Here is a 60,948-nt window from a genome sequence, read left to right on the forward strand (position 1 = left end):
AATGGATCGATGCATAAATAGCCATAGTTATCTCAATCCACCTTTTTTTTTTTCCCTCTTTCTATTATAATATATCAATCTTGTAATTGATAAGGATAAAGATGAGATGTAGTAACCACCTTTAGAAAAATTAGGCTGACTTTGAATTCAAAAGTTCAATGAAAATTTATTTTCTAGTTTTAAAAATTAATACATCAATTATTATGGAATATTTTTTGGTTATTAAAAAACTTTGTCCTAATTCTCATTAACTTTGTCTTAAAATTGCCAAGTGGCTTGTTATTAGTTTGCCACTTGGCTTAACCACATTGCTTGTACCTCTCCTTTTGTATATATATAGATTCCTTGCTTTTTAATTCCTTTTTGAATTTCTAGAGTTTCCATTAGGAATCTTATCAACCATAGTTCAAGAATGGATCAACTTAAAAGCAGCTCCAATGGAAATTTCTGATTACCAGATTGTCATTTAAGAGTACGATTCATTGTCCCAAAACCAAGCAAGATTGGATACTTCCTTAGAACTTATCAATTAACATAGATATGCAATGTAAATTTTTATTTGAGACTAATTAGTTTGACATGTTGAGGCTTAAAGCACAACAAAACCATTTCGAAGTCTATGTTGTTGGCCCGTGCGCATCATTATCTAGTATATATAAAAACCGTTGGCAAAGGATTACGGCAACGGGTGTGGACTGCGGAGATATCGCTTGACACATGACAAAAAAAAACATTTATATAAAATCACTTATGAAAAGGAACAGTTTTACATGATAAGATACACTTATTATGACTCCTTTCTGATCTCATTTATATTGCACCATCTTTAATGTTACAATCTTTAAAAACTCTGGCATTATCACATTAGGGAAATTATTGTACAGCTTTTGTCAAATCCAAGATTGTAAATTCATTTAACTAACCAAATTCAAACTTTGTCGTCACACACACACATATATAATTAAACTTAATTAGAATACAATAACTTTATACAATAATCTCAATATTTTTACACTATTATTGATACCATATTCAAAGTCAATATCTATTACCGTACTCCAGCGATGTATCAGGTAAATGAAATGACGAAGGCGTAGTATTTTGCTTATAAAAAATTGAAGATGATGAGCAAAGCGCAGGAGTATTAGGACCAAGTAATATGTAGTCCGTACCATTCTCATATGAATGAAGATAATGCCACAAAAGCATCACCGCACTTATCTGAATCTCATTGTCAACGCGATTACTTTACAGGGTCTTTACTTCTTCACGAAAGTAAAATAAAACTATGCTAAATTTCAAAGCGGATAACATTATATAATGTGTATAGTGGGTACATTTAATGGTGTGATGTCTTTCGAAAATTTGTATGAACTTGACCAAAAACAGACAATATCATATCATATCAATAATATATCTTTGGATCAATTCAGCCTAATATTTTTTTTTCGTCGGGGAACTTAACAAGATAACGGGTGATCCATTCCTCATTCTCCTGATCGTGCATGTTCTCTCAAATATTGAGTTGTATGACCATATTATCTAAAAGATTAATTAATAGTATATTTGATCAAATTTCTTAAAACCTACTTATTTTGAATTATTTTTTTTTTGTCAAAGTTCTCTTAAAATATTTTTGGAAAATAACAGTTTGTGTTTGACTAATCAATTTGAAAAGAACTTTTGCCAGTATTGAGCAACAATTTATGTTAGGTCAAAGTTCCAAAAGTGCTTTTGCGGAAAACTACTTTATTCGGCTTCTGAAAAACAATTTAAGTACTTATTTTTCATAAAAGCTTGGTCAATCATCTCAGCCCCTCTAAAATAAAAACTTATTAAAATAAAACAAACACTTTTGACTTTTCAAAAACTTGGTTAAGTTTGGTATAGAGCACGTTTGGATTTAAAATAAAATTGTATATTCAACACGGTCCCTTATGGGGCCTGAATTCGTTTTATAACCCAAGCATGTTAGAATCCTTTTCTACACTGGGTGAAAGTGAGACTCGCAAACTCAGTACTTTTGTCTTTCTAATGCCCTTGAATCGTCCAATCATCTCATCTTTAAATTGATAGTGAGATTCGAACTCTGGACTTTTGTATTTTTAGAGAAAATATGTATTTATTTATTTAAATTATATCTTCAATGTCCAAGAGGCCGGCGTTAAAAATGACCTGAATTATAGCAAGAGAGAAAAAGATAATTCTGAAAATGATAAAAATCAAAAAGAAAAGTAGATGGTTTAAAGAGGTCAAGTCGAGTTTTGGCCCCTAGGACTACAACTACTGATTTCCTAAAACTACACTTTTGAAAAGGCAGTGCCGTCAGCCATGCGTTATGCTTATAAGCCACCAAAAAAAAAGAAAAAAAAAAAGGGGGCAGGTAAGAGAGTCCGGAACCAAAATGCCAAAAAAAAAAAAAATACTTTGAACCAAAATACCCCAACAAAAAAAAAGTTACAAAACTATCTTTAGTGCAGTAATTTACTGCGCTAAAGCAGTTCACGGAGACGGAGCAGTTAACTGCTTTAGCACAGTATTTTACTGCGTTATAGAAGCAGTTAAAAAAAAAAAAAATCTATAACGCAGTAAAATACTTCGTTATAGAAACAGTACCAATTTTATTTTATTTTCTATAACGCAGTAAAATACTGCGTTATAGAAACAATACCAAAAAAAAAAAATTGGTCAACTTTATTTTTTGCAACACTTAGTGTTTTTTTTCATACTTTGACCAATGATTAGTCGTGTGTCAAGACTCCAAAACGTCAATATTTTATATAGAACCTGATATTTTTTTCTGCGTACAATAATGTAGGCCCAAATCATTAAGGATAAGTAGACGTTCGGATCGTCATTTTAGGGGTTGAAAAGGTACCCGAAGTAAGTTTTGTTTGGAAAAACTTAGTGTTTTTTTCATACTTTGACCAACGATTAGTCGTGTGTCAAGACTCCGAAACGTCAATATTTTATATAGAACCTGATATTTTTTTCTGCGTACAATAATGTAGGCCCAATACATCAAGGATACGTACACGTTCGGATCGTCATTTTAGGGGTTGAAAAGGTGCCCGAAGTAAGTTTTGTTTGAAAAAACTTAGTGTTTGACTGTAAGGTTATTTTAGTCAACTTTCTATGTCGAGAAAATTAGTCAGCTTTATTTTCAAAAATTGAAACCGCAGAAGTGAAATTGACATTCACAGCTACATTACCCCGGAATTTTTACGTTGAAATTTATTGCGTATCATCATCTTATAAGTAAATAAAACTGAAAATTTCACGCCAATTTGGGGGAAAATTGAAATTGAATGGGATAAAAGGTGTTTTTTTTTTAAAATCGGTTGGCCGGCGGTTTGTCCGCATAGATCTCAAAAAAATACGCAAGTTAAAAATAAACGCGTAAAACGGACATCCGAGCGCAAAGTTATGACCATCTAAAGTTTGACGACTTTACAACTAGTTTTTCTCCCTATATTTTTTAGAATTATATTTATATTCAAAATAAAGTTATGTCTTGATTAAAAAATAACACGCTTAAATCAAAATCTTAAAAAATAAAACACCCTAAAGTTTCCAAACAAAATTTACTTCGGGTACCTTTTCAACCCCTAAAATGACTATCCGAACGTCTACGTATCCTTGATGTATTGAGCCTACATTATTGTACGCAGAAAAATATCAGGTTCTATATAAAATATTGACGTTTCGGAGTCTTGACACACGACTAATCGTTGGTCAAAGTATGGAAAAAACACTAAGTTTTTTCAAACAAAACTTACTTCGGGCACCTTTTCAACCCCTAAAATGACTATCTGAACGTCTACGTATGCTTTGATGTATTGGGTCTACATTATTGTACGCAGAAAAAAATATCAGGTTCTATATAAAATATTGACGTTTCGGAGTCTTGACAACGACTAATTATTGGTCAAAGTATGAAAAAAACATTAAGTTTTTTCAAACAAAACTTACTTCGGACACCTTTTCAACTCCTAAAATGAAGATCCGAACGTTTACGTATCCTTAATATATTGGGCCTATATTATTGTACGCAGAAAAAAATATCAGGTTCTATATAAAATATTGACGTTTTGGAGTCTTGACACACGACTAATCATTGGTCAAAGTATGGAAAAAAACACTAAGTGTTGCAAAAAATAAAGTTGGCCAATTTTTTTTTTTTTTTTTGGTACTGTTTCTATAATGCAGTATTTTACTGCGTTATAGATTTTTTTTTTTTTTGGGTACTGTTTCTATAACGCAGTATTTTACTGCGTTATAGATTTTTTTTTAACTGCTTCTATAACGCAGTAAATACTGCGCTAAAGCAGTTAATGGCTCTGTCTCCGTGAACTGCTTTAGCGCAGTAAATTATTGCGCTAAAGATAGTTTTGTAACTTTTTTTTTTATTAAGATATTTTAGTTCAAAGTGATTTTTTTTGGGGCATTTTGGTTCTGGACCCCAGGTAAGAGCAAGGTATTATCTAACTTTTGATACCTATTTAGGTCTCTCAAAGGCTGCTTATCACTCCCAAATCTTCGCGTACTGCTTTTCTTAATCAAAATTAATTCCACTAAATATTAGATATTTATACGTAAAACCCGGATAACCTATTAGACATTAGAATTATGATGAGTTCCTTTATTATTTTTTTTTTTTTTTTTGTGTTTTAAGAAAGGATTACCTATCCTTATCTGACTTTTTTTCTCATGCTTTCTCTTAAGCCGAGGTCTTTCGGAAATAGCCTCCTTACATTGTAAGGGTAAGGTCTACGTACACTTTATCCTCATCAGACTCCATATTGTGGGATTGCACTGAGTACGTTGTTTAAGAAAGGATGGCAGTGGAGGATGTATTTGATGTGATAGACAAGTATTTCGTGGGACATAGTGAATAATGTCATTATTTATATCTAGAGTCAGAGGGTATATTCAAAATAATTATTTCTCGCAATTATGGTCTCTAGCTAGTTTTCTTTTAACATTTGCAAATACTGATACATCTGCACTTACACGGGTCTTATCCATGTTCTCGTTTTCAAGTTGTAACAGACTGAGTCTTTTAACATTCTAGTTCTATTTAAGAGACCTAATTTGAAGGTTGAAGAAATTACAATTATTAGGTTAATTAATTCAATATGACTTATTAATCAAAAAGAGCTACGCGTGCCACTTTGAATGAGAGACTAAAGCGCAGAAAAAAAACTTCTTGTTTGATGATTAAACTCAATATTGTAGAGACGGAGGAGCTTATTATATGGAAGCTGTCGGGTTAATTTACAGCTGGAGCCATATTTTAATACAAAGAATATTCTGATATAGACAATATTGTATGTTATCATATTCAATTCTCTTTACAATGAATCTGAACATATTCTTCAAAAATCTAGATATAATGTTGACACTGTCTACTACTCTAAACTGGACCATGTAAACCGGGTTTAATTTTGGCACAAAAACCTTTGAATATGAAAAGCAACCCAGACCTACTTTTAAACAAAAATAATTATAATCTGCAACCCATACCAAACTTTTTGTTTAATGACATGGAGGAGAGGGGATTTTGCACTATTGTGTTGACAAAATTGAACTTTTGGCCTTATTTACTCCAAAAGTTAAGCTCATGCATTGAGTACCTTATTTATCCTCATGCATGTTGGGATGAGTCTGTCTCTAATAGTAGGGATCTAGTAGGTCAGTTGGTTGGCTACTTGAACTCTCACCTTGTTGGTGAGGGTTCGAATCCTCACATTGTAATCCCCTTCCCCTACCCCTAAGTAATAAAAAACAAAAGAGTCCGTCTCTAATATGATGATAAGAAGAGTGAATATAGATTAACTCAACTCCAAAAGTTAATTATATTCATTATATAATCTCACATCCTATTGCCGATGTTAGATTTGAAATATATGTAGAGGCAGTATCAAATTTTAAGTTTATGAGTTCTGAATTATATTAAAAAAAAAAAAACTGCGTATTGAGCTTCAAATAAATTATTTATACATAGTAAATTTTAACACAAATATAAAAATTGGACTAAAATTACTGGATTATGTCAAGCCCCTAAATAGAACCGTAGTTTCATCATGTTAAAATGTTGAGTGGTATGCTAATTCATGTAAGGTTTAATGTGATAAGCCTTGTTGAGAATGACATTTGAGATGAATTACTGAAGAGTTTCACTTTAGTGGTGTTAGTCCACTATCTACTTTAGCGCACGACCCCCGTCCCTTGCTTGGTTTTGAAAGACTCATTGAGCTAGAAAAAGCTATATAATGTCTAGGCCTCTTGATTATAAAATATCCATCCAAAGAGTACACATAATTATTTATTAGAGAAACTCATTTCAAGTAAATAGAAGAAATTTCAAAAGTTAAATAAAATTTAAATTCAAACTGAAATTCGATCTTTTTTTTTTTTTTTTTAAGTTTTGGTTTAGATTTTTGGATTACGGATTTAACTTTTAAAAATATTTGGATTTCGAATATGAGATTTTGTGTTCCGAATATCCGATAATTCAAATTTTTATTACCTTATATTTATTTCTATTCATTAGACATAAGCACATATACCCAATACTTTAAATCAGTTAATATTACCCTATTAGGTTAACGGATGATGCAAAGTGAGATGCCTTATCACTGCGACCGTGTTGTTTCCCTCTATTTGGGTAACACCTCCTACGTTCGGGCTAAGGTATTGTTACACCCCGTATCTTAGAACTAAGGTTAGATTCGTATCATTAGAGTTTTAGAGGAAAATTTGAAAGATTGTACGTGTTGCGAAAGTGGTAGACATGCCTACTTTCGGCACCCATAACCCCTTGATTCGTTGAGAATTTGGAAAATTCCTTAATGAAATTTGTAGTATGTGGAAATACCTTTCCATCCATATAAGGTGGAGCTCTGTGCTAGGAGTTAGGCCCATTTTACTAAACGCTGTTGACGAGTAGAAAAACGTGAAATTTTGACTAAGTGTAAAATGGACGGGGAGCTTGCTGAGCTCACCCCAAAGCGAAGCAGGGGCTGGACATAGACCACACTTGATAAGCTCACCCCAAGAGATTTTAAGGCTAGCCATAAGCCACGCTCAGCGAGGTAGGGGTCCAAAAAGTTAAAAAAATGACAAAAATCGTCTTAAGTCCAAAATGTCAGTGGAGCTCGCCCCAATGCGAGGCAAGGGCTTGCCTTAGACCACGCTCGCGAGCCTGAGGGTCCAAAATGCCCGTGCTATAAATTCAACACTTAACTCGAAGTTTCATTTATCAGACATTCCAACTTCGTTCTAAAGCTCTAAGCAATCGTTTTCCTCCTCTCCTCATCCTCCCACATCAAGGTAAGATCGCTCTAAAAATTCCCAAATAATTCTAACATTAATTCATGATTAGTAACATGATTCTTCAACCAAACATAGGATTTCCAAGGTAAATCCTTCCCAAGTGATTCAAAGCTAGAGTTTTGGTATTCTTCGTTAGAGAAGCAGTTTAGTTCGTTGGATTGGAGTGATTACAGGTATGTAGGGTTTCTATCTACGTGTAGGAACATCAATGTTTTTCCCCACACCACGTTCTTCCATGATGATACGAAAGTTCACCAAAAATCAGGGTTCTGATAAGTCGTGAAATTACGGGATATTCGATGCTAATTCCTTAAGCTTTTGTGACTCTTTAAGCACTTTTGTTGTTACTTTTTTGTGTATTTATGTTGTTTTGTAGGATTAGATGCCCGGAGAGCATAACGGAGCAAAACAGACCAAAATAAAGCAAAAATAGAACAATCTACACTTTCTGGCAGCATCTGCTAATAGCACATGCTGCAGCATGTTGAACCCGCGAGTAGCACTTGGTGCAGCACATGGTGACAGAGAAATTGGCACAACCTACTACGGTTTTGGCACAACCTGCGATTAGCATGTTGAACCTGCGACACAACCAGCGAGTAGCACTTGGTGCAGCACATGGTGACAGAGAAATTGGCACAACATGCTACGGTTTTGGCACAACATGCGACTAGCATGTTGTTGCACCTGCGACACAACATGCAATTAGCATGTTGTGCACGAGGGTATTGTTGTCCAGATTTTGTTCCAGTTTTTGGAATGATATAAATACTCTTTTGGGGTTTGTAATAGACATCTTTGGCAGTTTTTCATCAAGTTTGGAGACTAGGTTTCTACACCACACTTTGGGGTTGAAGATTTGAAGATTTGGTTGAGCATTTCTTGAACCTTTAATTCATTTCTTCAATTCCTTGCTTTATTGCTATTGAAGTGGGTCTTTGTTGATTTAATTAATCTCGTTCTTGAATGTTTCCAAAGGGATTAGCTAACCCTAGGACTCATCCATTTACTTAGATTGAGCTCGGAAGAGGAAATCTAGGTTGGGAAAGATTAATTAACAAGAATTTGGGTCATTAAACCCATCTAATAACTTGAGCTCGGAAGAGGATAGTTACTTGAGGTTAAATTGATTGTGCCTAATATCACACTCTAAGGATTGGAAAAGCTTAGAGTGAAATTCATTGATTTGGTTGGAAGACTTTCAATGAGATTTTAGATATCATTATCTATTAACACAAACCCGCTCTTAGTTGTAATATCATAAAATATATTGGATCGTTACTTGAGTATAATATCCTATTATTCATGCTCGTGGCCATTGATCATTTTACTTGCTTTCTAGGTTAGTTTACATTTCCGCATTAGTTATAATATTCTCCAAAAACCAAAATATTATCCATCGTTTGGCTTTAGCTTAGTTGGTGAAAGTTCCTTACTTTCTTAATCGCCTAGCATATTGTTCCCTGTGGGATCGATCCTGACTCATAGTTGGGTAAAATATATTGCATACGACCGTGTACACTTTCTCTTTGAGGAGTGAATTTGGACGTTATCAAAAATGGCGCCGCTGCCGGGGAACAATTTGGCATATTTGGGTTAGTTTGGGATTTAAGCTTACTTGCTCTTGTCCAAACTTGTGAATATTTGTGTAGTTGTTTTCTTTGGTTGATTTTATTTTATATAAAAAAAAATGGCATCATTCCATGAAAATGGATCGGATGGAAGTTGTTCATACTTTGATGACCCTTGTCCTTATTGTGGAGGACCCCACTCTTGGCAAAATTGTTTAAAGTCTCCCAGGGGAGGATTGTGCGCACAATCTCGAACCCATGAGTGGAGCATATGTGATGGATGTGGTGGTCAAAATGGCCATTGGGCTAATTGTACTTATGTGTCCTTCCCTTCCCCGAACCCCCACTATGACGATTTTACTTTTTGTTGTGACAATGATAGGGAAATGGAAGTGGAAGAAGTTGAGAATGGACAAAATGGAGAGTTCAAGCTCATGATGGAATGCCTACTTGAAGGAGGAAATGAAAAACAAAAAGCCTTGGAAGAGTACTTGGAAACTAGTGTCCAAAATGGCTTGATGAATGAATATAAAAATCTTCCATGGGCATTTGAACAAAATCAAGAAGAATTCTCAAATGCTCAATATGATGAGAGAATGCCCATGTTGGAGGCCAATCATGAAAAGGAGGAATCAAGAATTGAATATCCTCCAACCGAATCCATTTTCATTAGAGATGCCAAAGATGAAAAGAAATTAGAGTCAACCGTTGTCTTAAGAAAAATAGTGGAAGTTGACTCTAGTTTGGGGGAAAATGAGAATGTCAAAATCCGGAAAAATTTGCAAATTGGGAGGTTGAAGTCTCACTCCAAGCATTTTTCAACATTGGATTTGTATGGTGATATGGGAATTGAGCCACATACATCCATGTTGCATAGTGAAGAAGAAAGACAAGTGCCTTACATCTTGCAATTCGAAAGAGTAAGAAGGCAAATTGACATTCCTCATTTGAAAGCCAAGAAGTGCAAAATGAAGAAATTAACGTTTGGCTTGTTCATCTACTTACCACCCCCCACCGCTCGTGGTCACAAACTTGAGTCCAAGTTGGGTGCCCAATTCATAAGCTCCAAATGGCGAGAAAAGCGGTAAAGTTGGCAATCGTCGTGCCGCGACGTTAAATTAAGCGCTTGGTGAGAGGCAACCCATCGTTTTAAAAAATTTAAATTGTTTTTGAAATTTTATTTTTTAGAATAGTTTAGTTTATGGTTTTTGACTAATCTACAAAGTTTCAGAATTTTTGGAGTTATTTTGAGCATGTTGGATTTTCGGACAACCCCCAAACCAGTAAAAGCTACTAATTTTATTTTTCAGCTGTCATAACCTGCGAGTCGCAGGTCGGGTCGCAAGTGGTGACAAAAAAAAATCTGGTGACATAACTTGCGAATCGCAGGTCATGCCTGCGAGTCGTAGGTACTGTCGCAGGTCGTGACAATAAAAAATAAATTAATTGCCCTCAAACTATTTTGTGTTTTGTTTTGATTATGTGCAGTGAGGACACTGCAATGTTTGTAGTTGGGGGTGGCATGTGGTAGCACATTATATTTTAGTTTTGCATAAATTGTGCCCTTGTCGGGCTTTTGTCTTATATATGTATATTGTGTGCCCTTGCCGAGTTTGTTTTGTGACTGTTGGTGTGGCTGTGAATAAACGTTACAAATGGAACTTGCTCAAATTTCTAAAAATTTCGTTCTTTTGGCATGTTGTGGATTAGTCACTTTTATTATTTTATTTTCTTTCTTAGCTCTTTCATTAGTCTTGTAGTTTAGGTGTAGGTGCTCCTTTGAGGAAAAAAATGTGAAAACTCTTGGCTGGTTTGGTACTAATAGAGTTAGTCTCTTGCATGTGAAATTGAAATGTGAATACCCCTCCAAATTTTTTTGTGAAAGTTAAAAAGCAAGGTGCATAGGAAAGAATGATCTTTGTGATAACTTTTTGGCTCATTTGGTGACTCTTTACCTACTAGTTGTATTTACTTTGGATTATGAGATATTGCACTAGTTGTTCTTGCTTGGGAAGTGAAATTGATCCATCTTGACTAGTTCATATGCCATGTGTGTGAGTGATTGTTGAATAATTCTTGTGTTTACTTTTATCATCTAGAACTTGCCCGGTTAGTCTTTCAATGCTAATTTTGATTTGGTTGTTTGGAGATATGACCTTGGGCTATTTTTGTGATTTTTGAAAAAGCCTTTTTAGCCTTTCTAGCCTACCATTGCATAAATAATATCACTAGTAACCCCATTTGAGCTTATGACCTTTTCTTTGATTGCCATATTACAAGCCTTTACCCTGTTCGATGAAAAGTCTCTTTTTTTAACCTTTCCCTCCTTGAACATGAAATTGTGAATTTGAGGCCAAAAGCCTAAGTTAGGGATGTTAGTGTTGCTGGAGAGTGGTGAAGGTTGGTGTTGTGGAAAAGTCAAAAGAAAGGAAGAAAATTTGAAAAATACAAAAAGGTTGCAAACTTTTTGTGGAAAAAAAAAAAGTGGAATAATGGGGGAAACTAGTATGCAAAGGAAGGAGTGATATTTTGAAATGAAGAGGAGAGTGGACAAAAGGTATTGTGTAGTGTTCAAGGAGGGCGTAGTCACTTGTATCCCAAATACTTAGCCTACCCTTCCCTAAGCCTACATTACAAGCTTAAAAAGTCCCTATGTGATCTCCAACCGAATGTTTTTGAGTTAGTGATGAACGAAAATAAAAGCAAGCTCATGGTGTGATATTTGTTAGCACTAGAACTTCTTTGTTGAGTGTGAGCGACTTTTGTGTATTTGTCCCTTGCATAGTTGTTGTGAATATAGTGATTTTGGGACTTTCTTTCTTGTGAGGGCATATGGATTACGATAGATTGGTGATGTTGAAATATTCAAAGTTGAGTCAACTGAGCATATCTAGTAAGCTAGTGGTTTGGAGTCACTTATTGAGGCTTTGAGTGTAGTTGCTTGATGGTTTTAAATCTCTATTGCATTCGTGAAATTGTATTTTGAAATGAGGGAGTTATTTGGTCGAAGCTTCACATGCTTGTAGCCTAATTGTTGGTACCAACCGAAGTCATGTTTTTGTGTTTAAAGTGGATCCTCATTGAGATTTTTGTTTTGATTTGCTTGAGGACAAGCAAAGGCTTTAAGTTGGGGGTGTTGATGAGTCGTGAAATTACGGGATATTCGATGCTAATTCCTTAAGCTTTTGTGACTCTTTAAGCACTTTTGTTGTTACTTTTTTGTGTATTTATGTTGTTTTGTAGGATTAGATGCCCGGAGAGCATAACGGAGTAAAACTGACCAAAATAGAGCAAAAATAGAACAATCTACACTTTCTGGCAGCATCTGCTAATAGGACATGCTGCAGCATGTTAAACCCGCGAGTAGCACTTGGTGCAGCACATGGTGACAGAGAAATTGGCACAACCTGCTACGGTTTTGGCACAACCTGCGACACAACCCGCGAGTAGCACTTGGTGCAGCATGTGGTGACAGAGAAATTGGCACAACATGCTACGGTTTTGGCACAACATGCGACTAGCATGTTGCACCTGCGACACAACATGCGATTAGCATGTTGTGCACGAGGGTATTGTTGTCCAGATTTTGTTTCAGTTTTTGGAATGATATAAAACTCTTTTAGGGTTTGTAATAGACATCTTTGGCAGTTTTTCATCAAGTTTGGAGACTAGGTTTCTACACCACACTTTGGGGTTGAAGATTTGAAGATTTGGTTGAGCATTTCTTGAACCTTTAATTCATTTCTTCAATTCCTTGCTTTGTATTGATTATCTAAGTGTGTAGCTTTCTATTCCATTACTTGAATCTTGTTTATGAAAATATTCTTGATTAAAGTTTGGTTTGAAACTCTTGTTTTGCTTATGTATTGAATGACTTTTATTGCTATTGAAGTGGGTCTTTGTTGATTTAATTAATCTCGTTCTTGAATGTTTCCAAAGGGATTAGCTAACCCTAGGACTCACCCATTTACTTAGATTGAGCTCGGAAGAGGAAATCTAGGTTGGGAAAGATTAATTAACAAGAATTTGGGTCATTAAACCCATCTAATAACTTGAGCTCGGAAGAGGATAGTTACTTGAGGTTAAATTGATTGTGCCTAATATCACACTCTAAGGATTGGAAAAGCTTAGAGTGAAATTCATTGATTTGGTTGGAAGACTTTCAATGAGATTTTAGATATCATTATCTATCAACACAAACCCGCTCTTAGTTGTAATATCATAAAATATATTGGATCGTTACTTGAGTATAATATCCTATTATTCATGCTCGTGGCCATTGATCATTTTACTTGCTTTCTAGGTTAGTTTACATTTCCGCATTAGTTATAATATTCTCCAAAAACCAAAATATTATCCATCGTTTGGCTTTAACTTAGTTGGTGAAAGTTCCTTACTTTCTTAATCGCCTAGCATATTGTTCCCTGTGGGATCGACCCCGACTCATAGTTGGGTAAAATATATTGCATACGACCGTGTACACTTTCTCTTTGAGGAGTGAATTTGGACGTTATCAGGTTCTAGACATGTTCATGATAACCCTAAGTACATGTACCATGATATACTATGTTTGTATTAATAATTTTTTATTGTGTTCTTGCTATTCCATTTTGGTTATTGAGAATCTGTCTATAATCCATGAAAACTCATACTTTGCATTCCATGGATTCTTAAATGCAAGATATGAACTCGTATGCTTATTTTCATGAAAATCCTACATGTCTCCATCTTTTCATACAAGTTATACTATGTATCCATGTTCATGTTATATTATATCTACAAATCATGTTGCAAGTTATGTTTATGAAATTCATGGGCTTCTAAGCCAACTATATCCATGTTAATGTTTTTGGGAGTTGCATAGATTACCGAGAAGGTTTAAACAGCCTAAAACTACGTATGCCAACGTAGGATAAGGATCGCTCCGCCTAGTTAGGACGATTCCTTCATGTTTTCCCATTGATGGATATTGGATCCATTCATGTCTTGTACCCCGGCAAGGTATAGGATGGCTCAGCTAGTCAGACAGAGATCAGACCCCACGTACTTACATGGTGGTTACATGTCGGTTATACTAAGGCTCTCCCACTTAAATATATATATATATATATATACTTCAGATGATACTTGTTGACACCCAATTTTGTCCCGCCTCCCCTCCGAAATACCTATTTTCGCTTCCAATATTTCGGTAACTTTAAAAAATAATTATTTGCATTTTTTACCATAATTATGAGCTTTTATTAATACCAGCATTTCATTATCTGTCATTATCTTTTACTACCGTTACTACTACCACTATTATTATTATTATTATAATTCGCGTCTTTTATCATTTCAGCATTTTTACCGCCTTATGCACACGCATCGCATTTATTTTGCGCAGCTAAATAATAGCATTTATTTACCGTTGACTTTCAAAATATTATTTCACAACTATTACGACGTCATATCATTTTATTTTCATCTGAATACTAATAAATACATACTTTTATATTAGGGGATATTTTAGCCCACTTAGCATATAGTTAATTAAAATAGGGGATTTTCTTTCACTCAGCCCATATTTTTAATTCATCTGACCCAAATCAAAACCCAATCAACAACATTATTTTCGGATTAGCCCATTATCACTTAAAATTCCAGCTAAGACTTTTAGACCTTTGGTTTGTTTGTTTTAGTTTCAAGAAAATCTATGACAAGCACCCACTAAGCATTGTTTTGTGCTATTCAGTTTTAAAAAAAAAAACATTGAATTCTTTTAATTTAGCTAAGTATTATATATAAAAAAAAAAAAAAAAAAAAAAACCGAACTTTAAAAATGATCCAATGAGAACTTACTTAGGGTGGATTTAAAGTATAATTTCTTAATTCAAAAATTGAGAATCTAAACTAGTTAAATTTGTCATATCCAATCTGAAATGCCTAAACACCTATCCCTAATGGTGAGGGAAGAGAAAGTCATTTCTAAAGACATAAAAATACGAAGATTCAACAATGACCCTGAATAATCCTATAATTCCTAAACCCAACGAGCTAAACTATACGCCGTTTTGACATCCGCCGATATCATTATCACTATTCACTAGTTGAACGGGTTATCAGTACATAGCAAACAATATAATAACTATCAATACGGACTGTGGTGGGATGATTGTGATCCCTTCACGTACTCTTAATTAGAGGCCTCAATTTCGAGCCTTTGGAAATGAATAAAGTTTTGTTGGGAGCGTCACGCCCAAAAATGAGTCATTCAGTGCGAGATTTGAATATAGACGGGCTCCCAAACATCAGGTGGAAAACAAAACAAACAAAAAAAACCCTATAATAACTTTCTTACATTTGGCGCGTGAGCTATTTGTATTTTTTAAACAAAATTGATAACATTAATATAATAGCATTTTCTTAATTTTTAGTTTGTTTTTTATTTTATTTTTGAGCTTAGTTTATTTAGTTAGATTTTTGTGTAGGATCTCCATTATGTAACTAGTTAAATTGTTTGATTTTGAAATATATCTATAACACTATTATATTTATGTATGATTTACATTATATAGGGAAGCAATCATTTAATTTGAAAATACAGGGAGTCTATTCGAAGTCGAGTCATACTGGATTTTTTTTATTTTGGAAGTTGAGTCCTATAATATGGGAAAAAAATATTAGATGGGTGGTTAGAGCAATTCACTGTATTAATTAAACTTAAATTAATACGAATGAATATTTATTGATCAAATCAACAAAATCACGCTTTAAACAATTGGTTACGTATTTCTTCAAACTAGATGATTATCTTACATCAATTATTTTAATATGAGTAACTTACATAAACCACTACCTTTTAAGAGTTTTTAACAATCCTTAGTTACATTTTATGTATTTACATTTCGTAGCTAGTTTAGGGCAATTCGTTGTATTTAAAAGTATTTGAATATTATTATCAAACCCAAACATACACTAAACCGTTGCTCATAACTGTAACTTTAACTTATACCACAAAAGATAGAAATCTAAAAAATAACTCATGGCAACACGAATTAATATTTGTTGATCAAATCAACAAAATCACGCTTTCAACAATTGATTACGTATTTCTTCAAAGTAGATGATTATCTTACATCAATTATTTTAATATTTAGAAATAATATTATTATCAAACCCAAATCGTACACTAAACCGTTGCTCATAATTGTAACTTTAACGTATACCACAAAAGAAAGAAATCTAAAAAAATAACTCATGGCAACACTAGAAGATGATGCAAAAGAACGATAAACTTTATTGATTTACTATACATCAATAAATGTATATAAAAATGAAATTGGAGGAAAATTTAAATGGATAACCTAAATTAGATGTCATATGCTCCATTATTGTCGTACCAATAATGCTTTTATAATTGAATTGACTTGTCTAGATCTACTTCTCAACATATAAGAAGTACCCTGGAGATACCCTAAAATTGCTAGATTCTTCAAATTAAGAACACATTGGTATGGCAGTTAGCCTTGGAATCTAAAAGGAGATTACTGTCCATTTAAGTTTATAGCTTTTCAGATATACCAAAAGAAAATAGAAAAGAAAAAAGATGACTCATGGCAACACGACATGATGCAATAATTATGGTAATTTTTATATGTCTATTATAGTTGACATCAATATTAAAAAATTGGAATTGGGAGAATATTTAAAACCTTAATTAGATGTCATATGCTGCATTATTGTACGTACCAAATGTTTTTATATTTAATTGACTCGTGAATTTTATTACAACGTGCTTTAATCTAAAGGCCTCCCCCCACTCCTCAGGGTCCCACCACCACAAACCCGACCCCATTTCGGAGATCTAATTAGTGTGTTATTCTTTCAGATATTACAGTAGAAATTATTTAAACCTTTAATTTTAGTCGGCTTCTTTTATTTAATATATTAAATTAAATGATACTCCATCCATCCTAAATATTTGTCAAAATGAAGAAATATTAATTTTACCTTTTCTTTGTATTGTTTCACCATATTCAAATTATAACTTCAAAAAATGAATTAATCTACCTTTTGATTAACTTCCAAATTTAATTAGTCAAATTGACTTCTACTGTTACGGGAAAAGTGAAAACAAAGGAAAGGACAGAATGAAGTTATTTTTGGCTTCTTTCAATCTAGTTTTGATATTTTGACATTTTGACTTAGAGCCCGTTTGGATTGGCTTACAGCTTAAAGCTGTTTGCAGCTTATAAGCTGAAAAAAATAAGTTGGGGTAGTCCAACTTATTTTTTTTGGCTTATAAGCTGTTTTCAGCTTATAAGCTGCTTTAGATAAACTAAGTCAAATGGGTCCAATTATTTTTTTGAGCTTATTTTAAGCATAAAATGACTTTAAGCTGGCCAGCCAAACACTCAAAAAAGCTGAAAACAGCTTATAAGCTAACTTATAAGCCAATCCAAACGGGCTCTTATTCTATTTTCATCAAATAAAAGAAGAAAGAGATTTTTACCCAGATCAGTTAGTAAAATTTATATGCGATAATAACACATCTTTTTTAAAGTAACAAATATAGCACATTTTATAACGGATATGACATTTTGAACAAAAAAAATAAATAACATAATAAACACATTTAATGGTCAGTGGGTCTATTTAAATTAATACACATTTACTGCACTTAGTCTTTTCTCTCTCTTCCAGAATTTTCTCTCCCTCTCCCACAAACATATTTTGTGAAAAAGAAGAATTATCTCATGAATATCTCTTGTGCAATATCCTTTTAGTTTTATGTTGACAGCTTTTAAAAACAAAATGCTATTAATATATTTCAGCTATATTATATTGTGACTTTTTATATAATGTAAATATTGCATCAATATATATATATATATATATATTATCAAATATATGAATTGTATACATACAGTACAATATATATGTAACTAAACAAAATAATTATACATATTATTTAAATATGTGCATTATATTTAATATATAACACTAATATATGATTTATCACATACACCACTGAAATTTAAAAATATACAAGAAAAACAATCAGCTTTTTAATATATAAAATAATATTTGTAATATTTATATTTGCATTCCAAAATGGAAACGAATAGAAAACTATCTTCGTATAAAAGTAAATAACAAAGAAAGACCCTTGGAAAGAAAAAGACAAAAAATCCAATATAAAGAGAAATAAAAAGGAAGACATTAAAAAAGGAGAGTGATCTTATTAACACAACCGTTTCTTGCATATTTTAAGGGTTAATTGATTGAAAGTAAAGGGCATTTATTTTGAATAAATATGGCAGCTACTGAAACATGAATTTTTGTGTTAAAAATCTGTAATGTAGTTTTTTACATTGTATAGTTACATAAAGTTCTCAAAAAGAAACAACCAAAGGATACCATAAAATAGATTCGTCATGACTGGAATTAAAGAAACATGCGGTTGGCTGTAGTATAAAGGTGGCAACCGGTTCGGGCTATCGGTTTCAACCGGTAACCGGACCGGTTAAACCGGAATCGGAACCGGTAGAACCGGTTCCGGTTAACCGTGTAATTGTTTACCGGTCCGGTTCCAATATTTTGGAAACCGGAACCGGTAAAACCGGAACCGGACCGGTTAAACCGGTGAAAAAATTAAAAAAAAAAAAAAAAAAAAAAAAGGAAAGAGCCGTTGGGCCTTAATGGACCGTTGGCAACGGTCCATTTGCAAAAATGGTCGTTGCCAAACGGTCAGTTTTTAAATTTTTGGCACCAAAATTTTTTTTTTAACACTTTAACCCATCCCCACTCCTATATAAACCCTTCTTCATTTTCATTATAATTCACATCAATTCACTCTTCTTCATCTTTCTCTCAAATTTCAATCTCTCAATTATAGTTTCTTTGCAATAATTAGCCACAAAGTCTTATTATAGTTTCAACTTTCTATTATTAATTTTGCAATTATAATATTGTTGGTGGAGTTGGTGATTTTGCAACAATCCGAAGTAGCTTTGGTGGATTTGCAATTCTAGCCGCCTTCACTTTGTTGGAAATTAATCCGGCAATTTGGTACCTTCGTTCTAACTCTATCTTTATTTTTCGCAATTTAATTCTAGCAATTTAATTTACGCAATTTAATTCTAGCAATTTAATTTGTTGTAATTTATTTTCTTGTGATTTATTTGATTGTGATTTAAATTAATTCTATTTAATAATGTCAAAGAGATTAAGACGTGGTGCGGGTAGTAGTAGTCGTACTGTTAGGGGTGCGCTTAATGAGGAAACATTTGTGGAAGAAACACCTAATTTAGGTATTGATGTTGGTGGAAATAATCCACTTTTAGGTCATGAGGTAATGCAACAACATTTTACCGACACTTTTAATGAAGACTTAGATGATGATGATGAAACACAACCCCCCGAAAATCCCATAGGAGATACATGTCCTGTACAATCACATACACAAGACAAACCGCCTGGAACTCGTAAACCAACAGCTAATGTTTGGAAATTTATGACTAAGAATAGGGAAAACCAAACAGCTACGCGTACCCTATGTGGACAAGTATTTAGTCTTAAGCAAGGAACTGGTAAGGATGGTGGAACGGGTACACTAAATGGTCATATGAGAACCAAACATATGGATATTTGGGGAGAACAAACGGGTTCAAATGTGTGTGGGGGGGGGGGGGGGGGGGGGATTCAAATGACGATAGACCCACGAACCGGTAGAAATTTTAAGTATGACAAGAAAAAAGAACGCGTAGAAATAGCTAAAATGGTAGCTTATGATTGTTTACCATTTTCCTTTCCCTCGGGTTTGGGGTTTGTTACTTACATTCAACGTTGTTATAACCCGTTATTTGAGGGTATTCCTAGAAGTACTTGTAGAGCCGATGTTATAGATTCGTTTAAAAAATATAGATTTTATTTGCGCTATGTATTTAATTCTTTAAATTGTAATGTTTGTTTTACCGCTGATTTGGGTCTTAGTATTAACCATTTAGATTTTTTTGCTATTACATGTCATTGGGTTGATGACAACTGGGTTATGCAAAAAAGAATTATAACTTTTTTATATGACGAAGGAAAAGGTCGTCACGATGGAATTTTTTTAGCCGATTCAATGTCTACTATAATGAGATTTTTTAACATTTATAGAAAAACACTTTGTATTGCTTTAGATAATGCTTCTAATAATACAAAGGCAATTGGTCTTTTAAAAAGAGAAATAAACCCTCCTCTAAGAAATATTTTTCATGTAAGATGTAGTTGTCACATTTTAAATTTAATCGTTAAAGATGGTGTTGTGCATTTTGATGATTCTGTTCAAAAAGTTAGAAATGTTGTTGCGTTTCTTTTTTGTAATGCTAATAGGGGAAGAATTAGAGATTTTAAGAATGCTTGTGTGGAAAATAACCTTAGACCTAGGAAAATTCAAGTAGAAATTGAGACTAGGTGGAACTACACTTACATTATGCTACAACAAGCATATGAGTATAGAATTCCCATACAACAAGTTCACAACAAATATAATACTGATAGTGAGGATTGGTTAACCTTTAGGCATTAGGAAGATGTTAAAGAATGTATTGAACTCTTAGAAATTTTTTATAATGCAACTCTTGCTTTTTCTAGACAATTCTATCCCACGGTAACCGGAATTTTAGCCTACTTAGCGGAAATAGCTAGAGTTTTACAATAGTATAAATATAAACCCGATTATCAAGTGACTATTTTTGAAATGATAATCAAATTTAAGAAGTATTTTTTTCCCATCCCAACTTTATTTATATTGGGTTCCCTTTTAAATCCTTGTTTAAAAGTGTCTTATACTAAAAATTTGGTTAGTCAAATTTATACATTTTTAGAAATTGATGAGGGAGTTCAACCATCTTTAGCTGAAGCCGATCTCGCTATTGATGATGAGTTTAGAAGAGTTTTTACTCATTATTCTAGTTTGGAAGAACGTGCTACACCCGTTGCTTCACGCCCTACTACTTCTCAGAGTAGCAAAAAGGGCTTGTCGGGTTTAATAGTTTTACATTCACAGCCAACTTCTTCTTCTACTGCAAACTTTGATGAATTTAACTTTTATTTGATGCAGCCAAATGTGGATATCAGCCAACTGGATGAGGTGGACGTCTTAGCATGGTGGAAGAAGTACAAGGCAAGCTATCCGGTACTTTCAAGAATGGCTCGAGATATCCTTACGGTTCAAGTATCAACCGTGGCTTCGGAGAGCGCATTTAGCCAAGGAAGACAGCAAATTGGAGACCATAGACATTCATTATCCGGCTTTAGCTTGCAAGTACTAGTGTGCATTCGAGATTGGATTAGATCGGAGCGACGCAACCAAAACTCAGAAGCGGAGGAAGGCGAAGAGGAAGAAATTGAAGATTTGATAGCTAGTGGACCGGACCAAATGGAAGACGTTGAAGATATTTCCATGACCGAATATGATGTGGGAAAAATTAACGAAATGGTTCAAAATTGGTGATTTTATTATTCTACTATTTTTGTACAACTCATGTATTATTTGCAAGTTAAAAAAAAATACAACTTGCAAATAAATGTTATCCAATAATGAATAAAATATATGGCTTATTGAGCTTTCTTCTATTTACTTGTGTTCATATTTTTACTTTTATTAAGTTAGGAATATACCTAAAATATACTAAGAATATACTTATAAGTATATTAAGTTATATAGTATACTTAAACATATATAAGTATATATAGTACATATAGAAAAAATAGTATATATAGTATAAAGTATATATAGTATATATAGTATATAAGTAAGTATATATAGTATATAGTACATATATATAAGTATATATAGTATATATATTAAGTTATACACATATATAAGTATATATAATATATAAGTATATATAGTATATATTATATATAAATATATATAGTATATATATTAAGTATATATAGTATATATAGTATATATGTATATATAGTATATATATTAAGTTATACCTATATATAAGTATATATAGTATATAGTACATATATATAGTATATATAGTATATATATTAAGTTATACATATATTTAGTATATATATTAAGTATATATAGTATATATGTATATATAGTATATATATTAAGTTATACCTATATATAAGTATATATAGTATATAGTACATATATATAGTATATATATTAAGTTATACATATATTTAGTATATATATTAAGTATATATAGTATATATGTATATATAGTATATATATTAAGTTATACCTATATATAAGTATATATTTGTATATAGTACATATATATATATAGTATATAGTATATAAGTATATATAGTATATATATTAAGTTATACATATATATAAGTATATGTAAGTTATACATATATATGTATACGAAAAGCACTATTCTGTATTGCTGACTTGTTGTTAGGCTGTTAGTCAGTAAATATTTAAACTTTAATTATAAAGTTGTATAACATATGTAAATATACCTACAATATACAAATAAATACTATAATATTAATATATATATATATATATATATAATACAAAAAACAAAAAACAAAAAAGATTTTAAGCACTCCAAACCGGACCGGTTCCGGTTTGGAGTTTAAAACCGGTAAACCGGAACCGGTTAAGCGGTTCCGATTTTTTAACCGGAACTGGCCGGTTAACTAACCGGTTACCAGTCCGGTTCCGGTTGGAACCGGTTGCCACCTTTACTGTAGTATCAAGTGAAGACAAAAGAATTTGCTAGCTAGTTAGTATCATTTGTTAATTTAATTATTTACATTTACATCTTTAATAAAAGTTAGTTTGATGGCCTAAACTATAATTACCATATTTCATTTGCTTGAGTGAAAATATTACAAATTTACCACGATTAGAAACAATTCATTATGAATTAACGCTCTTTCCTTTCATATCAATAGCAAAAGAACATTTGAGGAACCCACTTTATGAAATACTAGAGAACTTGTCCGCGCTTCGCGCGGTCATGAAAATAATTCATTACAACAGAATACTTAAATCTTCATTAAAAAAAAATGCCAATTTAGATAAAAGAACAAACTCATGTATATAAGTAAAAAAATATATTGATTTTATATAATAAATTAAATTACAATTACAAATCTTTTCCCTTATCTATGTGGCTTCTCTCTTTTTATCCCCAAAAAGTAAATAAACATCATCGAGTGCATCTTTCAGTTAATATTGGTTGTTATTGTGTACAAAACTTAAATGCGAAGATAAAACAGCTAAAAAATACCTGTTATTAGCATCCACTCTTGAATATATACGGCTTTGCATACTAAAAGTTAATATCTTCAGTGTTTTTAAAAACTAAACAATAAATAGTCAATTTAGCAACATCACTTACCTCTAAAAATTGAAAAATCTTACAATAAAAATGACTTGAAAATTAAATAACATAATAATACTTAGTTTATTATAAAAAGAGTTCTTTGCTCTGGAGGAAAATTTGCTATCTAAAAAATGAAGATGGCGCAATAGTTTAAAAGAAAGGACATATTATTTATGAAAATATTTTTCAAATAAAATAAAACCTTTTGGTATTTATGCTTTGATAAATAATGTTAGTGAAAGCAATAATCAACTATTGTCAACATCCCTATTCGTGGATAATTATCTTTCGTGTGATCACCCACAGGAAAAAATAAGGAAAAAAAATATTTTCTTGCTTAAAATATGGTGAACAAAGAAGAAATCAAAACCAACAAATCAAAAGGAGCACATATATGATGCATTTGAAGTAAAATTAAGCCGTCTAAATATCTAAATTATATATATAACAAAAAAAGATATTTTTAAATGTGATAAATTCCAGCAAGTCATGTATTTTATTTTTGGTAGAATATGTGATGCGAGTCACGTATAGTCGAAGAAGTACCAAAATACATCAATTGTAGTATTTAAATCACCAAGTAACTCATACCCCACAATCGTAGCATTCCATGGATAGGAGTTTTTTTTTAGAAGTCTAAATAAAAAAGGAAAGAAAAAGAAAAGACATCATTTCTCATTTGTTTTTTTTTTCTCTTTTCCGTAAGCTGCTCAATTATTGCTCATCATCCTTGTGCTTCATTTGTATATAACAAACTAGATGGCTTATGCCCGTGCTGCGCACGGGCCCAACAGTTCGAATTATAATGTATCTATGTAGTTGTAGTTGTGTTTAGATATATATATATATATATATATATGTGTGTGTGTGTGTGTGTGTGTGTGTACTATGTTCAAAATACGATTAATATAACATTGTAGTTTATGCTTCGTATCTAAAACTTTATTTTATTCGTGTTTGCTACGAAAATTTATTAATATTTTTTAAAAGAGAAGACTTGTTTAAAAGAAAACTACTTTCCTCTCTTTGAGATAAAATAATAGCAATATTTAAGCATCAGTTGACATTTTCAATTTTAATTCGATTAATTTAAAAGTGTAAAATACTTATTATTTTTTATCAAATTTTGATTTGGATAATTCTAATTCAAATTATTAAATTAATTTTACATGTTTGAAACGAAACAAAGTAGAAATTAATTTTCTATTTAAACGAAGAAATGCTATTTTTTAATTTTTGGTAAATATTCTCGGTTTACCTCATTTTACTTGTTATGTTGTCGTTTGCATGGTTTTTTAAGGAAACGTGAATTAGAATTAGAATTTGACTAATTTACCTTATTCATTATTTGATCTTCATTTGATATTAATCTCTTTTCACATTTATTAGAGTAAGAATAAAAATAAAAAAGTAATTAAATTGTATTTTTTAAATATATATATTTTAAGTATATTTATTTTAGTAAACATAACAAATAAATGTCATGGCGGAATAGCAAATACAGCAATTAAATATTTTGAAGAAAAGTAATAATATGAGGTCCATATTTTTTGCTGTGCAATAATTTCATTTGCTCTCACTAATGGGTTAATATGCATGTGGCAATGAATCCACTATTATTGACTTGATGGGGATACTTTGGGAATTACATGAATATTGTTTGATTTTTTAGTATATAGGGTGCACGTTTTTTTTTTTTTTTGACGTTGCTTTTTTTCTTTTTTTAATATTGGGTCCATCTTTTTTTTCATGAGTTTGGAGAGGGTGGGGTTCACTTTTTTTTTCATGAGTTTGGGGAGGGTGGGGTTCAGTTTTTTTTTTTTTTTTTAAGAGTGACTGTCGACGAAGCATGGGTAAACCGATGCTTCTATATAGTAGAAAAATAGAAATATAATAAAGTATTTCTATCTACTTTTTAGAAGAGTTGGTAATATAAAGTATAAAACGACATTTTTTTGCCCTTAAATAAAAAAGTGGGTGGGACCACAAAAGATGTTTTTACTCTTAAATAAAAAAGTAGGACCGAACACGGACGACGATCTTGCCTCTATAAACCGGCTCTTCTATATAGTAGTAATAGTGAAGTAATACATATAAATTTTTTATCAAATTTTGATTTGGATAATTCTAATTCAAATTATTATATTAATTTTACATGTTTAAGATGAAACAAAGTAGAAATTTGTTTTTTTATCTAAATGAAGAACTTCTATTTTTTAATTTTTAGTAAATATTTTTTGTCTAACTCATTTTACTTGTCATGTTGTTTTTTACACGGTTTTTTAAGGAAACGTCAATTACAATTATAATTTCACTAATTTACCTTATTAATTATTTGATCTCCATTTAATATTATTTTTTCTTTTATGACATTAATCTCTGGTCACATTTATTAGAGTAAGGAAAAAATGAAGAAGTAATTAAATTCTATCTTATTTTAATATATAAGTATTTTAAGTATGTTGCTGTACAATAATTTCATTTGCTCCCACTAATGGGTTGATACGCATGTGGCAATGAATCCATCATTATTGATTTAATTGTTTGATTTTCTAAGCACTTTTTTTTTTAACATTGTGTGTTTTTTTTTAATATGGGATTCCTTTTTTTTATTATTATTAATATTGCTTGATTTTTTTAATATGGGGTCCACTTTTTTTTTCCCGTGAGTTTGGATGTGATGGGTTTCACTTTTTTTTTTTAATACTGGTTGGTGTTTAATATGGGGCCATGAAGAACTTCTATTTTTTAGTTTTTAGTAAATATTTTTAGTTTAACTCATTTTACTTATCATGTTATTTTTTACACGGTTTTTTAAGGAAACATTAATTACAATTATAATTTCACTAATTTAGCTTATTGATTATTTGATCTCCATTTAATATTATTTTTTATTTTATGACATTAATCTCTTTTCACATTTATTAAAGTAAGGAAAAAATGAAAAAGTAATTAAATTCTATCTTATTTTAATATATAAGTATTTTAAGTATGTTGCTGTACAATAATTTCATTTGCTCCCACTAATGGGTTGATACGCATGTGGCAATGAGTTCATCATTATTGATTTAATTGTTTGGCTTTCTAAGCATTTGGTTTTTAACATTGTTTGTTTTATTAATATGAGATTCACTTTTTTTTTTAATATTGCTTGATTCTGTTAATATGGGGTCCATTTTTTTTTTCCCGTGAGTTTGGATGTGGTGGGTTCCACTTTTTTTTTCTTCTCTTTTTTTTTTAATACTGGTTGGTGTTTAATATGGAGCCCACAATTTTTTTTTCACATTGTTTATTTTTTTAATATGGGATTCACTTTTTTTTTAATATTGCTTGCTTTTGTTAATATGGGGTCCACTTTTTTTTCCTGTGAGTTTGGATGTGGTGGGTTCCACTTTTTTTCTTCTCCTTTTTTTTTTAATACTGGTTGGTGTTTAATATGGGGCCCACAATTTTTTTTAACAGTGTTTTTTTTTAATATTGCTTGATTTTGTTAATATAGGATCCATTTTTTTTTCCATGAGTTTGGATGTGGTCAGTTCCACTTTTTTTTTTTTTTTTTTAATACTGGCTGATGTTTAATATGGGGCCCACATTTTTTAAAAAAAATATTAGTTGTTGTTTAATATATATGGGGTCCACAATTTTTTTAATCCTGGTTGGTGTTTAATATGGGGCCCACAATTTTTGTTGCTTGATTCTGTTAATATGGGGTTCACTTTTTTTTTTCCCGTGAGTTTGGATGTGGTGGGTTCCACTTTTTTTCCTCTCCCTTTTTTTTTAATACTGGTTGGTGTTTAATATGGGGCCCACATTTTTTTTAACATTGTTTGTTTTTTTAATATGGGATTCACTTTTTTTTAATATTGCTTGATTTGGTTAATATGGGGTCCACTTTTTTTTTCCCTGAGTTTGGATGTGGTGGGTTCCACTTTTTTTTTTTTAATACTGGTTGGTGTTTAATATGGGGCCCACAATTTTTTTTTAATATTAGTTGTTGCTTAATATATATGGGGCACAATTTTTTTTATGGGCTTGTTTAATATGGGGCCCACACAATTTTTTTAATATTAGTTGTTGTTTATTATATATGGGGACCACAATTTTTTTTTTATATAATTATTTTTTATTTTTTATGCGCCTCTTTAATATGGGGCCCATTTTTTATTTTTTATTTTGGACGACGATGGACGACGAAAAGAGGCACCAACTGGAGCTTCTATATAGTAGTAAATTTATATATGCAACCAAAGGAGTGAACAACCCATAGCCTCAAATGATAAGAGACGCATCCATCTTGGGCAAAAATTTGCAGGCAAGCCTACTGCAAATAAAGTGACAAAGCTATATAAATTGTTAACATTAGTACATAGTATTAAAGGTCCAATATTAATTACTATTAATGTTAATTAGAGGGAAGGGGAAGAGGTATAAGTTTTTTTTTTTTTTTTTTTGCCAGATTTTCACGTCACGCTACATTATCAATTATACGAATTACTAATAAATACGAATTAAAGGGAAGTAAATGATAATTATAGGAAAGGGGAAATAAAGTCTTTAATCTAATCTTTCAAATGACGGTTAGGATAGGATGTTATTATAATGATAATTAATGAGGTGGTTTTTTCAGCTTTTCCAAATATCTCATAAATGAAAAATAAAAGGGATTAAAAGCAAGAAAAATCCAAAAAAAAAAAGGAGAAAATAGATAAATGGTTTTCTAGGCCATAGAGAGGTGCCACATCAACTTGTCTATGCCTATATATATAAAGATAGATAGATTAATTATAAATTTTCAAATTAAGCTTGTTTAAATATTACATAGTTAGGAATAATTTAAAGTGTATTAAAAAACAATAAGGTAAATTTAAATTAAAATACATAAATTTTAAAAAAAAAACTACTAATTAGCATACATATAATTGTATATTGAGAAAATAAAATTTTATATAGATGGAATTTAAACTTTTGATTAGCAAAAGTCTTCTTAGGCAATAGAATAGGGTTGAAGAGCTTTCCAAACTTCTCAATATTACTTAAAGCCGAGAGCATACGCATGGAATAATTTTGTTCTCCTTGTAATCAAATTATACATTTAAAATACGATTCAAAACGTAACAAAATGAGTTTTTTTCGAGTAAATTATACGAACACAATTTTCACGCTTTTTCATTGGGATTAAATCTGAAACTCCCAAATTAGACACAATCAAGGTCAAATTTTTTCTCAGTCAATTAATTCTATCCAGATCAAATATAATTTTACCAGTTTATTTTTCAAAAACAAAAAACTAAACCTCCAGTATGTAGAAACAACGGAAATGAAAGGATCAACTATTTACATACGATGAGGCAATTCCTTCTCGACATTCATATTCTTTAAAAATTTATCAAATCAACGTAATCACCCAGCAATGTGAAAAAACAATTAAATCCTTACATAAAATAATAAGTAAAGAAAAAATCAAAGCCTGGAAAATAAAAGGAGCAAATAAACTGTCAAGTTAAAATAAAATTAAGCCATCTAACTTTCAAAATGATAAATTAGCAAGACATTTACTCTCAAAATGTAGCAAAAATTGCATTCGGGCATGATATATACCAAGGAAATATGGGAAAGAAAATCCTCCATGTAGAGGTATTTTATACTCAGATTGCTCCAAAACTGAATTTAAAGGTAGCAATTAAAAATCATGCACGTTTCCCCTTAATGAATGCAAAAATAAATGCACAGTGAACACGTCTCTTAAGCATGATGTGCACTATAATGGTGAAAAAAAACTAGTAGTTAAGAAGTCTTTTGTAACTGAGATGCAATAAGTAGGATAGATAATGATCAATTTCCACTTATTAAACAAATTGAATATGAAAATAAAAGAAAAAACTCAAAAAAAGGAGAAAAAAGATAAATACAATCCTTGGCTATAGAGAGGTGCCACATCACTTTGTCTATGCCTAGCTTTATAATATACTAGTGCATTTATCCGCGCTTCGCGCGGTTATTATTATTATTATTTTAGTATTATTAAAATCATAAAAAAATATGTATATAATTATTTTGCAGAAAGAGTTTGTACAAAATATTATAGATTAAATATGAAAAACTCAATCTAAAATGGTACATGTAAATTTAAATAAGAAAATCATATATAACCACCCAACATAGTAGAGTAGAACACTTCAAAAATAGAAATTTCAGATAAGATGAGGAAAAATAATGTGATAAAAAATTTGCATCTAAAGTATTTAAAATTTTTGTGCCATATATATGATGGTAAAAATTAGAAAAATATTCATATAAATAATAAATTCTAGCCGCGCTTCGCGCAGTTATAAAAGAGTTTTAAGATCTAAAATCTAAATATTTTTGTTAGAATTAGAACTTCTTAATCTAATGTTTTGAAACTTAGATTTTAGTGTGCATATGTAGGCATTTTACTACATAATTGTTGATCTAATTCTATAGTGGATACAGTTATACAGGTGTTTTGAATAGTTATTTAAACTTTTGTTTTTCTAAAGTTTCTTCTATTCAAATAAAAAAAAAAAAAAAGGAAAAGTAGAAAAAAGTAAAAGAAAAGAAGAAGAAGAAAAGAGATTAAATAGCAAAGCAAGTTTTCGCTATGTATTTCTTTATTTTCCGATCATGGTTCTTTTTTGTTCTTTTTCTTTTATAATATTCCTTAATCTCATACATCTGAATTCTGCTCCCAAAAAATGAGTACTATTTTCCTTATTTTCTTTTTCGCCCCTAAGCAAAATAATCCATTGTCACATATCAATTTAAGATAATCAAGAATTTTTATATTCAATAAATAGTTAAAAGGATTACTCTATCCGAAAGAGTATTTAAAATGAATATATATCTAAAAGCCTGTAGATTATGCAAAATCATTGATTTTATTTGACTTTGTTAAAATATGAAAAGAGCTGGGAAAAAAACTCCCTCTGTTTCAACTACCTGACTTATGTGAAAAGAAGGAAAAGATTTTGGATAACAATCAACGGGTTTTTCATATAAGATTTTGAGTGACATGTTATAAAGGCAAATTTCATATTTCTTGGAACTAATTCTTAATTATGGCAGAATCATTCAGAGATATACGTTGCATTCTTAATGATTGTATTTATTTTCTTTCCTTTTTCTAATCAATTCTGAAGTGTAAACACATTTTGTCCCAAATATAATGTTCATTCGAACCATAATTATAAAATATGTACATTTGTGGCTTAAAAAATATATTCCGATAAACATTTCTTACCTTCAAATTTATAGGTCTATTCCAGTGCTTCTAGTTATCTCTCACTTGTTCCTGAATATTATTTCCAAACCCACCGGAATTTTACTGTTAAGAGAATTAAGATAGAGAACGCCAAAGTTTTGTGATCTGATGTGACAGAGAAGAAAGTAAATATCATATTAAAGAGACGAAGGATTGACCTGCGAGGCTGGGCCACCATAACTCCGCCACTTCTGCATTTACCGCCAGTTTCATGGTCGCACAACTATTTTTTACAGCTTTAAAGTTGCTACTACTTTTTTTTTCCAAATCTTTCCTCCTTTACATCTTTCAGATTAGGTCTCAATTAGTTCATCTCGTTTTTGTTTTCTTCATCCCTTTTTTATTATCTTTCTCTCCTACTCTAGTGTTAACTGTGTTTTTTTTTTTCATTCAGAATGAGTAGTTAACTATGTTTTGGTAGCATATATGTGTGGAAACTTGAAAGTTTTCTTGAATCTTTCGTTTGATCCAGTGTATAACGGCTTCTTAATCCTTGTTAATTGTGTCATTTAATGCTAAGATGAAAACTGAAATGGAGGTATCAATCGGTGTGTCCTCTTTCTTTTTTAGAATTTTTTCTTACCTTTGTTGTGTTGTTTTTGAAGCATAAAAATCCAAAAAAGGGAGAAAAAAGATAAATGTCAATGGAGGCCATAGAGAGGTGTCACATAGGATTGTCTATGCCTAGCTTTATATTATATATAGATACTAGTAGATTTGCTCGCACTTCGCGCGGTCGAGTTAACCCTCGAATTTAGACACTAAACTATTTCTACTAACTTTAAAAAATTACACTTGATAAGAGAGAAAACTAAAGCAAATAATACAAAACATCATCAACCAACCCTTTATAAAATTGTGGTGTTGATTAGTGTTACTGACTATACTTCACTACAGTAACATCGCCAGTAATATTTTGTCATAAAATAATTCACTTTCGTTTTCCTTAATATTTACAATATATTTGTCTGCGCTTTAAAATCATAAACGATATTAGTAAATTCATACTCTGTTACATGTGAATTGCTCAGATCATATAAATTAAAAGTATTAAACCTCGGTAAAATCTAGTCATGTCTCTTAATAAAATCATTTTAGACGCATATATATTTTTACGTACCAATGAAATGAAACTCGCTATTATTAAAAAAAAAAAAATAGATTCAAAGTATATTCATATACATGAAAAATTTATGAATAACCTTACTCTCCGGAATTATCATATATAAAAAATTCGTAGTCAACAATAAAAACTGATGAGAAGAAGATCCAGACGTACGTTAATGGTTGATATGTATATTCCCATTTGAGCTTTTCGTTCTATATGTCGATGGATATCACTTTTGGTTTCTTCTCCTTGGGTGCCATAGAAAAGTTATAAAATGACTTTATTTCAGAGATCTTTGAAATAGAACTTCTAACGGCCAAGTTAATGAGTTTTTTTTTTTTTTTTTTTTTTTCAATTGAGGGGTACAATGGTTAGTTTAATTAGTGGTGACTTTCAGACTTCCAAATATTAAGTTGCATTGAATGAAAGGGGTACAATGGTTAGTTTAATTAGTGGTGACTTTCAGACTTCCAAATATTAAGTTGCATTGAATGAAAACAGTAGGGAAATATGGCAATTGAGAGGTCCAACGATTGTTGATGAGTAGCGGCTTTTAGAATTCTAACAATTGCTCTTAAATAATAATAGATGTATCTTTATTGATCAGTAGTTGTAACTGTTCACTTTATTTTTGAAGGAAAAACATAATTATATTTAACATAAAAATAAGAATGAGGCGGAAAAAAATGACAAAAAAATAATTTTGTTTCCAAGCCTAAGAAGGGTGCCACCGGTATTAAGATTCCTTGAACAGAACCTCACGATTCTACAAGTTGCACTAGTTTTTTTATGTAAACACAACTTTAATAAAAGACAATACTCAAAATTGTATGAATAGAAAAAATAAAGCACACAATTATATAACCAATGTAAAGAGAATGAAAAAATGCTTGTGAGGAAAGATTAAGATTAATAAAAATCGTTATTCCAACATTGTATCCAAAGTATTTGGCAGAAACAAAAAGAGATAAAAGAACGGCAATTCAATTTAGAAAGGAAGTTCTCTGGTTACAAAAATAAAGCGCACAATTACATAAATATAACCAATGTAAAGAGGATGAAAAATACTTGTAAGAAAAGATAAATACCAAATTACTTTAAGCTATTCCAACTTCGTATCCAAATTATTAGCAGAAATAAAAAGAGACAAAAGAACAACAATTCAATTTAGATAAGAAGTTCTCAGGTTTAAATCCTAGCGGGAGGGAATAAACATTAGGTAATTTTATTCATCTATTTAAACTTTGATGCATAGAGTTATCCCATACCTATACTGGCGAATATATAGCAGGTACCACATAAAATTAGTCCAGGCGACAGCGCGACGCCACGGTTATCAAACAAAAGGAAGGAAAATTATAGGGATGAAACCCACAGAATAGCCACTGATTTTCAATAATCAATTACACAACTAAATACTCACAGAAGTAACCTACAAATTACCATTCAAAGAATTGATGTTTAGATGTCGTGGAAGTTGTTGGTGTCTTGGTGATGATTCATTTTACTCTCCCTTCTGAATTCTTGCATTCCACCATTCGCATGTAACATATAATGAGTTGAAATTGCTGTTATCTTGTTTCATGCTTTGGCAGGGGAAATTAAAGTCACCCCCGCACGACCTTTCTTATCACATATATAGGGATGATGCAATTTACTGAGGTAAGAAAAAGAGAGGTCCAGTTTATAAAACGTGAAACAATGGGGAGTTACAGACTTGAAAAGTCATAACTGCCAATTAATTAGGTGTAATTAAACACATTAAACAGGTTATGAATGTGATATTTTAGAATAAGATAAGTGGGAAAAGTGAAAGGAAAATATCAAAAAAAAGGAAAAAAAGATAAATAGGTTTGTTGGCCATAGAGAGGTGCCACATCACATTGTCTATGCCTAGCTTTATATTGTACTAGTAAAATTAGGTCGCGCTTCGCGCGGTTATAAAAGACATTAGTGAATTTGAAAATAGTCTTTTATAAATTTTGTTAGGTTGTTCCATGGGTATGCACATAAAAGTTAATGCTATATAGTGATGAAACTATATGTATAAATATGTTTTCTAGAAGTAGGGTAAGATGAACTACTTTTTTTTATTATTATATATGTATACAACTGAGAGGTTAATTACATGATTATCTTAGTCTAATTGTATATTATATACATGTATATATATATATGTTTCTATTTTTTTTTCATTTATCAGATGTAGTTAAAACTTTTGATTCTTCTAATTATATTTTCTTCTAATATATTCTCTATTATTTCTTTTCTTCTTTCCTTCTGCCCCTTCTTTCCTCTGAATTTGATTTTTAAATTTTTGATTTTTCTAATTATAGATTCTTCTAATATATTCTCTATTATTTCTCTTCTTCTTCTTTCTACCCCCTCTTTCCTATGAATTTGATTTTTTGATGTTTCCTGATTTAGCAGTGAAGCAATTGGTACTTGAGCAGGCGGTACTTTCAGTATTTTTTCTCTTATTTCTTTCATTTCTCTCTTTTCTTACTATTGCTCCTTCAATTTAATTTCAGCAATTACCATATAAGTACCTTAAATAGTAGAAGAGAAAAGATTAAAAAAAAATGTTAAGTCTTTTTCGGCAAATTGAGGGGAAAACTGCAATTAAATGATAAAAAAATATAAACTCGAACCCCTAGTATTTCCACATAGTCGGCAAAGCACAAAATTAGATGTGCATATTTGTCTTGGAAAAGAACATCGATAACGATTTTAGAATTACTACTAATTGCTAAGTACTACTGAAAGGAAATAATATATCAATTGATTAACTTCATCCTCCTTTACGAAAGAAATTGATGGGAAAAAAGATATAGTAACTCATATCTGGATGATATCTTCTCCGATTATCACACACTCGATATATTGATGTTGTCATTCACATTCGAGATCCTCCACCTTAATATTTTATTTTGAAGTGTCAAATATAAAAGCTCGTGCTTCAGGCTGACTGAAAAGAACCGTAACTTGGTGATTAACGGAAAAATAGGACATCAAGACTATTGTTCATAGACCAAAACATTAACAAATAAAATGAGCTAATCCTCTGCAATGTTATACCCTTAGCATTAATTTATATTCTATGGATTAAGTAAGGCCATTAATACTCAAACAACACGTCTCTTTGGAAGGGGAAAAGATATAGAATACTGATGAATGTATTAAATGGATTGCAGTTACTACGTTTTAGAGTGGTTTTTTGACTTTTTAATAAAACACATTAATTTTAAAATGAGGAAAAATTCAAAAAAAGTAGAAAAAAGATAAATAGGAATGGAGGCCACCTAGCTTTATATTATATATTGATTGATTGATTAGTCGTAAAGTATAATCTTATGAGTTCATCTCTGTGGACGTATATATGTCTAATTGATTGAACCACATAAAGGTTTTATATCTCTTTTAGAATATTTGATGTTGTCTTTGTGAAATTACAAAATACCATGGAACTCGAGTCTTAACAAACTAACATCACAACGAGGTCCTAATCGAATTAAAATGGATGGAGCTAGGTAAATCCAGTAGATTAATATTGTGAATTAGGTGGAGTGAAATTGTTATGTGGTAGCACTCTGATACTTAGCTTGATCAATATAGTACGTCATTAGGTACGGTCTAAACGATAGTAACGTCATTTGGTACGGTTTAATCAAATGATTAATTTACATGATAAGATGAGTGTGTTATCTAAATACATGATTTCAAGAGATTAACATGACTAGTTAATTTATTGCTATATACGTGAATATCAGGAAATTAACCGACTCGCAATTTCGATGGTCAAAACTTGGAGGAACTAAAACTAATTAAAGAAAACAGATCTCGTTAGAAGGAAAAAGAAGCAAACAAAATTGATGCTTGAAATTAAAAAAGAAAAAGTCAAAGAAAACCAGAGAGAGATAAGAGTTAGGTAAAAAATAATGTGTTAAAAATCATTGTTAAAACATTGTTGACTTATTAGGTTTATCCACCAAGGATATAATTGGTAAAGAAAATTTTGGTGGCTCCATATAAATAGAGGAGTTGAAGACCCTGTGTAGAACACACCACTCTTTTAATTGCAAAAGGCAAGTTTCGTTGGCTCCTCGCTCTTTGGAATAATAAGTTTTTTTTTTTTTTTTTTTTTCCCTTGAATTTTCTCCTGCACTTGCTTCCTGTACCAATATATGTGCTAAAATATCAGATACATGTTGTGGTTATCAGCTTGATATCAACGGTGACTTATTTTATTTTCCAAGTTATTAATTTCACTTATTATGAAGAGTTAGTTGTAATTATCTTTTAGGTAACATTATTTCACTACACATGCAGGTTTCTAAGGAAGATTTACGTTTTGCTAGAGCTGGTTGATTTTAATTAAGGTTGTTGTTAGTTGGAGCTCAACATGGCGGGTGGATGTGAATCAATGCATGCTACCTCTAGTGGAGTACTACAAGGGGATAATCCTCTGCATTATGCACTCCCTCTCGCGATTGTACAGATATGTTTGGTGCTTATACTTACCCGTGTCCTCGCTTTTCTTCTCCGTCCATTAAGACAACCGCGTGTTGTTGCTGAGATTATTGTAAGTTTTTTTTTAATCTTCTATTTTTTCTCATAGAAACTATTAGGAATTGAAGCTTTTGAGTTTTAGAGTTGTCATCGAATCCATAGCTAGCTCATTTTGGATGATAAATTCATGATTAAATATTTACAGTATATAAATTTTTTAATACAAATAGAATGTTTAAGTAAGAACTACAAGAACCGTTTTTTACATCCTCCATAGCCGCAAAAGAAAAGAAAACCAAGAGAGAGGGAGATATTCTCCGTCTTATGGTCCAAGATAGTGTTAAGTTTTCTATTAGATAATTCACTTCAATTAGTTCATTTTAATATATTTCAAAAATGACATCTTTCTATATTTGTATTTTTTAAATTATAAATTATCTATTTTATCCACAATGACATATCCACTTTTAAACTCCACGTTTCCACCCATTACGTGCTGGTGAAAATAAGACTAGTCTATCTTTTGACGGAGGGTTTAGTTGGTTTCGCCCTTCAAGTTTCCCTAAATAAACTTCTTTATTCAAATTAATTAGCTCCACGTTCAAAGGACAAATTTGGCGTAGAATGATTGGTAAGCCAATGTTTACTTGTTCAAATATAAAGGCACTAATCGCATGTTCTTCATTATTATTTTTATTCACTAAGCGCATGTTCTTCATTATTTATTCTTATTTTTGTTTATTAAACCAAATAGCTCGTGTAGGTGTATCATGGCAGTTGGAGACTAATTAGGAAAATGCTTTTAAGAACATTAAACTTTATCTAAAATCATAATATCCAAATTATTTTACTGATTATACATGGACTTTACAACACGGAATTATAATTTTAGTGAAAAATTCTATCATAAGGAGATGCGAATCTTCAGATCCCTCGGACATCATCTAATTGATCTAATTTTGTGGAATGGATAAGTCCATCAATTACTCCATTTCAAATTGCATGAGCACCTTTCTATTTTTATCACTTTTTCAAAAAGTAAAACTCAAAAAGTAAGATTTTTGGTCTTCTGTCCAATATATTCCTTAAAAATGTAACGTTAAGTTATGACCTCGGATGTTACCCTTCCCTAATACAAAATTGGTACTCCTATATAGCTTATGAAAGTACTTTTATGTGATCATGATATAATATTAGCTCATAAAGAAACATTACCCTGTGATGCAATTAAAAAGAGATGGCATTTGATTTATTTATTTATTGTTTGGTAGGGAGGTATTCTACTAGGTCCATCTGCACTTGGACGAAACGAGAAGTATCTGCATGCGATATTTCCACCAAGTAGCCTTACAGTGTTGGACACATTGGCTAACCTGGGCCTCCTATTCTTTCTTTTCCTTGTTGGGACTGAGTTAGACCCAAGGTCTCTCCGTCGAACTGGAAAGAAAGCTCTATGTATTGCCCTTGCTGGAATTACTCTCCCTTTCGTATTAGGAATTGGGACATCTTTTGCTCTCCGATCCACAATTGCCAAAGGGGTTAATCAAGCCCCTTTTCTAGTCTTCATGGGAGTTGCCCTTTCTATCACTGCCTTCCCTGTCTTGGCTCGTATTTTAGCTGAACTCAAACTTTTGACAACCGATGTTGGTCGGATGGCTATGTCTGCCGCGGCGGTCAATGACGTGGCTGCATGGATTCTACTAGCTCTTGCTATTGCACTTTCAGGTCAGTGTTGGATGCAGCCTTTTTTTAACGTGAAATTTTGACTGACATTAATTTCTCTTTTTTTTTTGATAGTGCATAGTTTTATAAATTCTCGTCTGCTGCAGGTTCGGGCTCTCCAATTGTTTCATTGTGGGTCCTCTTGTGTGGGACAGGTTTTGTCCTGCTTTGCATACTAATTGCACCTATCATATTCAATTGGATGGCAAGGCAATGTTCCGAGGGAGAGCCAGTGAATGAGTTATATGTGTGCGCTACATTGGCAATTGTTTTGGCTGCGGGATTTGTCACCGATGCTATTGGAATTCATGCCCTATTTGGGGCTTTTGTGGTTGGGGTTCTTGTACCAAAAGAAGGGCCATTTGCAGGTGCTTTAGTGGAAAAAGTGGAAGATCTTGTGTCAGGACTATTTCTTCCACTTTACTTTGTTTCTAGTGGATTGAAAACAAATGTAGCCACAATTCAAGGAGCTCAATCTTGGGGTCTTCTTGTTCTAGTCATATTTACCTCGTGTTTTGGCAAGATTGCTGGTACTGTTGTGGTCTCTCTTGGGTGCAAGATACCTCTTCAAGAATCCTTAGCTCTTGGTTTCTTGATGAACACTAAAGGTTTAGTGGAACTCATTGTCCTTAACATTGGCAAAGATAAAGGGGTAAGCTTCATTTATTAACTGTTTTTTCTGTTTCATTTTTTATATGACAATATTTAATTTTTTTGTGTGTTCGACAACGAATGACGTTCCTATATCCTAAAACTCTTTAATTGCATAGGTATTGAACGATCAAATATTTGCAATCATGGTGTTGATGGCTCTGATCACAACATTCATGACGACACCAGTAGTCATAGCCATCTACAAGCCAGCAAAAATGGCCGTAACAGAGTACAAGCACAGAACAATAACGAGGAAAGACACTAGCAAGCAACTCCGAATATTGACATGTTTCCACGGCACACGAAACATTCCCACATTGATAAATCTCATCGAAGCCACTCGAGGAACGGAGAAAAAAGAAGGGCTTCGCGTCTACGCGATGCACCTCTTGGAACTTACTGAAAGATCCTCAGCAATTTTAATGGTCCACAAGGCCCGAAAAAACGGGCTCCCCTTGTTGAATACTCAAGGACAAGTAGGCGAATCGAACCAAGTGATCGTCGCTTTTGAAACATTTGGACAACTCAGCAAGGTATCGATACGACCAACCACTGCAATCTCCGCTATGTCGAGCATGCACGAGGACATAATCGCTAGCGCTGAGAGAAAAAGAGTTTCAATGATAATCCTACCCTTCCACAAGAATCAACGACTCGACGGACATTTTGAAACAACGCGAGCCGCTCTCAGAAACGTGAACCGAAGAGTCCTTCAGCACGCACCGTGTTCAGTTAGCATATTAATTGACCGAGGACTCGGTGGGGCGTCTCATGTGTCTGCTAGCGAAGTTGACTATACGGTCCTGGTCTTGTTCTTCGGTGGCCACGATGACCGCGAAGCGCTTGCGTATGGCATGCGTGTGGCAGAACATCCTGGCATTACTTTAAATGTGGTCCGTTTTGTAATTGACCCCGAGATTGTTGGAGGAACTGTCCACGTGGATATCGTCGAGAGTTCGGGTCCTGAACCTGAGTCGGAAGACGACGAAAATTTTCTTGCGGACCTAAAGCAGAAGTCAACTGGTGACGGTTCTATTATTTTCGAGGAGAGGGTTGTGAAGGATGTAACCGAAACTATAGAAGTCATTCGCTCGTGTAAAAAGTGTAATTTGTTTATAGTCGGGAGAATGTCCGAGGGACAATTGGTTTCGGCATTTGATACTAGGAGTGATTGTCCCGAATTGGGGCCATTAGGAAATTTGTTAACTTCCACTGAAATTACAACTACGGCATCTGTGTTAGTTGTGCAGAAATATCGCAGCAAGTTATCTCAAGAGTCACTAAGCTCTTTGAAGGTAGGAGATTCATCAAGAGCAGATTATGAAAGAAACTGAAGTTTAATTTTATGTGTTGTGAAGTGATTGGTAAATAAGGTTAGTACCAAATAACAGAAGGTTATGTACATATGTTCCTTCCTCTGCGGTTGTTGTAATTTTGTAACTGGCAAAGTTGCAAATTCTCTAAGTTTCTTTTTAAATATCACAAGCATATAAATACAGTTACTATTAAAGTTCTTGCCTCCATGCACAATATTGATGATAACTAGTTTTGCTTGACTATATGATGCGCCTCACAACTAATGCCTATTTCCTTGTGTCTGATAAAAGTACTACCGTAGTTCTTTTTCCTTCGTTATACAAGATAATTCCTCCGTTCACTTTTACTTGTCCATTCTTTTGACTTTGCAAGGCCCTTAAAAATTAATAAATGAAGTACATATTTTTTTAGAATACTATATTAATTAGTGTATAGTCTCAATGGACTTGAAAATGAGTAATTAATATTAATGGTAAAATTAGAATAAAAGCTTGTGTTTCTCTTGATATGTTAAAGTGGACAAGTAAAAATGTTTTTTTTTTTTGGATAGTAGATAAATAAAAACGAATAGATGGAGTAGTTTTACTTTCCTTAAAAGGAAACTACTAATGGCTGTACTTAAATGAATCAAACCAACCAGACATATACTACTCCCTTCGTTCTAAAAAGATTGTCTTCCTTTTTTTTTTTAGTCTGTTTCAAAAAAATTAGCATATTTTTATATTTAGAAATAATTTAACTTTATAAGATGATTTACAGCCATACAAATATCTAAGACTTGTTTTGGACCACAAATTTTAAAAGTATTTTTTTATTTTTTAAATTTTGTGTCAAGTCAAACTAAGATAATTTTTTGAGATGGAGGGAGTATTTGTTTTAACAAAGTCAACTCGTGTTCCACCAACAACTAGCTAGTACCATAATCACATGCACTTATCTTAATTAAAATATGAGTTTAAATTTGGTGCACTACAATTTATTTACACCATCAGGTGATAATGACCTATTATAGTAGGTTACCATATTTTTCCAATTTTGTTTCTCTAAATTGTAAACACTCCGTTTTTCTTTTTATCTTCTTTCTCATCCCTTAAAATTCTCCATCATCTTCATCTCTCTCTATTCAAAGAGGATTTTTTTGGCTGATTTCCTTGTTTGCCGTGACATCGGTAGTGACAAAGACCTTACAGAACATAAATTGACGAACTTTACAAATACTTACTCAAAAGCTTTCAATTGTTAAAAAAAATCATAGTAGTGAAAGTTTTAAGCAGTAAAGCTCATTCCCGGCAATTAAGAGCAAACAAGTGAAAGAATAGACCCCTCCCTCTTGTTTATTGGAGTTTGGTGGTTAGATTTTAACCCTACTTTTTCTTCTATCAATAAAGTTTCCCCGTGGTTCTAATTGTTTGAGGCGTTAAAATATACACTCTTAGTAATCTATGGTCTTCAGAGAACCCATTAAAATGTTGAAGCTGTAAATGAGTTTGGAAAGGAAATAACTTAGTCACCATTGAAACTGGAAATAAATTTGGTTAGAGTATAAGCAGGATTCAATTTGCCTTTCATTTTATTTTTCTATAAACTATTATAATAGTTAAAAAAAGGGATTACTACATCGCATAACTAACATTACTACATATTTATATTTAGTAGCTATAGGTTAAAATAATTACATTCCATAACTAATAATTATATGTTAAATACATCTTATAGCTATATATATATATATACAAAGTAAAATGCCCCATCATCACATTATTCACTTCCAACTCAATCCTCCCATCTCTCTCTCTCCCCTCTCCCCCACCCATGCTCTGTCGCCGACCACCAAGATCTGGCCAAGATCTGCTCTGTCGCCGACCACCACGACTTTCTCCGACCACAGCGAGCTTTTATGATCAGATCCGATCAGATCTTGGCCGGATCCGACTGGATATACATCAGATCTTCACCGATTGGCCTCTCGTCCTTCTCCGGCGAACTTTTACGGGCAGATCTTGGCCAGATCTGATTGCATATAAATCAGATCTGATCCGATTGGCCTTCCATCCTTGTCCGGCGAACTTTGACGGACAGATCTAGTCCGACGATGGATTTTCCGGTCAAATTCCGGTACCAGATATGAAAAATCACGTTTCTTTTTCAGTGTATTCATTAATTTTTTAGCATACAATTCATTGTATTCATTAATTTTTTTCGTTGTATTTGTTGTATATTTACCGTGTATACAATGTTTTTCGCTTGTTTTTGTTAATTTTTTGGTGTATCTATGTTGTATACAGTTTTTTTCGCCTGTATCTGTTGTATACATATCGGAAAATATGATGCATTTGTGTAATTATTGGTGTATATGCATTCAGTTTTTTACTTGTTGTATTCATGAATAAAATAAGCCAATTTATGAATACAGATAATTATTTCATGAGTACAGTGGGAAAAAAATTATTTTAGTCATGAATACAGCGAAAACAAAAATTGAATACAGACGAAAAAATGAATACAGCAAATAAAAAAGTAGCTACGAGCTGTAAATAAGCAAAATGTTGTTATGTCAAATTTTTAACCCTTAAAATGTAGTCATTTATGAAATTTTCCCTTAAAAAAGGTAAAGAAAATTACTAATGTGATTACTTTTAAAATGACCTGATGGTGTAAAAAATCTAATACACTGACAGTGTGCAATACTTAAACTCTTAAAGAATTTATGGATTGTCAAGATATATACAACTATTAATTTGAGTTAAAAGGGAGTATATATATAAAGTTGATTCTACTACTAGAACCACATGAAAGTAAGTTGTTACAAAGACATGGTAATCACATGAAATTCATGTAGACCTAATGAAAAATAAAACATAATGAAAGCAAAAATCTAGATAAGTCATAAGCTATATTGACAAGTTGGTTTTGAGGCTCCATCATGATAGTAATATTACGTCTAGTATTTGCTTTTGTCTTTATGTTGTGTAAAGAGATTTGTATATTATGTAGTATGTACGTAGAAAATATAAAGCTCCTCTACTGTTGATAACTCCTAATAATTGGATATTGCAACAGAACGGGTTTAATTAAATCAAGTGAAGTGGATAGTAGGAATTAGTTCGTATCTCCGACCTCAACAAGCTTGGGAGTTGGGATCGATCTTTAGTTTGTTTTTTTTCTTTTCTTTTTTCGCTTATGTGTAGAAGAGTGAATTTTATGTAAAACAAATGACCTTTATTAGTTCAAATTTTACAATTTTGTTATCGATTCTTAAAATGCATTTCTAATTACGTCGGTAATCTAGATATGCTTGTTTTGTCTGCTTAATTTGTAGTTGATCAAGTTTCATTTTCATAAATTATATACCACAAATTGTAATATTAAATGAATCACGTCATATAAAATCTTAATGCAAAAGCAAGAAATCTGTAATGAGAACACCAACCCATTATTGTAGTTAATGGTGACGAGACATACAACTTGTTTTTCTTTCTTTTTGTGATATTGTAACTTTAAGTTGACTTTAATGAGAAAGAAATAAGGTTACTTATAAATTGTGAGTGGCTAGCAAGTGCTAATCGTGACAATTTGGTCCCTTTAAATTTCCACCTTATTGCATACTTTGAATTCAAATTCTTTTTTATAATAATACTAGACATATCATTTCAGTTTTATCTTTAATTATATATTTTTCAGACGATATATAAGTCATAGTTGAATTTTTTTAACAAAGCCCAATAATGGAGACTGTCCACTCATTATATTAGCTCCAATAATATGCTCACAAATCAATTACGTTTTCTATTTGCTTTTTCAAAACCAAATCTATATAAAAATAAGAAATTCCAGTTTAAGGAGGAGTTAAACCTGCGACATTTGCCAAAAGGATGCCACCAGACTACAAGGGGCATTGACAAATCCAATATAATACTACTATATGTTTATTATAGAATTGGGACAATTATACTTTTGGTCCCTATATTATTGATAAATTGCTTTTGATCCTTATAATATATGACCTGACATATTTAATATTCAATTAATTAATGTGTGTGTTTTATTCCTTCGTATAGAAACTATGTTGTATTTGACTATTTATAAAACTAGATTACCGTCACATATGGAATGACAATATAAACTTAACAAATCACATGAGTAAGTAAGTGCTGGAACGATTAATAATTATAGTAAATTGTAAGTATTATTAAGTAAAAGGATTAAAAGTGCACAATTCAATTAATTGAAGATTTAATGTGCTTAGTCAGATTTTGTAGGGGCTAAATTATAATTTACCAATAAGAGAGGGACTAAAAGTGTTATTATCCCTTTAAAATTAGTCCTTCAATAATATCTATCATTGGGGCCAAGTCATTAACGAGTGGCTGACAATGTGCTCTGTCAATTTCTAATATCTTCAGCCGACCAATTTTAACATAAAACCTTCAAAATAGACGTAAGTGTAGGAAAATGATGATTTAGTCGCCTATTGGAAGAGTGATCGGTATCTTACTATCTTATCTTATTTTATTTTTTAACTATATAGAAGAGCCACTTGGCCCAACTTTTTCATCGTCCGCTTCAATAATAATAATAAAAAAAGTGCAGCCCCATACTTTTCACCAACTAATATTTTAAAAAAAAGTGTGCCCCTACTAAACACCAATCAATATTAAAAAAAAAAAAATGGAACCAAAAAAAAAAGTGTGAGCTCCATACTAAACACCAACCAATATTAAAAAAAAATGTGAAACTCACATCTTCAAACTCACGGGGAAAAAAAAAGTGGACCCCGTATTAATAAAATCAACCAATATTAAAAAACAAAAGTGAATCACATATTAAAAAAACAAACAATGTAAAAAAAAGTGCATCCCATATTAAAAAATCAAACAATATTCATGTAATTTCCAAAGTATCTCATTAAATCAATAATGATGGATTCATTGCCACATGTGTATCGACCCATTAGTGGGAGCAAATGAAATTATTGTACAGCAACACACTTAAAATATTTATATATTAAAATAAGATATAATTTAATTACTTTTCCATTTTTTCCTTACTCTAATAAATGTGAAAAAAGATTAATGTCGTAAAAGAAAAAATAATATTAAATGGAGATCAAATAATAAATAAGGTAAATTAATCAAATTATAATTTTAATTGACATTTCCTTAAAAAAAAAAACATGCAAAAAACAATATGACAAGTAAAATGAGCTAAACCAAGAATATTCACCAAAAATTAAAAAAATAATAGTTCTTCGTTTAAACAGAAAGTCAAATTTCTACTTTGTTTCATTTTAAACATGTAAATTAATATAATAATTTGAATTAGAATTATCCAAATCAAAATTTGATAAAAAAAATAATAGGTATTGTTTAGGCCCAATCTACATACATTAACAATAGAATATTTTACACCTTTAAATTAATCGAATCAAAATTCAAAGTATCAACTGATACTTCAATATTGCTATTGTTTTATCTCAAAGAGAGAAAAATAGTTTCCTTTTAAATAAGTCTTCTCTTTTAAAAAGTATTAATAAATTTTTGCCAACTTTGTATTCGTAGCAAACACTAATATAATAAAATTTTGGATACGGAGCACAAACTACAATGTTATATTAATCGGGTTTTGAACATAATATTTGTATTACTTTATTACTATATAGAAGAGCCGGTTTATAGAGGCAAGATCGTCGTCCGTGTTCAGTCCCACGTTTTTATTTAAGGGCAAAAAAATCCTTTGTGGTCCCACCCATTTTTTTATTTAAGAGCAAAAAAATGACATTTTATACTTTATATTACCAACTATTCAAAAAAGTAGATAGAAATACTTTATTATATTTCTATTTTTCTACTATATAGAAGCATCGGTTTACCCATACTTCGTCGTCAGTCACTCTTAAAAAAAAAAAAAAAAAGGTGGACCTCATACTTAAAACGCCAAACAATATTTTTTTTAAAAAAAAAAAGCGGACCTCACCCTCTCCAAACACATGAAAAAAAAAAGTGAAACTCATATTAAAAAAAAACAGCAATGTCAAAAAAAAAAAAAAGTGCACCCCATATATTAAAAAATCAAACAATATTCATTTAATTCCCAAAATATCCCCACCAAGTCAATAATAGTGGATTCATTGTCACATGCGTATTAACCCATTAGTGGGAGCAAATGAAATTATTGCACAGCAAAAAACATGAACCCCATATTATTACTTTTCTTCAAAATATTTAATTGTTGTATTTGCTAGTCCGTCATGTCATTTATTTGTTATGTTTACTCAAATAAATATACTTAAAATATTTATATTTTAAAATAAGATAGAATTTAATTACTTTTTTATTTTTATTCTTACTCTAATAAATGTGAAAAGAGATTAATATCAAATGAAGATCAAATAATGAATAAGGTAGATTAATCAAATTATGATTCTAATTCACGTTTCCTTAAAAAACCATGCAAACGACAACACGACAAGTAAAATGAGCTAAACTGAGAATATTTAACAAAAATTAAAAAATAGCATTTCTTTGTTTAAATAGAAAATCAATTTCTACTTTGTTTCGTTTTAAACATGTAAAATTAATTTAATATTGAATTGGACTTATCTAAATCAAAATTTAATAAAAAAATAATAAGTATTTTACACCTTTAAATTAATCGAATTAAAATTAAAAATATCAACTGATGCTTAAATATTGCTATTGTTTTATCTCAAAGAAAGGAAAATAGTTTTCTTTTAAACAAGTCTTCTCTTTTAAAAAATATTAATAAATTTTCGTAGCAAACACGAATATAATAAAATTTTCAATACGAAGCACAAACTACAATGTTATATTAATTGTATTTTGAACATAGTATATATATATATATATATATATATATATATATATATATTATCACTATCTAAACACAACTACATATACATAGATACACTATAATCCAAAGTGTTTGACCCGTGCGCAACACGGGCATAGGCCATCTAGTAAGTAAAGAATGATACCAAATAAGAGGTGTACTAATTAGGCAAAAGAAAATCCAGGGTCAATTAATCGTGTTTCTTGATTGCTTGATGGGTTTATTTGATTTATCATGTGCTAATAATGTAGTGCTGTGATTCGGTTAATGAGGCTCACATAATACTTGTCTATTCCCTTGGTCGGTACAATCATGCACTTATTTACTTAAGTTTATTAATAATGACAATGCAATCAATACAGGACAAACTCAAAGTTTCACATGCGAAAAGTGATCATTTGTTAATTTTATTCAGGTGTTTTAAAAGGCATTTTCTGGGCGGAGTTTCATATGTGAAAAGTGATTATTCGTGAACCTTGTATTTTAATCCAAAAAAATAAACCCCTTTAAACTATTTTATTGTCATATCCTTGTACTCCGGACTATTTTGAAAGATATTGCACTCTATATGGGACAAACTTAATAGTTTCACGTGTGAAAAGTGACTATTCGTGAATTTTATTCAAAAAATAAATCCCTTAAAACTATTTTATTGTCATATCCTTATACTTCGGACTATTGTGAAATACATATTAACTTATGAAGAGTTATTGATAATAGAAAAGAGAACACTCCATAGAGTTAATTTAAATTACTGCTATGGTAGTTTCTACATAATTATATAAAGTATATACATTATATATATAAAGTATATGTAATGTTTATATATAGCTATACAGAACAAATACATTGTCTATACACCGATAATACAGTGTGCTACATCAACTACACATTAGATGCATGTGTTGTGTATATGGGTTATTTCCCCTTAGTCTTTTATTCCTTTTTCTTCTACAAGTTTTTTCATATTTTTTCTTCCTTTTTCGCATGATGGAACAAAACGGATTTGTAAAGGTCGTTGGGCTCTGACTATCAAATTCGATACAAAAAATTGAACGGTTTATCCTTCAAATGAGCTGGTCTTTAATTTTTGCCTTTCAAATGGGTTGGTCTTTAATTTTTGTCCTTCCTTTCATTTAATGAATCTTTTCTGACTAAAATGCCCTTCAATCTAAAAACATAATTTCATTTTTTCTTCGTCCTCAACTGCGTTGGTTACGTACTATTTTATTTTCTACTACTTTTTTTTTTTGCTGCTTCTTCCTTCAGGTGATGTTGAATTAGTTTTGTGCAGTTCTCTGCTTCATTTTTCATTTTTCAACAATGGCTAAATTCTCCTCCTCTCGATAACTATTTCATTCTTTTCCTCCTAATTAAGTTTTCAAGTGTGCTTCAATTTTTGATGTCTCTGCCATTTTTTGTCATCTTCTTTGGAAATTAGCTATTTTTAATATTTTTTTATTTAAGAAGGTATATATTCTTTTATGTGCTTATTGCTTTATTCTTAAGTTTCTTATCAAATAATCATTTTGAATTTGGGTGTCAAACTGAGTAGTTTTCACATGTGCTTATTTGACCATTGGAATACTGGTGATATTTTGAACCTATAATTTTTTCTACATTTTAGTGTTTTTTGTTAGGAATAAGTATTTTTTTTTTCTATCGCTATCGATTAGTACTCCCTCTGTTTTCAGTTTAAGTGTCTTATTCTCCTTTTTGGTCTATCCCGGAAAGAGTGTCTATTTCTATATTAAGTAAGTTAACAATTCAAAAACCACACTAGACAAGTTCAAAACCCCAAAATTCAAAGTTGGATGTGAAAAAAAGGGAGTCGTTGGATCGTAACTTCAAAAGTTAGAGTCTGTGAGTTAGCTAAATTTGCTTTATTAGGCAAAACTTGTAAGTGTATGTAATGGAAAGTTTTGCCTCGAGGCAAAAGTATTGGGCAATTTGCACGATTGCCCTTATTCGGTGGTGGTCTTTAATTTTTGTCTTTCGTTTAACACCCTAAGGTTCCGGGTTCCAATCCTAGCTCAGTCAAAAAAAATTTGCAAGGCAGGGGTTTCGCGAAAGCCTTACCTTGCGATTTTTTATTTTATTTTTACCGAGTGGGGGTTCGAACCCAGAACTGGGGCTATTTTTTGTCACTTTTTTAAGCGAAGGACAAAAATTAAAGACTAGCAATTTGAGGGGCAAAAATTAAAGACCAGTGCGTTTGAAGGACAATATGCACGATTTTCCTTATTCGGTGGTGGTATTTAATTTTTTCCTTCGCCTAATAGCTCGAAGTTTTGTGTTCGAACCTAGCTCAGTTTTAAAAAAAAATTCGCAAGGCAGAGTTTCGTAGTAAAATTAGGCCTATTCGGGCAAAAGTTAGGCCATAAGGTAAACTTTTGCCCAAAATTAGGCCTTAAAACAAACCTCTGTTTTAAGGCCTAACATTTTCCCAAAATTAGGCCTATTCAGGTAAAAGCTAGGTCTTAAGTCAGTTTGGCTTACAACAAACTTTTGGCCAAAATTTTTAAGGCAAACTTCTGTCTTAAGGTCTAACTTTTACCTGAATAGGCCTAATTTCGAGCAAATATTAGGCCTTAAGACAGAGATTTCGCGAAAGCCTTGTCTTGCGAAAATCTTTTTTTTTTTTTTACTGAGCGGGGCTTCGAATCCAAAATCTCGAAGTCTTTTTGACCACTATTTTAAGCGAATGACAAAAATTAAAGACTAGCAATTTGAGGGACAAAAGATCAGCGCCTTTGAAAGAAAATCCAGGCAAAAAGAAATATGTAAATGATGGGAAGTTTTGCCTCCAGGCAAAAGTAGTTGAATTTTTATATTAAAAAAATAAATTGGACATTTATCAAGCTAAGTTTGTTTTATTGGGCAAAACTTGTGAGTGTAATCGGGAAAATTTCAAGTTCCTTAGTTGCTTCATTATTGTTCTCTGCTAACTTCGATTATCCAAGTACCCTAATTTCTTTAGCCATATGAAGAAACCTTAATAATGACGTCATTTAAAAGAAACAGAAAGGCAAAAGAAAAAATAAGCAATCGTAATAATCTAGCATGTGAACAGATTTACGTGCTATCTATGGTGGCCAATGTAAAGAACGAGAGGACGAAGAAGGTAAAAGCTTGTTCAGGGGCATTTTCGTCCTAATAAATTGACTTAAAGCATTGTGGGCCAAAATTTAAAACAGTCAGCTATGAAGGCCAAAAATTAAAAATTAAAGACCAGCACAAAATAAGGTATTTGCGCCGATGGATACTGCATAGTAATTTTTACTTGGCATAGCTTACTATGTTACATATTTATGGAACATAACTATACTTTTTAACAATTAAGTTTAGTAGCTATAATATTATATTTTTACAATTTATAGCTACCCACTTTTCTACCAATTAACTTACAACTCCCACACCCCTATTTTTTAGCTGCACACTTTCTCTCTCCCCCCTTTTCCTAAATATACACGTTTCTAACTCCTCATCTCCCCTAATTTCGTGCTTTTCAAATCAGTTTCTGATTTCTTTCACTTTCTTTTTTTACTCTGTATTAACTGCTCATTAATTTCAACCTTTTACCCCCAAAATTCAACTCTATTTCCTAAAATATGTAAGATTCTCTGTTATTTTTGCGTTTTAAATGACGAATATATATTTGAATTCATCTGTTGAAATATTGAATTCAAGTTGAGTTCATAATTGAGGTAACAACGTTCTCACTGCAACTTTTTTTTTTCTTTTTATGAAATTTTGAAAAATATTGTCAAAATATATCTAAAATATAGTCAACAGAAACCAGAATAAGTAATATTGAACATATTAATAAAAATATAATTAAAAAATATAGTCATAATTGAGGTAGCAACGTTTTCACTGTAATTTTTTTTTCTGAAATTTTTCTAAATATAGTCAAAATATATGAAAAATATTCTTAAATATAGTCAACAGAAACCAGAATAAGTAATATTGAACATAATAAACAAAATACAATTAAAAATTTAGCCAAAATATATATGAAAAACAACTAAAAATTTCAGAAAAAAAAAGTTGCAATTACACGGTGAAACGTGTAATTCAGTTGATGAACAAATCAAGCTTGGCATCATTTATGGAACATTAAAAAGAGATTCTTTTTAGTTATATTTTGGGGAAAAATATGAAGAGAGTTTTTGAATTCAAATTTTATGTGAATGAATGTTGAATGAGATTAGATATAGAAGAGAATGAGATTTGCGTGATTTATGGAACATTAAAAACAGATTTCTGGTTAGTTTTGAAAAAGATTTTTTTCCCTTAAATAGAGGCATTATTTGCTCAACAATTCCGTGTATTTAGTCTATATTTATGCGACACGTCCAGGACCTAAATATATGAAAAACCAGCTACGAATTGTAAATAATGAACTTGTAGTTATAGCTTGTTAGAAGCAGCTAAAAGGTAGCTATTGTGAAAATTTTACTACTGCATAATGTTAGTTTAGGCTGACAAGTCTAGTCCAAATTATTGGGCTGCATTTTATGTTTTATAAGTAATGGGCTATTGATCGCAATTCGCAGAATTGCCCTTCTTTTGGGGTGGTCTTTAAATTTTGCCCCTCATATTTGAAATCTTTAAATTTTGCCCTTCGACTAAATCCCATGAGTTCCAGGTTCGAACCCCCACACAGTCAAAATTTTTTAAAAAATTCGCAAGGCAGAGTTTAAATTTCACTATGCTCCCATCGGCATACACTTGTGAAGAAATTACCAAAGTTATGCCGGACCCGGCATACTTATGCCTTATGGGCAGACTTGGCATAAGTATGCCGGGTCCGACATAACTTTGGTAATTCCTTCACAAGTTTATGCCGGGTCCGGCATAAAAGTTTGCCCCCACCGGCATAAACTTGTTAAGGAATTACCAAACTTATGCCGGACCCGGCATACTTATGCCTTATGGGCAGACTTGGCATAAGTATGTCAGGTCCAGCATAACTTTGGTAATTCCTTCACAAATTTATGCCGGTGGGGGCATACTTTTAATGGGCAAACTTTTATAGTATGCCACATAAGGCGGAATTTTTCCTTAAGGCATAACTAAAAGTTTGCCTTATAAGGCAAAGTTTATACCTTAAGAAAAAGTTCTGCCTTATGGGGCATACTTTTGGTTATGCCTTAATTAAAAGTCTGCCCCATAAGGCATAGTTCCTTAAGGAAAAGTTTTGCCCCATAAGGCATAACTAAACTATGCCTTGAGGAAAAGTTATGCCCCCTCCGGCATAACTTTAGTTTTTCCTTAAGGACTTTATGCCGGATCCGGCATACACTCCCCCTAGCCCTGCCTTGCGAAATTATTTTTTTATTTTATGCCTGAGCGGGGGTTCGAACCCAGAACCTCAAGTATCCAAGCGAGGGGCAAAATTTAAAGACGATAAATATGAGGGGCAAAATTTAAAGACCACCCCAAAAGAAGGGCAATCCGTGCAAAAAAATGATTTAGAAGAAAAGGGGATTTCGCTGAGAATAACTAGGAGTAAGGCCCAATCATAGTCTAGTGTTGACACTTTTTTTTTTGCGCGGATTGTCCTTCATTTGGGTGGTCTTTAATTTTTATCCTTCAAATTGGTGGTATTTAAGTTTTGGTCTTTGCCTAATATCGCGAGGTTATGGGTTCGAACCCCAGCTCAGTAAAATTAAAAAAAAAATTACAAGGCAGAATTTGCTAAGATTCAAATTCTGCCTAAAGGCCAAAAGTTAAAGACCGCCATTTTGAGGAACAAAATTTAAAGACCACCCCAAGCGAAGGCCAATCCCGCATATTGCCCATGTTGACAAATCTACTTCTACTCGGACTGGGCTAAGGCAGCAAATGTCCCTCAGAAGGCCTTATACAACATTTTGTCTTTAAATATCAATAAATATATAATATAACATTCGTCTAGCTTTTATTTATTTTTTCCAATATCTAAATTTCTTATTTATCAGAAATAAAAAAGTAAGCTAGTTAAAATAATAAACTAATCAGGTACATGACTGGAAGCACACATTAAAACATAATGAATGGGTATAAGTAAGTAAATGATAAAAGTTGAGCTTTGCTTACTATAAATAAAATTAAAATAATTCTAAGTAGATGATAAGGAGGAAGGATAGCACAAAAATATGAGAAATTTATTCGAGGTCATTATAGATTAGGATCAGCCTGCAACTATTTTAACAAACGACATTTTTCTCATTTTCTATAAGTTGTCTTTTCGTTATGATTGCCATTTCTAAAGTTGGTGGAGATTGATCCTAACATTTTATGAACTAACTGAATATATGTTTCTCAAATTCTTGACCCATCAAATTGTCCGCCTTGTCATCTAATTAGATTATTTCAATTTTTTTCACTAAGCAAAGCTCAGTGTCACGGGCCTAAAATCTAAGGCGGCGTGGGACAGCGTTGATGGTCTTGATTACCGCTCAATGCTTCAGCCCAACTCTCTGTCACTGGCGGAAACAGTGAATAGCACAAAGGAAAAGCACACACAAGAAGTTGAAAGTAAGAAGAACACGTTTTGGGAGGCAAGTGTCCTTTTTGATATATCTCTTGAATGTATCTTTACAAGTATACAAGGGCCCTTGTATACTTGTAAAGATACATTCAGGAGATATATCAAAAAGGGCACTTGCCTCCCAAAACGTGTTCTATTTACTTTCAACTTCTTGTGTGTGCTTTTCCTTTGTGCTATTCACTGTTTCCGCCAGTGACAGAGAGTTGGGCTGAAGCATTGAGCGGTAATCAAGACCATCAACGCTGCCCCACGCCGCCTTAGATTTTAGGCCCGTGACATCAGTCCCCGTTAAAAAGACAAAAAAGAATTAGGAGCTATAGGCTAATAAAAGTTTTCTAGATTATCATGGAAATTGGAAACCTAGAGACGAAAACGACGTGTGTTTTGACGTTACAGTCAAATATAACATATGTAATACTAGCAAACTATGCCCGTGCGATGCACGAGACCCAACATGATTAATTTGGTTACTCAATTTAGTTAGTCTTTATAGTTTGTATATTTTGAAAAGGATATTGCGATTCTCCTTAGTGAGTCTCCATATTTTTTTCTATTGTTGTTAAAATTTATTTTATTTTGGTTATGTCCGCCTTTTTTATATTTAGTAAGTTAACAATTCAAATATATTACATGTCAAGTTTATAATCACAAGATTCAAAGGATATTTTATTATATTATACACATGTTTAATTTAGAACCACAAGATTTGAAAGTCAATCTTTATTTCTTAAATTCCGTGTCTAGTGAAACGTAGACACTCAAATTGAGACAAAGGGAGTACAATTTCAGTTGTTTTTTGTGCAACTTATCGTTGCTGTGTTCGTCCACCTTGGGTGTTTTGTTGTTAAATAAAAAAATTTATCTTATTTTGGTTATGCTCGCCTCTTTTTATATTTAGTAAATTGACAATTCATACATCATACATGTCAAGTTTATAATCACAAGATTCAAAGGATATTTTATTATATTATACACATTTTTAATTTAGAACCACAAGATTTGAAAGTCTATCTTTATTTCTTAAACTCCGTGTCTAGTCAAACGTAGACACTTAAATTGAGACAGAGGGAGTTTATGCCAAATTAAGGAAATAAAAGGACAATTAAGACACTGCGGACCTGTGGGGATTTAAAAAGTAAACACACAAGAGGTCGAATTAATGTTCAACATCTAAAATGTACATATGTTAGTCCCTGCTTAGAGTACAATTTTAATTGCTTTTTGTACAACTTATTATTGTTGTGTTCGTGCACCTTGGGCGTCTATATATAATAATAAGAAACATATATTTTTAGTAATGTGGCCAAGTAATACGGGACGAAGGGAGTACTTCATTTATTAATTCCTAAAGAATATGAAAAGTCAAGTATAGTAATGTGACCAAGTAATATGGGACGGAGGGAGTACTTCATTTATTAATTCTTAAAGAACGTGAAAAGTCAAAAGTGAACAAGTAAAAGTGTACGGAGGAAATAATTATGTGTCGGAGAATTAAAATTGAAGTGCGTACATGAACGTGAAAAGTCAAAAGTGAATAAGTAAAAGTGCACGGAGAAAATAAATTGAAAAGAGAATAAATATTCAGTACTATGACCTATGTCCACGTGAGATTTTGTTAATTCTTAAAGAACGTGAAAAGTCAGAAGTGAACAAATAAAAGCGCACGGAGAAAATAAATTTGTGTAGGAGAATTAAAATTAAACTGCAGAGAAATGAAATCTCAATTATCAAGAGAGGAGCCAAATAATATGGGACGAAGGTAGTACTTCATAATTAATTCTTAAAGAATGTGAAAAGTCAAGTATAATAATATGAGATGAAGAGAGTACTTCATTTATTAATTCTTAAAGAATGTGAAAAGTCAAGTAATGTGGCCAAGTAGTATGGGTCGGAGGGAGTACTTTATTTATTAATACTTAAAGAACGTGAAAAGTCAAAAGTGTATAAGTAAAAATGCACGGAGGAAATAAATATGTTTCGGAGAATTAAAATTGAAATGCATACATGTATCGTCCATTAATTCACGAATCATGACAAAAATTTATCTCTCTAAATAGAAATCAAAATTGAATTATAGGAAAGAAAGAATAAAAACAAAAAAAGGGAATTGATCTATGGTCGATTTCGTACCAATCAAATAAAGAGGAATTTCTATTTGTACCTCGTAAAAAAAGCTTTTTATTTTGTGGAATGAATCATTTCCTTTCTTTTCGTGGAAAGAAATTATGTTCAAGTAAGCAAATATGTCATGGTTCCAGGAGTCTATCTATCGCGTATAGACTTTAAGAGCGTGGTGGCCTAACCATCGAGGTGAAGTCGGGAAATGTTCACGATGTTCAGTAGCTTTTTAATGGCCTCCCTTGCATTACCAGGTATGAGTGGTCTTGTTGCCGAATTGATAGTATTTTTTGGAATAATTACCGGCCAAAAATATCTTTTAATTCCAAAAATACTAATTACTTTTGTAATGGCAATTGGAATTATATTAACTCCTATTTATTCATTATCTATGTCACGCCAGATGTTCTATGGATACAAGCTATTTAACAACAAGAACATGAAAAGTCAAAAGTGAACAAATAAAAATGTACGGAGGAAATAAATTGAGAAGAGAATAAATATTCAGTATTATGATATATGTTTACGTGAAATTTTGTTAATTCTTAAAGAACGTGAAAAGTCAAAAGTGAACAAATAAAAATGTATGGAAAAAATAAATTTGGGTAGAAAAATTAAAATTAAACTGCAAGGAACGAAATCTCAATTATCAAGAAAGGAGCAGTGTTGGAGTCAATTTTTGTTTGGATTGCTATGGAGGTTCTAGATCAGGAAAGGGAGAAAAGTTGAAAAAGCACTACACGTGTCTATGGTTGCAGTACATGTGTTAGGAGGGGAACCAATTTAACCCCAAAATAATCCACAATTTCGGAGGTACAACTTTTGTTGCTTTTAGTACAATCTTCTATTGCTGTGTTCATCCTTCCATCCCACTTGTATATATTAGAACTAGATGACCTGTGCCCGTGCGCACTTTAGATTATAGTGCATCTATGTGTATGTAGTTGTCTTTGAATAGTGATTTTATATATATATATATATATAGAGAGAGAGAGAGAGAGAGAGAGAGAGTATATTATGTTACTAAATCAGTTAGATGAGAGAAAATTCGTCACCCCTTTTAATGTATCTAGGTAGCAAGTCCATGTACATTAGTCAATGCAAATGCGAGCTCAAAGTGAACTCAGAGCAGTTAAGAGCATGAATTAGAAAAGGAAATCCTGTTGTAAATATGTCTGGAAGAATAGAATGTTCTTCCTTCCAAATATATCTCTTAAGTTATATCCCATCCACACTGATGTCTTCAAAAACCGAGATACATTTAAAAGGAAGAGCATTTTATTTTTTATGGACATATTCTGTGCAGAATCTGAGAAGCTATCCACGCTAATGTAATAGAACTATCGAAAGCTTTTTAACATAGTCAATTACAGGCATAGAACTATCAAAGGCTTTTTAACATAATCAATTACAGGCATATGACCAACTAAAAAGAATAGGAAAGAGTAGTCTACTCGATAGACATAACTTACCATGTGAAGAAGTATGTAGAGGGCTGGAGGCACAAGTTATTTAAAGGGTAATTAACCAACATGGTGCCTAGAATATCTGTCAGCAATTTTATAAACTATCTCATTGGACCATATCCTGAAATTTCCATAGAAGACAAAGCCATCACATACCAAAAAATGATGCAACGTTAAGGAGAGCTAAAAATGTCACGTTCAGTGTTTAAAAAAATTAGGAAGTTGGTGGAATCATCATTTTGGGCAAATGTGAAAAATTTAGCATTTCTACCAGTCTCTAAACATTCAAGATAAAGCGTATCTAAGCATTACATGAAAACTCTCTATCACTAACACTTTACAAAAAGGTAATATCTAGAGAACTCAAAGCATAATCTAATTCAAAATACCAACCTGATTAGACCACTTGAGAAGGTTATTTGCAAGGTCATTTGCTATATAAACTGTAGTTTTCGATCAGAAGTTTCATCAGGCATCGAAGAATCCTGGTCCCTGAACAAAAAAGAATGAAATGTCACAAACAGCTTCTTGAAGTAAGGCTTTCTAACACGCATATAAAGTTCTTCATATTAATCTCAAAATATAAGTTTATATCTTTCCACAATGTCCTGAGATGTAAGACAAATTATGGTTGTTTAACATAGAAAAAAGATCTTGAAGTACTCCATAGCCCTCGAACAACACTCTTTAAATAGCATAGTAAGAAAATCACATAATTGCATTTGCTTGCTCAAACATAATGCACAACCACTTGTCTATTCACAGCGAGGGCATGGTATGGCTTTGTTCTTGGTCTTGTTTAATAAATGTCGAGTGCCGCTTTTCCCCGTCCGAGAATCTCCATCTGCTCATTAGTGTATCAAGATCAAGTCTTTACCATATTTCATTTTAAAAAGATTAAATCACCGACGAAATATTAAAATAAAAATAAAAGAAACAAAAAGATAAGAAGCCATAAAGCAGCAGGGCTCATTTGCTTGAGTCACAGTTACCGGAGCATACAAATTTCCATCTTAAGTCCGATACATTCCCCGAACCCTGTTTTGAGATAACCCACTATAATTCCAACATAACTTGCTTACAAAGATCTACAGTTACCATAATGATTCCCACCATAAATTGCTAAAATAAAATATATGAGCAATTATAAAGCAAGGAAAAAACTGAATTTAAGAAAAGAACTACCTCTTTTATCACTGGAATTTGACAGTTTGGTTGCTTTTTATCTTTAGAAAGATCCTAATACACCAGAGAAAAGCCATGAAATTGTTGGTCTAGTGGTTTTTTGACGCCCACTGTCAGCAAATGAGTTTATGGCGAACATAGATCATACCCTGCGAGGGAGAGGACTGATAGGGGAGTAGTCTAGATATTTCAAAACACTGTTAATAGGCAAAATATCTAAATTGTCATTAATGTTGGATGTAAAATTACAACATTAAAGTATCACCAGATTATCCGGTGAAGAGATTCTCGTTCTGTGCTAAGGAGTCAACCCAGATTGAAACACTGCTATCATCTGTTTTTTCATCTTTATCTACTCTCAGTCACGCTTCTAAATTTTATACATAACGAAGCCTACCCTTTTTTATTTGGTCATCTATTTTTGTATTTTTTTTCCCACTCAATGTTTCAATGTTCCATGCTTCTATGTTCAAGTGACGAACTTATGGAAAGACAGAATGATAACAATCTTAGGAATCTGAAAAGATCTGAAAAAGCCAAAGATTGAAAAGAAGATGAAGGGGAAAAATGAATAAGAATTGGGCAAAAATTGAAAGATGAACATACTTGATGTTGTAACCAACCGAAAAAGTTCATTGAGACTTAAGAAAACTGAAAGACCATTCTTTGAGAGGGTGGCACTTGAGAAATATGAAGGAGAGAAACAGATGAATGGATGTTTCTAGACATATATATTGGGTCTGTGTTGGTGTAAATGTGACGAAGATTTTTTTTTTCACTCAGCTAATTTACGTTTTTCCCCTTGGTCGTTCCATTGTTCACTCTTCTATATAGTAGAAATCTCATCATTATCAAGATATATATTACTCGTTGTCCTCATCATTATACATGTTGGAGTTAATCCTCCCAAAAAAAAAAAAAAAAAAAGAAAAAAAGAAACCACTTTTAAGAAAGGAATCCATTAAGTATTACAAAAAATTTATAGATCAGCATCGAATGCTAATTCGTAGTTTTAGATATTTCAGATATCTAAATCAAAAGGCATTAGGACATAAGTTACATGAACTCTAGTTTGAGAGGCAAACTTGCTGAAATAGCAGGCTCTTACAATTTGATAATAAAAGAAAACCTCAATATGTTATAGTTTGGAGTCTGGAAAAGTATTTTGATAAATAAGAAAGCACCTCTATCAGATGCATAGAGCCCCACCTTAGAAATCTAAACTAAAGGGCTTGTTACTCTGCTCGTCTTAGCGGGGGGCATACACAAAGAATGGCTTCTATTTCAATATGTTGCTGGTATTGTACTATCCTCTGAAGAAGTAGGAAATATTTTCCTGATATATTTATCGAACACTTTATGGATATCAATCTATCAGAAGCATCCCTTGATCGTCCTCTAAAACTTAATTGGTTATTAGCATTAACACCACTTGTGATCCCAATCATCATCATCGTGTGTGTAGCAGTCAGCCAACATGGTCTATTAATGTGATCAGATACATTGGAGCGGGAGAAATAAGTGTTAGCATTAGAGATAATTTGCAGAATCCAGATAAACGTTATACTCATAAAGAACTGAATCTTTGTACTACCTAAGCTTCCAAAATACTCTTTCTTCACATAAATCAAATCCACATAACTTTCATTATTAAGACTCAAAATATAAAGAAGGATTTTTCACTCTTCAAAACTGAATGCCCTACCTGTTTTTCTCTTGAGCCGAGAGTCTATCGGAAACGGCCTCCCTACCCTCACAAAGGTAGGGGTAAGGCCTGCGTACATCCTACCCTCCCTTGACCCCACTTATGAGAATACACTGGGTATGTTGTTGTTGTAAAACTGATTTCCCAATATCTGAGATGCCACAACAATTTTGTTTAACATAAATGGAGTCACATAAAATTATAAGAACAAGTACTCAAAATTTAAAAAGGACTGAACTCAAAGCGAGAATTTTTTTCAAGACCGAAACTTTCCTACATTTTGAGGTTTCACATTAATCGACCCATATAAAATTATGAGAATAAATAGTCACCAAAATAAAAAAGAAAGAAACAGAAACAATGAAATGAGCAAAGAGAAAAAGCAAAGGTAATTTCACTGATTACAGTAGAAGGCAAAGCTAACCGAGGGAAGCACACATAATCTGAAGGGCAAATACAAAAAAGATGGCAGTTATGTGAGGATGACAAAAGCCTTCAGCCATGAAATTGGTGAGAGGATTATACAGAATAATGACGACATCATTAATGAATTGCAGAAGTAAGAAGAGAAATGGGCGAAATTTGCGTAAAATTGAAAGGAAAGCATACCTGAAATTAGAACAATCAACTGAGAAGATGAAGCCAATTGAAAGAGTAATCTGAAGAAAAATACTGAAAAAGGATGAAAAAGTGATGCAGATGAACATTGAAGAGAGTTTAAAAAGAAAAATAATGTCAACAACCATGAATTTAAGCATGAAATTGGTATATCTGAATTCTGAAGAGAACCGGAAGAAGATTAGGGCAAAATTGAGATAAAAGCTTACCAAACACTGCAAAATCCAGATGAGAACTCAAAGAGCAATCCTTTGAATTGAAAATCTAGAGAAGAGAGTCATCTCTAACTCCTCTGGATTCTAGAATTATGAAAAGTGATGGAATGAGCAATAGAACCGTACAAGAAAGTTTTTTTTTTTTTTTTGTGATAGAGTAAAATGACTCTTTTGCCCTTGGTCGTTCCAAACGGACGATCAAATTGGCCCAAACTCGTGCTTCTAAATAGTTATTAGAATTAGAAAATTCAGCAAAACAAACAATTAATAAAACAACACATAACCTTGAACTAATGGTAATTTTCATCAAGTTGTGAGTTTTGACATGGTATATATTGTTTGAAATCTTACGGAAAATACTTGATCACGAACACTGTACTAAATTCTTGAACAATCTCATAGCTTGAGTCGTGT

The 60,948-nt window shown here is 31.9% G+C and overlaps 1 protein-coding gene and 1 long non-coding RNA gene across 14 annotated transcripts; one reads left to right on the forward strand and one right to left on the reverse strand.

Moving 5' to 3' along the window:
* The first annotated feature begins 35,756 nt into the window (after positions 1 to 35,756).
* On the forward strand, positions 35,757 to 40,027 carry LOC132622369 (cation/H(+) antiporter 18-like). The gene is made up of 4 exons (XM_060336973.1): positions 35,757 to 36,220; positions 37,419 to 37,872; positions 37,977 to 38,521; positions 38,640 to 40,027. The coding sequence occupies exons 1-4, from the start codon at positions 36,041 to 36,043 to the stop codon at positions 39,855 to 39,857; spliced, it is 2,397 nt and encodes a 798-aa protein (XP_060192956.1). The 5' UTR covers positions 35,757 to 36,040; the 3' UTR covers positions 39,858 to 40,027.
* Positions 40,028 to 56,655: 16,628 nt separating this feature from the next.
* On the reverse strand, positions 56,656 to 60,712 carry LOC132621569 (uncharacterized). Of its 13 annotated transcripts, none has more exons than XR_009575568.1 (5): positions 60,529 to 60,712; positions 59,702 to 60,373; positions 57,560 to 59,478; positions 57,205 to 57,303; positions 56,656 to 56,932 (listed from the first exon to the last, which is right to left on the reverse strand). It is a non-coding gene; the product is annotated as an uncharacterized LOC132621569 (long non-coding RNA). The 13 variants fall into 13 exon arrangements; XR_009575567.1 differs by having other exon boundaries at positions 57,205 to 57,655; positions 57,804 to 59,478; positions 60,529 to 60,711; XR_009575565.1 differs by having other exon boundaries at positions 57,205 to 57,849; positions 57,997 to 59,478; positions 60,529 to 60,710.
* Between the last annotated feature and the right edge of the window lie 236 nt (positions 60,713 to 60,948).

This window comes from Lycium barbarum, chromosome 12 (genome assembly GCF_019175385.1).
Source record: "Lycium barbarum isolate Lr01 chromosome 12, ASM1917538v2, whole genome shotgun sequence".
Taxonomy (NCBI): Eukaryota; Viridiplantae; Streptophyta; class Magnoliopsida; order Solanales; family Solanaceae; genus Lycium; species Lycium barbarum.

Coding starts and splice junctions, on each gene's coding strand:
- LOC132622369 (XM_060336973.1), top strand. CDS start 36,041: ATGGCGGGTGGATGTGAATCAATGCATGCTACCTCTAGTGGAGTACTA. Junction 37,873..37,976: donor TCTTGCTATTGCACTTTCAG/GTCAGTGTTGGA, acceptor CGTCTGCTGCAG/GTTCGGGCTCTCCAATTGTT. Junction 38,522..38,639: donor ACATTGGCAAAGATAAAGGG/GTAAGCTTCATT, acceptor TTAATTGCATAG/GTATTGAACGATCAAATATT.